Source organism: Castanea sativa, chromosome 12 (assembly GCF_040712315.1).
Source record: "Castanea sativa cultivar Marrone di Chiusa Pesio chromosome 12, ASM4071231v1".
Lineage (NCBI taxonomy): Eukaryota > Viridiplantae > Streptophyta > Magnoliopsida > Fagales > Fagaceae > Castanea > Castanea sativa.
The window spans coordinates 44,228,639-44,300,727 of NC_134024.1; the positions used below are offsets into that span (position 1 = coordinate 44,228,639).

The 72,089-nt window shown below is 34.5% G+C and overlaps 1 protein-coding gene and 2 pseudogenes across 2 annotated transcripts; all 3 read left to right on the top strand.

Annotated features, from left to right (window-relative positions):
• Positions 1 to 521: 521 nt before the first annotated feature.
• LOC142619349 (G-type lectin S-receptor-like serine/threonine-protein kinase RKS1) lies at positions 522 to 6,652 on the top strand (annotated as a pseudogene).
• A 2,407-nt stretch (positions 6,653 to 9,059) lies between these two features.
• On the top strand, positions 9,060 to 19,729 carry LOC142620746 (vacuolar protein sorting-associated protein 45 homolog; annotated as a pseudogene).
• A 2,434-nt stretch (positions 19,730 to 22,163) lies between these two features.
• On the top strand, positions 22,164 to 27,999 carry LOC142619350 (G-type lectin S-receptor-like serine/threonine-protein kinase RKS1). 2 transcript variants are annotated; one of them, XM_075792425.1, is made up of 7 exons: positions 22,164 to 23,476; positions 24,698 to 24,826; positions 26,030 to 26,229; positions 26,433 to 26,643; positions 26,790 to 27,027; positions 27,267 to 27,417; positions 27,495 to 27,999. In XM_075792425.1, the coding sequence occupies exons 1-7, from the start codon at positions 22,210 to 22,212 to the stop codon at positions 27,795 to 27,797; spliced, it is 2,499 nt and encodes an 832-aa protein (XP_075648540.1). In that variant the 5' UTR covers positions 22,164 to 22,209; the 3' UTR covers positions 27,798 to 27,999. The 2 variants fall into 2 exon arrangements, with proteins under 2 accessions (XP_075648540.1, XP_075648541.1); XM_075792426.1 differs by lacking the exon at positions 24,698 to 24,826.
• Positions 28,000 to 72,089: the final 44,090 nt, after the last annotated feature.

Here is a 72,089-nt window from a genome sequence, read left to right on the forward strand (position 1 = left end):
CGGGTGAAAATATAAGAACGAAAATATGATTTTCGCCATAAATAAATAAACCCAATAATTTTTCTTCATTAGTCAATGTACATCTGAGTTCTTGGGCCAAAAATTGTTTACCTATCCTTAAATTTAAGTTGCCAAAGAAGACCAAAGATTTTTGTCAAGTAGACTTAAATTTAAGTTGCCAAAGAAGACCAAAGATTTTGTCAAGTAGACTTAAATTTAAGTTGCCAAAGAAGACCAAAAATTTTGTCAAGCATCTTTCGCTGAGTAATACTATTAACACATAAAAATGCATAATAATTATGGGTCATGTGAGGATACACTTCCGTTGCTCACAACTCGCCACGTAGCGAGTTATAATACAAAATTGTGCATTTTTTTATATCACCATAGCATTACTCATCTTTCACTAATGTGAATGGGTTTGAAGGTAAACGTTATTTGAGTGTGTGGGTCCTTGACAAGTGGACGTCAGCTTGCATACATTGAATAAATCATTTAACTTCATTTACAAAAGAAGAAGAACTGATTTTTTTTATATGGCTCTCAAGCTCTCTATAGTCTATACTAGCCAATCAGCCACAAGTCTTATTACTGTACTCTTCATTAGAAAAAATGATGAATCCTGCTAAAGGGAATACATCATTGCTTCTTCTCTCCCTTCTTCTTCTTTGCCCAATTTCCACTTCCCTTGACACCATAACACCAAACCAACCCCTTAAGGATGGTCAACTTTTACTCTCAAACCAGAAAACCTTTGCACTTGGGTTTTTCAGACCCGGCAATTCTAGTCACCGCTACGTTGGAATTTGGTATAACCAAATCACTGAACAAACCGTTGTGTGGGTTGCAAATAGAGACGCTCCTCTCAATGATACCTCCGGAGTCCTCTCCATCAACGGTAAGGGAAACCTTGTACTCCACACCCAAAACCAAACTACTCCTATTTGGTCCGCCAATGTTTCTTTTTCTGTCTCATCCACAAATAATTCTATGGCTAAGCTCTCGGATATGGGAAATCTTGTTTTGGCTCAACAAGACAACCAACGTGTTACATGGCAAAGTTTTGATTATCCCACCAATACTATGCTTCCGTTTATGAAACTTGGGCTGGACCGACGGACTGGGTTGAACCGGTTCCTAACATCTTGGAAGTCCAAAGATGACCCGGGAATTGGCAACTACTCATATAAAATAGTTACAACTGGGTACCCTCAAGCATACTTATACATGGGTCAGACTATATTATATCGTGTTGGATCTTGGATTGGCCCAAGATCGATCGGTGTACCTGAAGTGACATCAGAATTATTCAATGTTAGCTTTGTGAATAATCAAGATGAAACGACCATTATGTACAGTATATTTTCAAATTCAGCTGACCCCAAAGTTTTTCCTAAAACGATTGTCGATGAATCAGGAGTTGTGCAACGGTCCTTATGGCAGGATACTAGATGGATCGAATATTGGTCCGCCCCACAAGCGGTATGCGATAAGTATTTGACTTGTGGTCCAAATAGTTATTGTGACCCACACAATGAGGTCATTTCTGAGTGCAAGTGCTTTCCTGGATTTGAACCCAACTCATCTCGTGATTGCATAAGGGAAAAGCAAGGAGTGTCCATGTGCAACAACGGAGAAGGGTTCGTGAAGTTGGCACACATGAAGGTACCGGATACTTCAATAGCACATGCGGACATGAGTTTGAGTATGAAAGAGTGTGAGCAAAAGTGTTTGAGGAATTGTTCTTGTATGGCTTACGCAAGTGCAAATGAGAGTGAGGGAGGGATTGGTTGCTTGACATGGCAAGGGGACTTGGTGGACGCAAGAACATATCCTGATCTAGGACAAGATTTATATATACGTGTGGATGCAGTTGTATTAGGTACTCTTCATCTTTTACTTTTAAAATTTTGGAAAAACATTTTATGAAAATACATAGTGATTTCTCTCATCCCATTTGGTAGCTAGGTCACCAATCCGGTGAGCTAGGCAAACGATGTTGGTACTTCGGTGGTTGGAGCCACCACTCCGACAACCGGTGCCAACATTTTGGTGGCCGAAGCCATCACTCCGGCAGCAAATGCTAGCAGTTTGGTCACTGAAGCAGCATGTCAGAGGTTCGATAACTAAAGCCACCATTCCAGTGACCAAAGACATTGCTCTAGTGGTAGTTGCCTAATCTTGGTTGTTTGCTTGAAAAAAAATTATTTGCCATACTAAACACCTAAAAATCATATTTGTTTTACTTCAAAACAAATAGAGCATTAGTGAAGATTCATGTTTATTGTATTATTTTAGTCAGAGGTTTATACAGAATACTAATCCAACATATAATTTTCCCTATGGTATTTACTTTAAAGTTGGTTTAGGTCAAAATATTGAAAAATGGTTTTCTCCATTTAAAATAGATCCATTTCAAATTATATAGTACAAATCTAAACGAGTATTACGTTCCATATGGGAAAGAATTTATATATGGTTTTGTTAAATTATCTAAAAATATCAAATTTTCACAATGTATACCTTATCTATTTCATAATAGTTCAAAACTCATACAATGTGTGGAGAAGTAAAAATTATTTAAGAGTTGTGTGCACCTAATAACACAAGATTTCTACAATTATATTCATCACTCGTAGTTGGTCCTTCTACTATGTAATACTTGTTTTATTTGACTTTTTTTTTTTATTGTTACAATAATGGGGGAGGGAAGATTTGAATTATGATTCTACTTATATTAAAAGAAAACACTCTTGTTGTTTGACATTGTTGTTAGGTTTTCAATTTTTGTTTTTTGTTTTATGTTTCTTCTTTTAACATATTTTCAGCCACAAAAAAAGAGAATTACATATGGCACTTGACATTGTTGTGAGAACATGTTTGCTTTTTTTTTTTTTTTTTTTTTTTTTTTGATACGTTGGACCTCAAAAAGAGAATCACATTTTCTCCTTTTAAAAAAAATAAAATAAAATCACATGTCCTCCTTAAGCCCATTGTTTCATCCCTACTCTCATTTTCTTGAAAAATTGCATCAATAATAACTATTTATGTTCAATCAACTTCTCAAATTTATGATATCATTTGAATAATTTTTTTTTTTTTTTTTTTTTAACCTCAGCTCAATATGCTAAGAAAAATGGTCTTACTCAGAAAAAGAGGATGCTGGCAATTCTGGGAGTTTCTATTGCTGTAATGTTTCTTCTTGTAGTCCCAGTTGTGTATTGTTTTGTAATGAAGAAGAAGAAAGGTAAGGAAGTTTAGAGCAATTTTTTTAAAAATCTATTTCTAATTTTCTATATTTCTAAGGCCAGTGAAAAAAATGCTCCCAAGATTACTCTTACACTATGTTTCAGGATTTATAAAAGAACAGGTAGAATTCATAGATCAAGAAAAAATTGAATAAAATGGGATGGAACTTGATTTATTTTTCAAGCGTAGAATTTGATAAAAGAAAAATGAAAAAGAACTTGATATATTTTGTTATTATACTCATAATCATTTCTTTGGATTCAAAGATGGTATATTGAAGCAACCAAGGAAAATTTTCAAATGCTTCTTACACAAATGTCAAATTCATAAGAAAGAACACTCGAAAACAACATGATCACAAATTCCATTTGACTTCTACAAAAAACATACATGAGCACCATTGTACCCCATTTTACAAGCCTTTGTTGGGAAGGCAACCTGTCCTTCACTACCAGCTAAAATATGAAGGACTTGTTGGGAAAAGCTGTTTTAGACTATACCAGTTTCTACCATTCATTGAGACATACATGTTTCTTATTTCATAATACTCTGAATTGCAATTTGTCCTCTACTGCCTATTAAAGACAGAGAATTAAGGAATGCTTAGAAGCAACTGCTTTAGACCATACCACTTTCCACTGTTCAGCTGTATCCATCTTGTTTCTTCTTTCACTTCAGGTTGAAATCCATGTGACTTTTCCATATTTAGATGAAATCCAATACATTGAGTCGTCTTAAAGTCTGTTTGGGATCTGTTTATTTTACTGAAATTGAAAACTTTTTGCTGAAAGTATTGTAGATAAAGGTAAAAATTAGCTGGAATAATACAGTGAGACTCATAAATAGTATCAAAAAGTACAGTGAGACCCATGAATAATAGCAAAAATAACCTGAATAGTAAAATAAGTTGGCAAAAATAATCTTTGCCAAATGGACACTTAGCTAACTTTAATTAATAAAAAAAAGCTTGTAGGGTAGTATCTTTTGATCTAATAGGTTTCCAAGGCTACTGCGTTTCTTTCAAAAAACTGGATACTTATGCAAACTCAGAAATTGCAGTATCATACACCACCTTGTGGACAAAGTGGGGGGAAAAAAACACCTTCAGGGTGTCAATTATCATGCCACATGGATAATTTTTTCACCCTTTCAACTAAAAGCTTGATGAATAGCCCAACCAATTCCCTGACATTTTAAGATTTTCTCCAGCCCCATCAGCAGGCGTAAGGAACTTTCATTTCCCATAAGTACTTACCTCTAAGAAAAGTGCATTTTCCAAAGGAATTTCTTGTCAATGATAAATAGAAAATGTAAACTTCAATTTTTCCTCTTATTTTCCACTATTTCATTCTTTTATTTTAGTGTGTTTCTCAGTTTTATTAAACTAGGCTTTTGTGTGAGAATTCCTAATTGGACAAATATGGTTACTAGCATTATTAATTACTTTTTTATGACAGAGAATAGGCATAACACATATTCATATAGTGCTGACTCTACTTTACCATACTTCGAAGACTCTCCAAGTAGAAGGGACCTCGACGGAACTAGAAGAAATTTAAATTTGCCATTGTTTGATCTAAGAACCATTATTGCCGCTACAGATAACTTCTCTATTGCTAACAAGCTTGGCCAAGGTGGTTTTGGCCCAGTTTATAAGGTAGTCTCATTGAACAAGTCCCATAATTTGCATAATCTCATTTCAAATGTGTTTATGCATCAGAAATTCCATCATGAATGTTTACGAGTACTCGTTGAGTATGAATTTGTGGTGTGCAATTGGGCTTCCCCAAATAATTCACCTAGTTGAGTTTCTTTTAATAATTGTGCACTATGACAAAATGATATTTGGACTTTAATTGCAGGGTTTGCTACAAAATGGAATGGAAATAGCAGTAAAAAGACTATCAAAATGTTCTGGACAAGGAATAGAACAATTCAAAACAGAAGTTGCACTAATTGCTAAACTCCAACATAGAAATCTTGTGAGAATTTTAGGTTGTTGCATTTACAAAGAAGAGAAGATGTTGATTTATGAGTACTTGCCAAATAAAAGCTTGGACACTTTCATTTTTGGTATGTCTTCTTTTTCACATTAACCTCACTCATTATCACTAGAAAATGATCTTACCATTACAAACATATTAGTTACAAGTAGCAAGATTTTATACCTAAGTAAAAAAGCAAGAATGCAATGCAATCTAATCTAAGTTCTCATTTCTTCATTTAGATGAAATAAAAAGATCATGTTTAGATTGGGGAATGCGATTTGAGATTATTTGCGGAATTGCTCGAGGGATCTTATATCTTCATCAAGATTCAAGGTTAAGAATTATTCATAGAGATTTAAAGGCCAGCAATGTTCTACTTGACAATGCATTGAATCCAAAAATTGCGGATTTTGGTATGGCTAGAATTGTTGGAGGGGACCAAATTGAAGCTAATACAAATTGCGTTGTTGGAACATAGTAAGTATGGTAGAAAACAAGGATATACTTTTTTAACTGATTACTTGACTATCTTTTTTACATCTAAGGAGAGTACAAACTACATGCCTTTGTAAGAAAAAAAATATTAAGGATATCTTTGCAATTTGTTTTCATATTGTGTTACTTCAAATTTTACATGTATGTTAGTGCCCAAATGCCTATTTTTTTTTATCATTTTATGTTGGGGCTCAATATCTTCATTTTCATTATGTTATGACAGTGGTTATATGTCACCTGAGTATGCAATGCAAGGACTATTTTCCATAAAGTCTGATATATATAGCTTTGGGGTATTACTACTAGAGATTGTTACCGGTAAAAAGAACAGTACTTACCATCATGATGGCCCTTCTTCAAATTTGATTGGACATGTGAGTACATGTGCAAACAGTGACTACAAAATTAAGCCTATATTGTTGAGCCTAATATGATTAATATCTTGTCTCAGGTTTGGGACCTATGGAGAGAAGACAATTCCCTGAAAATGGTTGACCCATTACTAGATGAGGCATATCCTGCTAATGAAGTTTCAAGATGTATTCAAATTGGGCTTTTGTGTGTGCAAGAACATGCAATAGACCGGCCAACCATGTCAACTGTTGTTTTCATGTTGGGTAATGACACACATATTCCTTCTCCAAAACAACCTGCATTTATTTTGAAGGGTACTTACACTATTACAAATAGATCAACTAGTTCAGCATCTAATTCAGTAAATGAAATAACACTTTCTACAATTGACGGTCGTTAAAACCCCAAACTATTTGTAGCAAGTGTACTAATATTCCATTACAAGATATGATTGAGTTAGTCTAAGTCTACTCTACGTTACAATTTTTATTGTATGAATAATTGAACATAATGTATGCACTGTAAAATTATTACAAAAAAGAAGATAATATGTAATATTACACTAACTGTTATTGTCCAGAACTTGTGATGTAAGCACTACCATCTCCTTTAGCTTTTTCTTTCAAGTGGTTTCTGAAATCAATATACAAAAAGTTAACTGCGTATATATGTTCTGTGGAGATAACTTCATTGGTTTTCAGAACAAGATGTCCAAATTTGCAAAGATCTTTTCTTTTGATGTGAAATTTACTAAGTTTAACCATGAAGATTTAATAGAGGAACGCTAAATGCATAATACTGGAATTTGATTTGGATTTCAGGGTGTTTTACTCAAAACGGAACCATTGTATTTATGAATTGTGCAAAGCCTAATGAGATGCTTGGGTATGACTATTATTTTTAACTTAAAAGAACACTTCAACCAAGACAATATGACAAAATAAGTTAGAACAACAGTTTATGACTTTGATGGCAGATCCTCTTGTATAGCAAGGAGAAGGGAAAAATTTTGTAAACAGTACAATTTCTGGAAAATTTTGGGTGACTGGAGTTGGACTGATTTTGGAACTCGAGTTTGCTAAACTCGGGTTCCACGTCATTTTTAAAAAAAAAATTTAATTCCACATCAGATTGCTATTGGTTAGACCTCGAGTATAGCAAAATTGATTTTGAGGTGGAACTCGAGTTTAGCAAACTCGAGTTCCAAAATCAGTCCTACTAACTAATTACTTTGAGACGCATGCCAGTCATCAAAAATTTTTCGGAATTTGTACTATTTACCAAATTTTGCCCAAGGAGAAGTGTGAAAAAATGGGTGACAAAAAGTTGTAATCATTTCCTCATTTTTGCTTAAATTTGGCCCAATTCTACTTTTGTGGTCACTTATATTTGTGAAGGTGCCTTATTGTGAGTGTGTGATTCTCTCCTTGGAGTTCACTTGAAAAAAAAAAAAGGCTCAAACTAGTTTTCACAACATCAGCATTATATGGAACAAATTAATGTTATATTGCAGGACACAAGTGATGAATATAATTTCAGAAAATCTTATTATGTTAGACATCTACAAATTTTAAACAATTTTAATTTGTCAACCTGCTGCTCATAGGTTTGCAATTTTATTTTATTTTATTTTGGTGAAATGGGGGTAGGTTTATAAAAATGTTAAGAAAAGAGAAGGTATCCATTGAGAGAATTTTAATATTTTTTGGGATGGTTTAACAAAACTATATATAATTTCTTTGCAACATGCATAAAATCTGGATGTTCTAGATGTGCTAAACATCCTATTCAAACCTTCATTTAGTTAAAAGGTAGAACTAAATGTTATATAATGTTTTGTTTAAGACATTGTTTTAAATGATATTATTTTTAACATCTCGATGAAAATACAGGTGCATTCACAACCTTTCTTAAGACCTTGCTATGATGATTTTTTTGTCTTCAAAGTTCAAACAAAAAGTGATTCAGTGATGCCAATTTATTTATCAATGTGAATTACACTATGTCAGGTAATAAAAAAGAATGCAAGTAACCCCAATACCTTTTTTTTTTTTGTGTGAAGAACCCAAATACAAATGTAGCCTGCTTTCCAAGCCCATCACAGAGAATGGGCTTAGATACTAAAAATGGGCTTCTAAAATGTGCTACTGTACTATACACGTAATCATGTAGGATTTTACATTTTAAAGTGCAAAATATATTTTTAGGGATGTTTGGATTTTATACTTTGAGGATTAAGAATTTGGATTTTACCCCTAACATTATATGCCATTTTGATTAGCAACCCTTATATAAAGTTTATACTGATGTGTTCGTTAAGTGACACATAAGATCATGATGTGTATCTATTGATTCAATCAAATCATGACACATGGATTTCACTATTTTATTTCATATGAATAGCCAAAATAAAAATAAACTTTAATTATTAAAATAAATTCTTTAAAATTCAAAATTGCAAAAACTAAATAAAATAAATAAAAAACTAAAATAATACAATTTTTTTTCCTTAGATATGTTCCTAAAATAAAGGAAAGAAACTAATTATTGTTTCTCAGATCAATCCTTAACCTGGACCTTAAAAATACAATCCTTCATTTATGAGTCACCTTTAGCCAACTTATTAAAAAAAAAAAAAAAAAAAAAAAAAAAAAAAAAAAAAAAAAAAAAAAACCGTTAACATCAAACATATTTGTTTGATCTGGACCTCAAGTTTCACAACCCGTGTTCCTAAGTTTGTAGATTTTGAGTTGTACTAGGTACCCCTGCTTGTCATTGCTCTTCACTAACGTGTACATATTAGTTTTTTTTTTTAATTTTTTTAATTTAAAGAAAATAATTTTTTTTTAATTTTATTAATTAAAGTTTTGTTTTGCTATTTATATGACGTGGAATAGTGAATATCATGTGTAACTATATGATTGGGTCTAGTGGGTTAAGAAAGGAAAAGAGAGATGCTCATCAATTTGGTTAATGAATTTGCAAGTTAGTATAGTTAGCGTCGGGTATTCACAGTCGGAACTTCTTCAGAAAGAAGTATTCTTGGTAGAATTGGTCAATTCCATTTACAAATCAAAAGAACCAATGTCACATCTTAAAGCAGTTTACTTCCTTCGGCCCACGTCAGAGAATATCCAGCATTTGCGGCTAACAGCGAGCTCTGAAAAATCATATTCAACCCAACTTAGGGAATCTATCATAATTGAAAACAGGAAGAAAAATTGGGAAAAAAGGGTAAGGTTATAGTATCTTTAGCATGTCATTGTCACAGGCTTGCATTTATGGGGTTGCTTAAACATGGTCCGAAACTTTGAATTCTTGTTCTGATGCAGGAGTAGATGTTATCTTATTAGACCTTGTTGTTATGTCACCTCATATTAACTGTAACGTTAGATATAATTATTATCTATATCTTGTAGGAATTTTATGCGGACTTTGTAGCAATTGATCCTTACCATTTCACTTTGAATATGCCGTCAAATCACATTTATATGCTCCCAGCAGTTGTAGATCCTTCAAATTCGCAGCGCTTCTGTGACCGAGTTGTTGATGGTATTGCATCCATTTTTTTGGCCTTAAAAAGGAGACCTATTATTAGATATCAAAGGAAACAGCTGTAAGTGATGATGCACTGGAAGCTATAGTGTAAATATTACTTGTTCATGATATATGTATTATTGAGAGTCATATGAATTTTTTGCATTCTATTCTCAGAATTTAATACACACATGTAGATGTTACTTGTTCATGATATATGTATCACTGAGTTTCATATTAAATTTAAGCATGCTGTTTTCAGAATTTTTTTAATGTGTAATTTATTTATTTATTTTTATAATTTGATAGTTACAAGAGGGGAGGGGGGATTTGAATCCTGGATGTTATAGACACATGAGGAGATCTGTTTTCAGAATTTCATACACACACATGTATATTTTTTCCCCTAGAAACTGATTGATGATATGTGTATTCATGATATTTCATATCATTGTTAATTTTACTGGATGCAGTTTCTCCTTCGAATTTTACTACTTTAGGTTCATAGAAATCTGACTTTTATACTTTTTTGGGATGTATCAGAAGCTGATGTACCGGCAGGAAAGTGGGCTTTTTGATTTCAGACGAATGGAAGTTTCCCCATTGTTGCTGGTAATTGATTGGAGGGATGATCCTGTGACCCCTTTGCTAAACCAGTGGACCTATCAGGTATTGGGAGTTGTCAGTACAAATTTTACCATTTATATGAGAAATGCCTCTTTGTTTTGACGTAACATAGATGGTTTTATTATTTATTGAACTCATTTATCCCATCATGTTCCATAGGCAATGGTTCATGAATTGATAGGTATTCAAGACAACCAGGTGGATTTGAGAAACATTGGCAAACTTCCAAAGGATCAACAGGTTGCATTGCATTTCCTGTTATAGTGCGCATATTTATTTTTATGTTTTGCGTTGCTAAGAAAATGATCTTTGTTCAATTCACACTCACAGGAGGTTGTGTTGTCATCAGAACAAGATGCCTTTTTCAAAGCTAACATGTATGAGAATTTTGGAGATATTGGGATGAATATCAAGTGATTGGTAGATGAATTTCAGCAGATTTCAAAGAGTAACCAGAGCATCCAGACAATAGGTTTGTATGAGGCTTGATAAATTCAGACTTACGAGATATTATGTTACTAAATTAGCATGGTGGGTTGAGGTATAACATTCCATCATTTTGAATTTCTGCAGAAGACATGGCCAAATTTGTTGACAAGTACCCTGAGTACAGAAAAATGCATGGAAATGTTTCAAAGCATGTGACATTGGTCACAGAAATGAGCAAGATAGTTGAAGAGAGAAAACTCATGTTAGTTTCAGAAACAGAGCAGGAGTTGGCTTGTAATGGTGGTCAAGTGGCAACATTTGAGGTAGTGTAATCAATTGTATGGTGTCTTGTTTTTCTCTAAATATTGTTAATGTTACTTCATATATATCCATGAGCCTACTTAGTTATATGTTTTTCTAGATACTTAATAAGAGAAATTATTATAAGATACATAAGTATGGATTTTGATATAATTTTTAGACAGCTATATGATCATGAATCAAGCACAAGGAGTAGATTATCCTAGTACAGGAGGCTGAAGAAAAGGATGTTGTCTTGGATGATTTTGTTGTATGCACACATGCATGTTGATACACTCATCAGTATGAGACAGATTAAGATGGATTATGTTATTTACCCAATGCTCAAATATGGTGGGGAAATGAATTTACAAATTGTAATTTGTTAAAATATATATAAAAAAAATGATACCAGTAAAAAAAAAATTGTGAAAATATATATAAAAAAATGATGGCCTGGTGAAAGAAGTCTTACACATTGGAACTAATAATAAACTTGAGTGGCTCCACTGACAGCAACTGCATTACTAGCTCCGTTTCTTACTATGTAAAGCATTTTCCTGTCGAAAATGTTTTTTACACAATATTTTCAAGGAAAATAAATTGTTTTATTTTTTTTTTCTTTTTATTATTATTATTATCATCATCATTATTTTTTGAGATCCTAAATTTTTTTTCTACGATTTGGTTGCACAAAATCTAAGGTTGCACAAAATCTCTATGTTAAAACCAACAAATAGTTAGTAGGCGGTGGTGGGAGGAGCTTCTGTATATATAGATATATATATATTTTGGGGGGGGGGGGGGGGGGGTGTGTTGGGAGGGGGTGGCAGTGGTGCAGTGAGGAGAAGTGGGACAGGGAAGGTAGGAAGGTGGTGTGGTATTTTTTTTTTTTTTTTTTCTAGCGTTAAGGGTATTTTTCTGATTATGTAAAAAAAAAAAAAAAATTAACTACGTAATTGTTAGTTGTCAGTCAGAGTTGTTGGCCTTGAGTTTTAATTTATTTATAGGTAAGTCTTACTTAGTTTATGGACTTTTATGTGTGGACTTTGGTCCAATTCATTCAGGAGTTTGTTTGTTAGTCAAGGTAGGAGTTCTAGTTCTATTGGGCAAAGCTAAGGTATAGAGTCTATATAACTATCATTGCACTTAAAGAAAGATGGAGTTGCTTAATAGAAAAATCAAGTGTTTTGAGTATTGAGGGCACTTTGGCCTTAATGTTCTATTCTCACCTTCAATTCCCTCTTTCTTTTCTCTTTAATTTTTTTTTTTTTTTTTGATAAGTACCAAGTTTATTGAAAATGAGAAATACCTTTTGTTCACTTTCAATTTCCTCTTTCTTCTCACAAAAAGATTGACATCCTTGTAGGAACTCTGACACTCCAAATACTCTTCGAAGGAAAGGAATGAGCAGTAATGCCACAAATAACCTGGTAGTGGGACCGCACATCAAAAGTACCACTCCCATTCAAGCTCCTGCTGACATTTATAGGAAAGGAATGAGCAGTAATGCCACAGATAACCAGGTAGTAGGACTGCTCATCAAAAGTACCACTCCCATTCAAGTGCCATCAAAAGTACCGCGCATCTGTTACCATCTGCATTACTGTCCACGTTACTATTCAGGTGCACTGTTCACAACTGTTGGTAGATTTGATCTTAGTATCTTCTCATCTCTTTTGCAAACCTAAATCAAATCTTTTCTCATCCTTTCCCTAGTTATTAATTGACCCTAAATCCAAAATCCTCCTAACCCTAATCCTACCACAAGCGCATGTAGACAAATTCCCCAATATGTCCTACGTCATAGTGGTGTTGGCATGAATGAGGGAGAGAGAGATTCTGAGGGTCATGCCTTGTTTGGAGAGAAGGGAAAGGTGGAGGGTATGTGGGTAGATGGCATAAATTATTTCCCACCTTTTTGCTGCAATTTCCACTCATCCATTGACTAGCAATTTTCAGTTGCACTAAACATATTATACACTAAAACAAATGGAGCCTAAACTTTTGGGGAGTTGAATGGATGATTGATCAATCAAATAATTATTATATGCAAGAATATAAATTGACAAGCTGTTAGGAAGTCAAACAATTGAGGTCATAACATGATTTGAGAACTAATTTTAAAGAGATAGTTCATGGGATATGCTCTTTGCATTATGTTAGTGCCAGCTGATAAAGACTGTTAATGTAAATGCTTGAATTATGCAATGAATGATCAAATGTTATCTAAGCTTTTCAAACAGGTTTCATTTGATATATCACAGCATGCAATTGAAAACCCCTTATTTATGGTGGTGATGAACATTGAGTGCTGGACTTATTATTAACATAAAGCACAGTCATGATATTAGTGAACTGAGCTTCAACCTTTTCAAGTGTTGGTTTAGCTTAATGAGTATGAGACGAAATGAATTGGGCTGTCCAGTTGGTGTTTAGCTTTATATTATGTGAGTTGGAAGATATATCTTCATGAATGATTCTTCAATTGAGGTTCGGTCTTTTTATTGTGAGTTGAGGGAATCGTCCTTTGTTATCTTTCCTTGGAAAGCAATTTGGGGGGTTAAGGCTCCCTTAAGAGTTTCCTTTTTTGCTTGGACAGTGGCATGGGGAAAGATTATCACAGCTGATGATTTGAGGAGAGGCTTTGATTTAGTGGATTGGTGTTACATGTGCAGATGTGATGGTGAATAAGTGGACCATCTTTTGCTTCATTGTGGGGAGGCTCACAAGTTATGGAATATTGTTTTTAAATATTTTGGGGTTGCATGGGTGATTCCTAAGAGAGTGAAGGATCTTTTGCTCGGGTGGAGGAATAGGTGCACCTTTGAGGATATGGAATGCTTGAGGGAGTAACTTCTTTAGTCTTTTATGGGACTTTGTTTGATTGGTCACGGGTTTGGGGACTCACATGTAGTGAGTCCCTCCCAATGTTTTTAGATTCCCTTTCTTCTTGTACTTAGCTTTATGCCTCTTTTTTATTTATTTTTTGATCAGTAATAAGAGTTTTATTGATACAAAAGAACAATGTGTTTACGATTGTAAACTCACTGCCCTTGAAACAATTACAATCAAATCATAAGGAAAGTCTAATAGAGATAAGGAAATTAGACAAGGAACTACAATGCCTAAGACCCCAAATATGAGACCACTCAAACAAAGTCCTAGCAAGCAGGTTCTTCAATAGATCTATAAATCTCTTTTTTTTTTTCTTTTTTTTTTTTGTGTGGCTACTTCATGTTTTCTTCCATGTCGTAGTTTATTTTATTTTATTTTATTTTTATCAATATCTTATCTTACCTATCAAAAAAAAAAAAAAATTAGGAGGAGAAGACAATTGGCTTGTGACCACGCTTCATGAAGCAGAGGTCACTAGTTCAAATCTCCTCTTGGCTGACAGTATTGCCAAGTGCTTAACTTTGCAGGGGTTCAGAAGCACTATTGACACAATAGGACAAAAAACAGTTAGGGTGTCACATATGTGGGGTTGAAAGTCCAATTGGCAGGATTTGGGTATGCGGAGAAGTATGACTGGCAATTTCTCCTCACTAGATAGGGCAGGGTAATTGTTGTGATTGTTTTTTTTTTTTTTGGGATAGTGTAGTGAACCATTCTAAGGAAGATCTCTTTGGACTCTCCTCTAGCCATTAAAACCTACAAGCAACTTCTCCCGCTTGTCAAAACCAGTTGCCAGGTAATCTAGGGGCTTTCACCCCTAATGGGCTATTATAGAGTTTGTCCCCCCTATCCTCTTATTTGTTTATTTTTATTTTAGGCTTGGTAATATTTGGAATTGTGACCTACCTATCAAAAAATATATATTTGGAACTGTGATCAACCCTAACCCAATCTAAAGGCTTATCACTTGACCAAAGCTGAAGTAGATACATTAGTGACAGGTGCAATATTGAGGTTTCTGATACCAATCAAAGCATTGGCATTAATTTTCACTTTACTAGTAATATATGACATTAAGTGTGGTTAGGCTGCAAAGAAGATTTTTGTGTAATGGATTTTAGTAAATTTTAGCTGGATCAGACCCATACATTATTTATTAGTAATTTACGCATTTATAGGAAGGTTCAATTGGATTGGAGTTTGGACTTGTTAAGTGGGGCAGGATTGGGCAAAATTTTTAAGTAATCCTGAACACGTTGGGGCAAAGGTATCCTTATATATCCAAATGGGTGTTCTTGGGCCAAATGGATAACAAGCAAAAAGGTTTTATCCTGTATGTGTTTGCAAAGTTTTTAATTAGGATGGTCAAGATTGTTGTCAAAAGAAGATGAGAATTGATTATTTGTGGTGCATGAAGTTGGGGTGAGCAATGCATTTTTTGTTCTAATCATTAAAACAATTTGATTGTTAGGATTAACATCCTAAATTTACAAATCACATGCAAGAATGTGATACATCCCTTGCTTTGGCATTTCTTTATCCTCTCAATGGACTCTCATAAAAGAATCTTTGCACACACATTAAAAGAAATTTCCTTTAGTTTCCCTTTGAGTTTAGACCAATGGATAATCCAAGGAACTAAGGTTTGGTAAGCTGCACCTCTGGTTCATTTTGCAAAAATTAAGCGGAAGATTTTAAATAGCAAGTGCTGGGCATTCTGTGTTTTCAAAAATTACAAATAACATTACCAAACAGGCTCTCAATTTTAAGTGTTTTTGGGTGTTATTGTGTCTGTGTTTCCATGTCATTTGGGAGAAAAGTCACATCCTAGTTATAAGCTCTCCACAAGTTTTTGATCTGCCCAATGTTTGAATTTAGGGTTTAAACTTCTTTCCTTGATAAAACCAACAAAGCCTAGGTTTAGTCTCATTATTATAAATAATAAAGCCTTAGTCCTTTGGGGTTGGCTATGGATCTGTTTTTTATTTTGGGGAGGGGCTAGGGGGCTAAATAGGTTCTCTAGAGGTGTCATGTAAGTTATTTGAAGTTTCATAGGTGATTAGCAATTAATGACATCATCCAATAGGATTAGCTCAAAATTTATGCCTTCTCATAAATATGAAAGGCCTATGCAATAAATATTGCTTATGTTTATAATGCTATTTGGTCTCTTGAATTATTGTTTTATTCACACATCATGTTCATTCCCTGCAAGTTATTGTCTGAAACAAAGTGTTCATCTGCTGGTATTGAGTGGTGCTACGTAACACCGTTTAGAGACTTTTTCAACACCCCCCCCCCCCCCCCGGGGCGGCCTGGCATGGCATGGCATGTACACTTACATGGTCACACCACTAAACACTGGGGAGGGAGAGATGTGATAGTTGGTGCTTTTTTGGTGTCAATAGACTTCCCTACTGATATATGATTTGAGATTCCTGAATTTGACAGCTTGAAATTAGAGCAGGAAATATTTAGTATACTGTTCAAATGTTGAGCAATGACATTCTTCCCTTTTCAAACTTCAATGCAGGCAGTGACAAATCTTTTAAACAATGAAAGTGTATCTGATATTGACCGCTTACGCTTAGTGATGCTTTATGCTTTGCGCTACAAGAAGGAAAGCCCTGTTCAATTGATGCAACTTTTCAACAAACTGGCTTCTCGGTCTGCCAAGTACAAACCAGGGGTAAAATAAGCAAACCAGCATTTCTGTTATGTATGATTTGATGCTTTAGTAGAGCAGCAAATATGTTGACATTGTTGTGTTCCTTGCTAGTTGCTAGATGATTCACTGGTTTTGAAAAATTGGCCATCATGGTATGACAGCTTGTCCAGTTCGTCTTGAAGCAAGCAGGGGTTGATAAGCGAACTGGGGATCTTTTTGGAAATCGAGATCTTTTGAATATTGCTCGTAACATGGCTCGTGGAGTGAAGGTTAGTTAGAAACACTTCACTTTCTGCTTGCGATTGTGGTTAGATGCTTATACATCATTTTCCCACATGCTGTAGGGGGTTGAGAATGTTTACACCCAGCACCAGCCCCTTTTGTTCCAAACCATGGAAAGCATTTCCAAGGGACAGTTGAGAGATGTGGAAAGCATTTCCATTATTGTGTGCATATTATCAGGAAGTAGTGCCAAGATAATTCTAGTTATGTTTCTAATTTTACTCTTTAATAATGAGAAGAGTTTATGAGGAAAAACCCACTTCATACAAATTTCTCAGTCTAAATAACATATTATCTCTCATCAGATATATGATGCTAATGTCTAACTTTCAGCACTTGTTAAAGAACGTATGCTGGTCTGTAAATTCCCCTCCCCCCCTCTCCTCGAAAAAAAAAAAAAAACAAAGAAATCAAGTTATGCCGGTCCTCTTATGGCTCATTTGAAGCAAACCACATTATATCAACATAGTTTATGGCAGGTCACACGCCAAAGGTATCAATTAGGAGTTTCTTATCTTTGGGAGTTTGGCCCTGTGCATATTTTGGGCATTGATGCTTCACTGTGACACCATGCTATATATAGTCATAGGGATTGATATGTGTTAACTGAGGTGGCTGTGTCCCCTCAATTTGTTGAAGACAGTTTTTAAGCCATCTAGCCTACCCCCAGAACTTAGATTATTGTTCATTTAATGGAAACTATTACTGTTTCTGCGTAGCTTCTTGATTACCATGCATCCAAATTAGATATATAATCTTGATAAGTAATAAATTGTATTAAGAGGAAAAAAAAAGAAAAAAAAAAAAAGAGAAATCCTAGTGCATGGGAGATATCCAAGGAAAACACTTTAAAAAAAAAAATTATATAGTAGTAGTTTTTTTTCATTAAGAAAGTGCAAAAAGGGGCACAATCCTAGTACATGGGATGACAAAAAGAAGACCCAAAAGAAATAAAATTAACACGTACTAAAGAAAAACTAAAACCAATGAGGTCTAGCTTAAAGGGAATCTCCTCCCCTTGTAAGAAAATACTAAAAAGAGGGGGGAAAAGGACTAAGATATGAAATTAAAAATGTCTATAAATTCCAGAAACAAAAGTAAAGGTAAGCTAGAAGTAGATGTTAACGTCAAAATCAGATATATATGCCCCTGATCACCTATCCTCTCAAGTTTTTCTACCATTTTACTCGTCTCCTATCTTTCCCCTTCATTTTGCTGTTACATCCTATAGTAAAGGCTTTTCAAGCATGGACAGACTGTTGTAGGATTGAACGTTAATTTATATTTGAGATAGCCATAGCCTTTGAAGTGAAAGTTATAGCCTTTAAATAAAGATTTTTAAAAGGCTTTGGATAATATAGCTTGAATGACAAACACTTCATCTTTGAGCAGGCCACAGGAAGTAGTCATATTCATTGTGGGAGGGACAACATATGAAGAGTCACGTTCTGTTGCATTACAAAATGCCAGCAATTCTGGAATTCGTTTTATTCTTGGTGGTTCTGTGGTTCTGAATTCTAAGAGGTATGTAAGCTTTTGAATCATTATTGTGATTTTAGAAGCACGGTATTGCTGTGCTAGCTGTGGTTCATGCTTGGCACACACTAGCTTTAAATGCTAACTTCTATGGCCTTCATCTTTCTTGCATCAGCCACAAATTTGAGAATGTAGTTGTGGGTTGGATTGCATCATGTTAATTTGACACTTGGTGAAACTATGTTGGGCTTGTGGATTTTGGTTTGGCATTATTCATCCCATGTAGGTTGCAAGCATGCAATGATTTGTGGCTACTTAAAATCTACAAATCAAAATTCTTTTGAAGTTCCATTTTTGACCCAATCTCGACCCAGACTTCTATAACTTCAGTCACACTTTACTGAACTTAAATCTCAACTAATACAAATATCCATAAATTGTATTTATTTTATACTTTTGTCATATTTATAGGATAAGTTTAGTTATATAGTGATAATTTGAGGCTAGTTTAGTTATTTGATGGAATGTAGTTAAAGTGGAAACTATCCTTGCTTTACACAATTTCCTCTGATCCAATGATCATTTTGGCCAAAAAAAAGCAGGTTTCTGAAAGACTTGGAAGAAGCTCAAATGATAGCTCGTTCTAGCACGGCAGTGATTTGAAGGCCCCATCATATGGGTCTTGAGAGCCAATAGATAATTTTTATGGCTTTATACAGAGCTTTTGACTTGGTGACTGGCAGTGGTAAGATTGTTAATGAATATTGGGAAGAGGAACTTGATGATCATCAGAATCAACCCACCTTTCTTGCATAAGATATCCAATATTCACCAATTTGCAAAGTAATAAATAGTAAATAGGTTTTTTGGAGACTAAACCCATTACACGTTGGAATATTAGCTATTACTTATTCGCGAGAAACAATTTGCAGATAGCCGTATTGCTTGTTTAACAACACTACCTTGCCTTGTGAACGAAAATGTAAAATCACACTCAATTTTTTTTCTTTATTTTTTGGATTGTATAGACTTGATTTATCCTAGGTAGTTTTGTACTTGGACCATATTGTGAAAAGTTCCAGCTGAGCATATGGTTGAGCCAGGGCCAGGGGTTTTGTTTATACTTCAGCAATCAATGTTCTGGTGACATGGGAAGTTTATGAATATTTGTGCGTGCATATATTTTGATCATGTTTTATGGTGAATTATATTATCAGGGAGAATCTTTTGCTTTTATTAATTGGTGTTGTCCAATTATGCTCCTGTGGACCTTGGTCTTCTCGATTCAGTCGAGTCATCTTCCAAATTACACTATCGTTGCTTGCTTTGCCTGAACACAAACACAGACAATCTTTCATATAACCAAGCTGTTAGTAGATTGGCATCAAAATGTACTTGCTGATGCTTTATACTTGCTAATGAAGGATGGGTGTGATTAGTTTAAAATTTTAAATAGTGAGCTACAAGTTCTTAAACCCTTAAACTCTGTTGTGGGAATATCAAACTCTCAGCATGCTCTCTCTATCTCATATAAGCATACACACAAGGAAAGGAAAAAAAAAAAAAACCCTCAATCGGATCACTTCAATTTTTTTTTTTTAATGTATAAAAATCATATCATGTATGGATTTAAACCGCCCAAAAAATTATAAAATTTAAGAAAATTTTTAAATTTTTACTTAAATTAGAGAAGTAAAGTAATTTATATATTTTCTTTATCTGTTGGTAAAGAGTGTTACGTAATGACACACCTTAACAAATACTATCAATAGATTCAATACCATCAATAAAAGTAATGAAGTTGAAATATTTGCACATTAGTTGAAATATTTGTGAACAAGTATGGTACGAAAAATGTTTAATATACATTATATACGTTTAATTGTATTTTTGTCTAATATGATAAATTGGATATAGTTTTTTTAAAGGTACTTTAATAAAAAACCTACAAAGGATATATTATTATTTATTTATCTTTGTTGGGCTATCAATTGAACTTTAATTGTTGACTGTTCGGCTAAACAATCGCTTTTAGACAAGCCCAATAACAATTATTTTACCACCGCAACTTTTGCAATAACCAACGAAGTAGACCACAATTTTTGTAATATTATTATTGAGATGGATAGATGATGGGAGAGGAGGTGATATAAAAGACAAACGTTATATAATTATATATTGACAAAAATACAAAATTGATTTCTAACTTTTTAGTCTTTTTTATTTCAGTCCTTTAATTTTTAATTTAATTATTTTAGTCCTTTAACTTTTAATTATTGCCAATTTAATACTCCGTTAAACTTCAGTTATGTTATGTCGTTAATTGAGCAAAAACAAAGTTGTTTTGACTTTTTTTTTTTATAATAAATTTCAGAATTTAAAGAAAATTTAAAAAATAAAAACTAATATTAAAAAAAATTAAAAACATTTAGGAAACTAGCTAATCACTCACCGAAAAAGCTTGTTCCTACACACTTCTCAAACCAAATCCTCCGCATTGTAAAAATCCAAAACACAATAACAAGAACAAAACTCCCACTACCACTTTCAAGAAACTAGCTACTCATCAATCTCTCACAAAAAAAGTTTCAGCTTTCTTTCCACCATTTCATGCCAAGATTCAATCTTTCAACATCCCATCTCTTCCAATGTCCAAGAACACTCCTAACACTGAAGAAGACAATGGATCTGACCCTGACCCAACAAAAATCAAACCCTACAGGTAGCCGTCTTTAGCAAAACCCATGAAACTGCCACACCCACAAAAACGCTCCGTCCGCCCTCTATTCAGCATTCTCCTCCTCATAGTCTTCGCCGCCACCGTCAGCTTCCGCGCCGTGCTCCGCCGCGCCGACGTCAACCTCGGCCTCAGCGCGTGGTCCCCGCAGAAGAAAACCCATGTCCTCAACTTCAACTCCACGCTCCTCAAATACGCGTCCGTCGACATCTCCGAGCCAAGGCCGGTACCGAACCTTCGCCTCGTGGCCGAAGCTGAAGCTGATGCTGATGCTGATGCTGATGCACCCACCACAAAATTCGAACCGACCCACCACTGGTATTCAACCTGGCTACAGAGAACAACGATGAAGATGTTGAAGACGAGCCCGACGACGGCGTTTCGTCCCCCTCGGTGGTGTTCAGATCGATCAGACCCATGATTAGATAATTATTAAGTGTTTTGAAACAGTAAAGAAGAAGAAGAAAGAGTTTTGTTTGGTAATGTGAGAAATGAAAATTTTGAGTGCTGAGTGTAATCGTTTCCCCAAATTTTTTTTTTTAATTTTATTTTAATTCCAAAATTTATTAAAAAAAAAAAAAAAAAAGCCAAAACAACTGTGTTGTGGCTCAAGGACATAACTGGCTGGAGCTTAACAGAGTACTAAATTAATAACAATTCAAAGTTAAAGGATTGAAATGATAAAATTAAAAGTTAGAGGACTGAAAAAAAAAAATTAAAAATTAGATGGTCAATTTTGTATTTTTGCCATATTTATTTATTATCATTAGGTAATTACTTGAATTTCAAGTGGTTGACTGTTCGATAATCGCTATTAAAAGAACTGCCCAATAATTTTTCTTAACCAGTCACCCTGTCATTGTACATGAGTTTTAGGGTCAAAAGTTGTTCCCTAGGACTTAAAAGTTGCCTAAGAAGACCGGCGTTTTCGTTAAGTATCTCTCAAGGTACATGTGATTGTAGCCAAAAAAAGAAAGAAAAAAGAAGGTACACGTGATTGAGAAGGTCCTTCACAAGTGGATGACCCCTTGCATTGGTCAATCAATTCATTTAACTTTATTTATAAAAGAAGAACAACTGATTTTTTTTTTATATGGCTATCAAGCTCTCTATAGTATATACTAGCCAGTCCGCCACAAGTCTTATTACTGTACTCTTCATTAGAAAAAATGATGAATCCTACTAAAGGGAATGCATCATTGCTTCTTCTCTCCCTTCTTCTTGTTTGCCCAATCTGCACTTCCCTTGACACCATAACACCAGACCAACCCCTCAAGGATGGTCAACTTCTACTCTCAAACCAGAAAACCTTTGCACTTGGGTTTTTCAGCCCTGGCAGTACCAGTCACCGCTACGTTGGAATTTGGTATAACCAAATCTCCGAAAAAACCGTTGTGTGGGTTGCAAACAGAGACGCTCCTCTCAATTATACCTCCGGAGTCCTTTCCATCAGCAGTAAGGGAAACCTTGTACTTCACACCCAAAACCAAACCACTCCTATTTGGTCCACCAATGTTTCTTTTTCTATCTCATCCACAAATAATTCTATGGCTAAGCTTTTAGATATAGGAAATCTTGTTTTGGTTCAACAAGACAGCCAACTTACATGGCAAAGCTTTGATTATCCCACCAATACTATGCTTCCGTTTATGAAACTTGGGCTGGACCGGCGGACCGGGTTGAACCGGTTCCTTACATCTTGGAAGTCCAAGGATGACCCGGGAATTGGCAGCTACTCTTATCAAATGGTTACAACTGGGTACCCTCAAGCATACTTATATATGGGTCGGACTATAATATGGCGTGCTGGATCTTGGACTGGCCTAAGATGGAGCGGTATACCCAAAATGACAGCAAATTACTTCAATGTTAGCTTTGTGAATAATCAAGATGAAACCACCGTTATGTACGGTACATTTTCAAATTTATCTAACCCCAAAGTTTTTTCTAAAATGGTGGTGGATGAATCAGGAATTATGCAACGTTTCTTATGGCAAGAGACTAGATGGGTCGAATATTGGTCCGCCCCACAAGAGTTATGCGATAAGTATTTGAATTGTGGTCCAAATAGTTATTGTGACCCATACAATGTGGTCACTTTTGAGTGCAAGTGCTTTCCTGGATTTGAACCCAACTCATCTTATGATTGCATAAGGGAAAAGCAAGGAGTGTCCATGTGCAACAACGGAGAAGGTTTCGTGAAGTTGGAACAAATGAAGTTACCAGATACTTCAATAGCACATGCGGACATGAGTTTGAGTATGAACGAGTGTAAACAAAAGTGTTTAAGGAATTGTTCTTGTATGGCTTATGCAAGTGCAAATGAGAGTGAGGGAGGGATTGGTTGCTTGACATGGCAAGGGAACTTGGTGGACACAAGAACATATCCTAATCAAGGACAAGATTTATATATACGTGTGGATGCAGTTGTATTAGGTACTCTTTCATCTTTTCTCTTTAAAATTTTGGAAAAACATTTTATGAAAAATACACAGTGACTTCTCTCACCCCATTTGGTGGCTAGGTCACTGATCCGGTGAACTAGGCAAATGATGTCGGTACTTTGGTGGTTGGAGCCATTGCCCCGACAACCAATGCCAACATTTTGGCGGCCGAAGCCATCACTCTGGTAGCATATGCTATCAATCTAGTCACTAAAACAACGTGTCAAAGGTTCAATAACCAAAGCCACCATTCCAGTGACCAAAGACACTGCTCTAGCGGTAGTTGCCTAATCTTGGTTGTTTGCTTGAAAAATATTATTTGCCATACTAAACACATAATAATCATATTTGTTTTTACTTCAAAACAAATAAAGCGTTAGTGAAGATTCATGTCTATTGTATTATTTTAGTCTGAAGTTTATACAAAATACTAATCCAACATATAATTTTCCCTATGATATTTACTTTAAAGTTCAGTTAGGTCAAATTATTGAAAAATGGTTTTCTCCATTTAAAATGGATCCATTTCAAATTATATAGTACAAATCTAAACAAGTATTATGTTCCATATAGGAAAGAATTTATATATGGTTTTGTTAAATTATCTAAAAATATCAAAATTTTCACAATGTCTAACTTATCTATTTCATAATAATTCAAAACTCATACAATGTGTGGAAAAGTAAAAATTATTTAAGAGTTGTATACACCTAATAACACAAGATTTCTACAACTTTATTCATCACTCATAGTTGGTCCTCCTACTATGTAATACTTGTTTTATTTGACTTTTTTTTTTAATTTTTATTGTTACAATAATGGGGGAGTGAAGATTTGAATTATGATTCTACTTATATTACTAAGAAACACTCTTGTTGTTTGACATTGTTATTAGGTTTGCAATTTTTGTCTTTTGTTTCTTCTTTTAACACGTTTTCGGCCTCAGAAAAAGAGAATTGCATATGGCACTTGACATTTTTGTGAGAACATGTTTGCTTTTTTTGTTTTGTTCTTTTGATATGTTGGACCTCAAAAAGAGAATCACATTTTCTCCTTTTAAAAAATAAATAATAAATAAAATCACTTGTTCTCCTTAAACCCATTGTTTCATCCCTGCTCTCATTTTCTTGTAAAGCTGCATCAATAATAACTATTTATGTTCAATGAACATCTCAAATTTATGATGTCATTTGATTTTTTTTTTTTTACTCAGCTCAATATGCTAAGAAAAATGGTCTTACTCAAAAAAAGAGGATGCTGGCAATTCTGGGAGTTTTTGCTGCTGTAATGTTTCTTCTTGTAGTCTCAGTTGTGTTTTGTTTTGTAATGAAGAAGAAGAAAGGTAAGGAAGTTTAGAGAAATTTTTTTAAAAATCCTATTTCTATATTTCTAAGGCCAGTGGACAAATGCTCCCAAGATTACTCCAACACTATGTTTCAGGATTTATAAAAGAATAGGCAAAATTCATAGATCATGAAAAAATTAAATAAAATGCAATGGAACTTGATATATTTTTCAAGCATAGAAGTTGATAAAGAAAAAATGAAAAAGAACTAAATATATTTTGTTATTATACTCATAATCATTTCTTTGGATCCAAAGATGGTATAGTGAAGCAGCCAAGGAAAATTTTCAAATGCTTCTTACACAAATTCCATTTGACTTCTACGGAAAACATACATGAGCACCATTGTACCCCATTTTACAAGCCTTTCTTGGGGGGGCAACCTGTCCTTCACTGCTAGCCAAAATATGAAGGACTTGTTAGGAAAAGCTGCTTTGGACCATACCAGTTTCGACCATTCAATGAGACATACATGTTTCTTATTTAATTCTACTCTGAATTGCAGTCCGTCCTTCGCTGCCAGCCAAAGACAGTATTAAGGAATGCTTAGAAGCAGATGCTTTAGACCATACCACCTTCCACCATTTAGTTGTATCCATCTTGTTTCTTATTTCACTTCAGGTTGAAATCCATGTGACTTTTCCATATTTAGATGAAATCCAGTCCATTGAGTTGTCTTAGCTAATTTTAATTGATGAAAATAAGCTTGTAGGATAGTATCTTTTGATCTAATAGGTTTCCAAGGCTGTTGCATTTCTTTCAGAATACTGGATACTTTTGCAAACTCAGAAATTGCAATATCATACACCACCTTTTGGACAAAGTTGGGGATCAAAACACCTTCAGGGTGCCAATTATCATGCCATATGGATAATTTTTTCACCCTTTCAACTAAAAGCTTCATGAATGGCCAAACCAATTCCTTGACATTTTAAAATTTTCTCCAGCCCCGTCAGTAGGCTTGAGGAACTTTCATCACCCATAAGCACTTACCTCTTAGAAAAGTGCATTTTAACCAATTGGGATTTCCTGTCAATAATAAATAGAAAATTGTAAGCTTCAATTTTTCCTCTTATTTTCCTCTGTTTCATTCTTTTATTTTAGTGTGTTACTCAGTTTTATTAAATTAGGCTTTTGTGTGAGAATTCCTAATTGGACAAAAATGGTTACAAGCATTATTAATTACTTGTCTTATGACAGAGACGAGGCATAGCACATATTCAGATAGTGCTGACTCCACTTTACCATACTTCGAAGACTCTACAAGTAGAAGGGACCTCGATGGAACTAGAAGAAATTCAAATTTGCCATTATTTGATCTAAGAACCATTATTGCAGCTACAGATAACTTCTCTATTGCTAACAAGCTTGGCCAAGGTGGTTTTGGTCCAGTTTATAAGGTAGTCTCATTGAACGAGACCCAAAATTTGCATAATCTCATTTCAAGTGTGTTTATGCATCATAAATTCTATCATGAATGTTTATGGGTACTCATTAAGTATGACTTTGTTGTGTGCAATTGGGCTTCCCTAAACAATTTACCAAGTTGAGTTTCTTTCAACAATTGTGCAAAATGACAATGATATTTGGACTTTAATTGCAGGGTTTGCTACGAAATGGAATGGTAATAGCAGTAAAAAGACTATCAAAATGCTCTGGACAAGGAATAGAACAATTCAAAACAGAAGTTGCACTAATTGCTAAACTCCAACATAGAAATCTTGTGAGAATTTTAGGTTATTGCATTCACAAAAAAGAGAAGATGTTGATCTATGAGTACTTGTCAAATAAAAGCTTGGACTCATTCATTTTTGGTATGTCTTCTTTTTCACATTAACCTCACTCATCATCACTAGAAAACAATCTTCCCATTACAAACATATCAGTTCCAAGTAGCAAGATTTTATACCTAAGTACAAATGCAATGCAATCTAATCCAAGTTCTCATTTCTTCATTTAGATGAAACAAAAAGGACATGTTTAGATTGGGGAAAGCGATTTGAGATTATTTGTGGGATTGCTCGAGGGATCTTATATCTTCATCAAGACTCAAGATTAAGAATTATCCATAGAGATTTAAAGGCTAGCAATGTTCTACTTGACAATGCATTGAATCCAAAAATTTCAGATTTTGGTATGGCTAGAATTGTTGGAGGGGACCAAATTGAGGCTAATACAAATCGCGTTGTTGGAACATAGTAAGTATGGTAGAAAATAAAGATATACTTTTTTAACCGATTACTGGACTACCATTTTTACATCTAAGCAGAGTCCAAACTACAGGCCTTTATAAGGAAAAAAAATATTAAGGTTATCTCTATAATTCGTTTTCATATTGTGTTACTTCAAATTTTACATGTATGTTAGTGCCCAAAGGGCTATTTTTGATCATTTTACGTTGAGGTTCAATATCTTCCTTTTCATTGTGCTATGACAGTGGTTATATGTCACCTGAGTATGCAATGCAAGGACTATTTTCAATAAAGTCTGACGTATATAGCTTTGGGGTATTGCTGCTAGAGATCATTACTGGCAAAAAGAACAGTACTTATCATCATGATGGTCCTTCCTCAAATTTGATTGGACATGTAAGTACATGTGCAAACAATGACTACAAAATTAAGCCTATATTGTTGAGCCTAATATGATTAATATCTTGTCTCAGGTTTGGGACCTATGGAGAGAAGACAATTCCATGAAAATGGTTGACCCATTACTAGATGAGGCATATCCTGCTGATGAAGTTTCAAGATGCATTCAGATTGGGCTTTTGTGTGTGCAAGAACATGCAATAGACCGGCCAACCATGTCAACTGTTGTTTTCATGTTGGGTAATGACACACATCTTCCTTCTCCAAAACAACCTGCATTTATTTTGAAGGGTACTTACACTATTTCAAATAGATCAGCTAGTTCAGCATCTAATTCAGTAAATGAAATAACACTTTCTACAATTGACGGTCGTTAAAACCCCAAACTATTTGTAGCAAGTGTACTAATATTCCATTACAACATAGGATTGAGTTACTCTAAGTCTATTCAACAATACAAATTTTTTTTTTTTGTATGAACAATTCAACATAATGTATGCATTGTAAAATTATTGCAAAAAAGAAGATAATATGTAATATTACACAAACTGTTATTGTCCAGAACTTGTGATGAAATCACTACCATCTCCTTTAGCTTTTTCTTTCAAGTGGTTTCTAAAATTAATATATAAAAAGTTAACTGCGTATATATGTTCTGTGGAGATAACTTCATGGGTTTTCAGAACAAGATGTCGAAAGTTACAAAGATCTTTTCTTTTGGTGTGAAATTTACTAAGCTTAACCATGAAGATTTAAAAGAGGAACGCTAAATGCATAATACTGGAATTTAATTTGGATTTCAGGGTGTTTTACTCATAACAGAACCATTGTATTTATGAATTGTGCAAAGCCTATTGATATGATTGGGTATGGCTAATATTTTTAACTTAAAAGAACACTTCAACCAAGACAATATTACCAAATAAGTTAGAACAACAACATTTTATAACTTTGATGGTCGATCTTCTATGTATGGCAAGGACAAGTGTAAAGAAATGGGTGACAAAAAGTTGTAATCATTTTCTCATTTTCGCTTAAATTTGGCCCAATTCTACTTTTGTGGTCATTTATATTTGTGAAGGTGCCTTATTGAGAGTGTGTGATTCTCTCCTTGAAGTTCACTTGAAAAGAAAAAAGAAGAAGCTCAAACTAGTTTTCACAACATCAGCATCATATGGAACAAATTAATGTTATATAGCCGGACATAAGTGATGAATATAATTTTAGAAAATATTATTATGTTAGACATCAACAAATTTTTAAACAATTTCAATTTGTCAACCTGCTGCTTATGGGTTTGCAATTATATTTTATTTTTTTGGTGAAATGGGGATAGGTTTGTAAAAATTTTAAGAAAAAGAGAAGATATCCATTGAGAGAATTTTAATATATTTTTTTGGATGGTTTAACGAAACTATATATAATTTCTTTGCAATATGCATAAAATCTGGATGTTCTAGATGTGCTAAACATCCTATTCAAACCTTCATTTAGTTAAAAGGTAGAACTAAATTTTATATGGTGTTTTGTTTAAGACTTTGTTTTAAATGATATTATTTTTAACATCTAGATGAAAATGCAGGTGTATTGAAAACCTTTCTTAAGACCTTGCTTATGATGATTTTACTATCTCCAAACAAGAAGTGATTCATTGATGCCAATTTATTTATTTTTTTATCAATGTGAATTACACTTTGTCGGGTAATCAAAAAGAATGCAAGTAACCCAAATACTTTTTTTTTGTTAAGAACCCAACTACAAATGTAGCCTGCTGTCCAAGACCTTCACCGAGAATGGGCTTAGATACCAAAAATGGGCTTTTAAGAGTTGCTACCATGCCATACACGTAATCATGTACATCACTATTTCACAGTACGCAGCTAGATGTTTGGATTTTACATTTTAAAGTGCAAAATATATCTTTAGGGATGTTTGGATTTTATACCTTGAAATTTAAGAATTCAGATTTTTCCCCTAATGTTATATGCCGTTTTGATTAGCAACCCCTCTGTTAAGTTTATACTGATGTGTTCAATAAGTGACACGTAAGGTCATGATGTGTATCTATTGATTCAATCAAATCATGACACATGGATTTCACTATTCCATGTCATATGAATAGCCAAAATAAAAATAAACTTTAATTATTAAAATAAATCCTTTAAAATTCAAAATTGCAAAAATAAAATAAAATAAATAAATAAATAACTAAAATAATACAATTTTTTTATTAGATTTGTACCTAAAATAAAGGAAAGAAACCAATTCTTGTTTCTCAGATCAAGGATTGATCTGGACCTTAAAAATACAATCCTTCATTTATGAGTCACCTTTAGCCAACTTAAAAATAAAGAACCTTTAACATCAAACATATTTGTTGGATCTGGACCTTAGATTTCACAACCTGTGTTCCTGAGTTTGAAGATTTTGAGTTGTGCTCGGTAACCCTGCTTGTCACCACTCTTCACCACCATGTACATATTAGTTTTTTTTTTAATTTTTAATTTAATGAAAATAAATATTTTTTATTTTAATAATTAAAGCTTTGTTTTGCTATTTATATGATGTGAAATAGTGAATAGCATGTGTTGCGATCTGATTTGATCAAGCAATAAACACCATAAGTTTACATGTCACTTAACAAACACATCAACAAAAAATTAACTGAAGGGTTGTGTTAAGGACATATTTTATGTAATTGGCTAATCTTTTGAAAAAATACACTTTATTTGTAATTGGGTAGATCTAGGATGTGTTTAATACTTCAAGAAACATGTTGTTCAAGTCAAGTATTAAAGCCATGAAGATTGGATCAAGAAACAAGTAAAGAAGGGTTGTTCATCAAAGCTAGACAGATTCTCGACAGCTTTCAACATATAATATCTATCGAGATTTAATGAGTCTCGACAGCTCTTGATAGATTCTATCTATCGAGGTCTTGACAGCTGTATCTATCAAGAATTATGAAATTCAAATTTTCAGATCTGATTTTTAGCCCATGCTTATGTATTTGTGTAGGGTTTTTTTTCTCACAACCCTAGACATATATAAAGCTTATTTTAAAGGCCGTCACATAAGAAAATACAAGGTGAACACATGCAAAAAGTAACCGAATGTCTTATTCTCTCTGAAAGAAGCTACTGCATCTTTGCACCTTAGGGTTTTGTAAACAAGTTCTTCTTGATCTTCATTATTGATGAAGTGAAAAACTTTGCAATCAACATCTTCTTCAAGTTGGTGAGTTAATCACGTATTGGGAGCCATGCATCATTGGTTAGTCACGTATTGAGATCCGTGCAAAAAGGGTGGCGTTCATATATTAAAGAGTTCAGAGGTTCTAAAGCGGTAGAAGGTTTCTATTGTAAGTTCATCTACATGAATTGTAGAGTCTAGGGACAATTTTTTTACCTAGATCTGAAATTTCTCTTTTATTATAGTGAATTGCTTTTTGGGAAGGTTTCCCCCCAAGTTTTTTACTGTGAAACTAGTTTATTTTATTGGTTTTCTTGGATCATCATATCTTGTCTTATTTACTATTCTGCTGTGCATGATATTGACATGATATTGATGTCAGTTTGTTTTAACATGGTTTATTCATAATAAATCTAATTAACAACTTGGGTTAAAAATTTATTAATTCTATCAACTGGGGTATAAATTTCCCAACAAGTAGTATCAGAACGGGTACAATCTAATTGGATTAATTTCCTGAGTATGATCCTTGACCCCCATTGTCATGGATCATGGACATTCTCTTTTGATTCCTCATTTACTAGAAAGTTTATATGAAAGTTTTTTTGCAAGCTCTAGGTGAAAATGTCTGGCAAGCTGTTGAAGTTGGCTGAATTAAGCCAAAGGAAGCGCTAGTGGATTGGGATGAAGCAACAATCAAAGTGGCAAGTTTCAACAGTAGGACCTTGAATGCTTTGTTTTATGGGGTGACCAATAAGAAATTTAAGAAAATATCATCCATGAAAGTTGCCAAGGAAACATGGACCATTCTTGAGACCACCTATGAAGATACCAGGGCAGTAAAGACTGTAAAGCTTCAAAGACTCCCTAGTAGCTTTGTAGAAATAAGGATAGAAGAGGATGATACCTTTGATGAATTCTATGCTAAACTTAAGGATATTGTGAATTCTGCCTTCAACCTTGGAGCATTCATAACAGAATCTAAAATTGTTAGGAAAATCTTTAGGTCCTTACCTGAAAGATTCCATGCCAAGATCATTGCCATTGAAGAAGTGAAGGACATTGATAAAATTCCTTTGACTGAGCTTGTAGGGAACCTTCAAACTTATGAGATGAGATTAGGCGTAATGAAAAAAGGTGAAAAAAGTAGAAACTTGGCTCTTAAGGGTATAAAGGAAGAGATTGATAACTCTGAAGATGAAGATGATGATGAGGATGAGAATAAGGATCTAACCTTCATAGCTAATGTGATTATCAAGCTTCTTCAATTTTGAAAAAATGATAAGGACAAACCTCCTAGGAAATTAAAATCCTCCAGAAAGGGCAAGAATGAGAAACCCCTTATCGAATGCCATGAGTGCAAAGGTTTTGGTCATATGAGGATAAAGTGCCTAAACTACCTTATGAAGAAAAAGATCAAGAATTCAAAAGATAAAGGGTTGGTTGCTACCTGGAGTGATACTTAGGATGACTCTTCTAATGAGTATGTGGATGAATGTGGTCACTTTATGACTTTTGCTGCTACAAGCAATAAGGTAATTATGGAGAGTGCTAGTAATAGTGAGGATTCTTCTAATGATGAAGTACCCAAGAAGTTGACCTTTCAGGAAGCCTATAATAAGCTATGCATTAAATTTATAAAATCTAAAAATACTTATTATCTTAGTAGAAAATATCTTAATGAGGTAAAAACTGAAAAAGTTGAAGTGTTAGTCAAACTAGATGAGACTACGATATTAGTTGAGACTCTTGTTGTGGAGAACGCCTCATTAGAAGAGAAGGTCAAGAATCTTGAGGAAGAGCTTAGTCAAGCTAGAACTCAAATAGAGAGGATGTCTAGTGCAAAGCTTGATGAGGTATTGAGTGCTCAAAAGCCTAGTTCTGATAAGGCTGGCTTAAGATATGTTGACTCCTCCGACCCCTTCTCTTCCACGGCTTCTGGATCAAGGACTGTTTTTGTGCCCCAATCTGAGAAAGACGATAAAGGTATGAAATCCATAACTAATTTGTCTAATTCTAAATCATTTGTTAGATCTCATGTTTGTCATCATTGTTGTGTTTCTAGACACATTTTTCCTAATTCCTTTAAGTTGTATCCTCAAAAGCAAGTGTCCAAACAGTCACAGATTTTCTCTCAAGGATCTACACCTTTGTTTGGAGAGTTATTAAAAGCTTAGAGCTTTTTAACTCAATTTTAGGAGAATTCTAATTCTTCTATATCCTTTAGTAGACATACTAGGACACGTACCCTTTCATCTTCACGGCCAAAGACTCTTGCTGTGTGGGTGAGAAAGGAGCCTAAGACTTATTTGTCTTTTTTGTTTGTTCTCTACTTTAATTCTTTCTATCTAAAGTAGGACTCTCTTTGCTTGATTTCTTATCTGCTTTTAGAATCATGCTTTTATGCATCCGCACCTCTCTTTTATGCTTAACATATTGTTTGTCTATTTTTGTTTGGTTGTTTAGTATTTATTTTATTTGTTTTTCAAAATAAAAAGAGAAAAAAATATAGTGTGTGTTTTGTGTACATTGGTACTTGTTTACCTTGGATGGCCATTGAAACAAAGTTTTCTAAACTTTGTATTTTTTTTTGACTTAGATGAGCATCTTTATGCATAACTAAGCAAGTGAGCTTCGTGGCTCATGTTTGTGATGAATAAGATTAAGTAATCTCTTATACTTAACACTCGTATCACTCTTTTTGACGGGAAGGACTAGAAAATCCTAAAAGAAAGGCATAAATAACCATCTCACCACTGTTACCTGCCAATCATGAAATGACATTTGTATGCTTCAGCATAGTAAAAGTGCAATGTCAAAAACTTAACATCATTGGGTATTTCTTTACTCTCTCTTATATGCCCATGCATAGTTTGCTTAAAAGAAAATATGCAAAGAAAAATAAAAGCAAAAGAATCAAAATGCTTTATATATGATTGCAAGCGTGTTTTCTAGGAGATGTGGGAGTTATAGGATGTACGTCGAAGGTGATAGTCCCCATCAAGCAGTTATGATTATGTGTGAGTTAAAGTGATTTTCTCATATCTCAAATCGTTATAACATGTAGACACTTATGCAATCTTGCAATGTTTTTCACACACAACACGCAATATTCTTTGCTTTTATTGATACATGTGCAGGTACAATGTGATTTGGTCATCACAAGGAATACATGTGTTAATGTATACTCACTAAACTGTCTTGACTTGTTTTTGAAATAAAAAATTGGTTAGACTTGTTTAGTGTGTGTGTGTGTGTTTTGGATCTAAATGCTTGACTTTTTTTTGTTGAGAGATGTTCTAGAGAGCTTTTACTGTTGTTTGGATCTTTGGTTGAGTAGCATGTTTGATTGCATTTATATCTGTGATTTTCTCTTCTTTGAAAAACTGTTTTTAAGTAATCTCGATAGCTTCTCGATACCTCTCAACAACTAGACTATCTATCGAGCTCTTCAACTTATTTTCACAACAGTTGCTATCGCATTTTCGATCCATCAAGCTTTTTGGATTTCGTCACGATAGCTTCTCGACAGATTCTTCATCCATTGAGAAACTTTCTGTCTGCTCGATAGATCCTTGACAGATTCTCGATCCATCGAGGTTGGCCTCTGCTCGACAGCTTCTCGATCTATCGAGATCCTCTTGCATGCATTATTTTTCACATGTTTTGCATCTTTATTTTATCTTGTCATCCATAGCATCTTTGTTCATTACATTCATGCATTTATATGGATTCCTTGTGCCCCATTGATCATCTTTATGTTTCTCGGGTGAAACTTTCTAGCTTCTTGTACCCTTTGTCAATCATGACAAAAAAGGGAAGAAATTATGAAGAAAATTTGGTTTCTTTTTAAGATTCTACATGTTAGGAGGAGAAATACATGCCTTTGTGAGGAGGAGTTGTGTTTCATCTTGTTAGGGGGAGCTTCTTTTAGCTTCTTCTTCATGTACACCAGTCTTGTGTGACCATTTTTACATACATTGTGCTTATCTTAGATATATATATATATATATATATATATATATATATGATGTATGTCTTCTTCACCTATCTTTACATGTGTTGTTTCTTTTTTCTCTTTATGTACATGCTTCTTATTTATAGTATGCAATCTTTTATTTCTGTTTCACACTGAGATGCTGTGATGATTTTGTTTAAAGTGTTTCAGATATATAAGATGTCAAAGTCTTCTTGCCATAAACTCTCTTCTTGAAAAGTTTTTCAAGAGTTTGTGTTAGGATAGATTTTATTATATTCAACATTTGATTATGAGTTGAGTGATTTATGACTTCTCTCATATGTTCATTTGTTTGTTGTAGTTTTGTCACGGATTGCCAAAAGGGGAGATTTTTAAGGACATATTCTATGTTATTGGCTAATCCTTTGACAAAATACACTTTACTTGTAATTGGGTAGATCTAGGATGTGTTTAATACTTCAAGAAACATGTTGTTCAAGACAAGTATTAAAACCATGAAGATTGGACCAAGAAACAAGTGAAAAAGGGTTGTTCATTAAAGCTACACAGATTCCCGACAACTTTCGACAGATAATATCTATCGAGATTTAATGAGTCTCGACAACTCTCAATAGATTCTATCTATTGAGGTCTCGATAACTGCTTAACAAATGTATCTATCAAGAATTACGAAATTCAAATTTTCAGATATGATTTTTAGTCCATGTTTATATATTTATGTAGGGTTTCTTTTCTCACAACTCTAGACATATATATGACTTATTTTAAAGGCCGTCACATAAGAGAATACAAGGAAAACACATGCAAAAAGTGACCAAGTGTCTTATTCTCTTTAAAAGAAGCTACTGCGTCTTTGCGCCTTAGGGTTTTGTAATCAAATGCTTCTTGATCTTCATTGTTGATGAAGTGAAGAACTTTGCAGACAACATCTTCTTTAGGTTGGTGAGCAAGTCATGTACTGGGAGTCGTGCATCATTGGTTAGTAACGTACTGGGATCCATGCAAAAAGGGTGGTGTTCATATATTGAAGAGTTCAGAGGTTCTGAAACGGTATAAGGTTTCCGTTGTAAGTTCATCTACGGGGATTGTAGAGTCTAATAGTGATATTATCATAAAATGATTCCATTCCATTTCCTCCATGTTACTCCCAAACAAGATCACTTACATTCCATCCATTTTCATTTCTTTCCATTCCTTTATTTTAAAACATCCGATCAAGGTTACTTAATTCCATTCCATTCCATTCTTTTCCATTCCTTTCCCTTACTTAAATACATTCCATTCCATTCCATTCCATTCCTTTTCATTCCCTTATAATCATTCAATTCAATTCCATTCCCTTCCCTTATGAATTCTCAAGCAGAGCCTTAGGGTGTTGGTTAATAATCCATTTTAGGAAAGTTTTGACATCACTTTTATGGGAAATGAAAAAAGTTGTCAAAAAATTAATTGTATTTTTTTTCTTTTCCCATAAATAGTTGCTTTAAATGGGTTGTTAACTAATACCCTAAGGGAATTTGTTAGCATTTTTCTTTAATTATTTATTTTATTTTTGCTATTATTTATGGGTCCCACTGCACTTTTTAGTACTATTCATGGGTTCCATTGTACTATTTCAACTAATTTTTACCTTTATTTATAGTACTTTTAGCAAAAAAAATTTAATTTCAACAAAATAAGCAGATCCCAAACAAACCCTAAATGTTTTTTTTTTTTAATCTCAAAAGTGGATATCATTTTTGCCAATATTGGCTTATTTTCTATTGACCATGAAAAACACACACACACACACACACACACACACACACACACACATATATATATATATAAGTAAAACTTTTGGGCATAGTACAATTTATTTCCTATAAGTTTGGTAAATTGTTATGCTTTAGTCCACTAAGTTTAAAATTTATCTCATCCCCCTTCCCCTATATATGTGTGTGTGTGTGTGTGTGTGTGTGTGTTTCTCAACAAAAAAAAAAAAGTTTAAAATTTATCATTTTAGTTTGTTAACTTTGACATCACTATTTCTTCCCTTTCATCTATTATTGTTTGAAAAATATCGTTATCCTCTTAAAATGATGTTGTTTCATATTATAAAATAAGAGATTTAAAAATATTTTTCAAACATAAATAGACAAAATGACAATATTGTCACGGTAAATAAAACACCATTTTTCGAGTAGTAACTTTTAGAATTTTGAATGAAAATTGAGAGCGAACAAAATATGGCATCAATATCCGTAACTTCATTGTTCCATAGGGGCATGTGTGCTTGAACTTTAAACATGCATTTATTTTTCTTTTTCTTTTTTATATACACAACAAGACATTGGATTTAACTTTTCTTTATGAAGTGTGAACAACAATAAAGGAAACTTTGAATGGTTTTTAAATCATATTTGGTAATTAGAACATTACAAGCCTTTTGTTACGAAAGAAAAGTTGAACCCTTGTTCAATAAAGTTTGTGCAAAAAGTTGAACCCTTTGCAATCTTTATACTATTCTTTCATGTCAACCTTCTTAAACAAATATATAAACCTGGTAAAAAAATATTTGGTTAATTATAAACTATAAAGTACCCTCCATTTTAAATCATCATTTCTGAAACTGTGATGCTTATTATCCCAATATTGAATAATAAATCTAAGTAATTAATAATATGGATATATGCTTCTCACGTTCTTGTTGTCGACGGTCGGTGACGGTCAATAGACCAATACTATCAATTGTTTTGCTTGTAAATCTAACGGACTTAGGCATTATTTCAACCAAATAGCTCATTTTGTGTACCAAATCCCTCCCTTAAATGTCACCTTAGGTTTTGAGTAGAGTTTGGGGTGTATGTTTTTGTTAGAATCTCATCGATTTTTCCTTATTCGTGCGTGTTGGTGCGTGTTTCTCAGCACATAAGGAAAAAAAAAAATGTCAATATAATTTCTTAGGAAATATTATGGCTCATAAGGCGCGAACATGTAGAAGTGTAGTGAGTCATAAAGCCCAAAAATATTGTGCGTCCTAAAGTCCAAAAGATTGTTGGAAATGAAGCTTGAAAAAGATTTTGAGTTATAAAACCCAAGAAAATTTAATGGGTTTTAAAGCCTAAAAATAGTGGTGGGTCATAAAGCTATAAAAATAATGTAGGTTGTAAAGCCCTAGAAGAATTACAGATCATAAAGCCTGAAATATTGTGGGTTCGTAAAGCCTTTAAGTCATAAGTCCGATAGAATGTGGGTCTTAAGCTCAAATCCTGTAGGAGAAATCGTGGGTGTGAAAAGACTACGCCATATAATGAAGAATAAAATCTAACCATCCTCTACAGGAAAACGACATGAGAGTAAAGTTTTTCAGTACTTCTTGGAGAATTCTAGTCTTTTACCCCTATTTTTTAAAATATTTGACAATATGCCCCTGTTTTCAAACTATTCAAGTTTATGCCCCTATTTCGAAACTTAATTTTATTAAAATCAAGTTTCAATCAAAAAACTCGATTGGTAGAAAATCGAGTATGTGACAATAAAACTTAAAAAAAAAAAATTGCATGGAACTCAAGTTCATGGAGCTCAAGTTCCATACCTATAGCGGCGTTTTCAATGGAACTCGAGTTCCATGCAATTTATTTTTTAAAGTTTGATCAGCCCAAAACCTATAGCAGCGTTCAGTAACACCTATAGTGGCGTTTTCAATGGAACTCGAGTTTCACGAACTCAAGTTCCATATAATTTTTTTTTAAGTTTGATCAGCCCAAAACCTATAGCGGCGTACGATAACACCTATAGTGGCGTTTTCAATGGAACTCAAGTTCCATAAACTCGAGTTCCTTGCAATTTTTTTTTTTAAGTTTAATTGAGCATAACTCGATTTTAAACCAATCGAGTTCTTCATTAAAACTCGATTTTAAAAAAATCGAGTTTCAAAACAGGAGCATGGACCTAAATAGTTTGAAAACAGGGGCATATTGCCAAATATTTTAAAAAATAGGGGTAAAAAGCTAAAATCCCCGTACTTCTTGTAGATAAAATATTAATGCTATGTTTAGATGTTTGGGGAAGGGGGGAGAGTAGAGTATAGGGAGGGAAAGTAATTTAATTACCTTATTTAGATGTTTTTTAAGAAAGGAGGGGGAGGAATTTGAAAGAGTTTAAACTACTTATAACCCCTCATTTTTAATTCCTCCAAATGGGAGAAATTTGAAGGGAGAATGGAGTATAACAATACTTGACCAAATGAATTATTAAAATTACCCTTACCATATTAACTAAATTACAAATGAAAAGACTAATTATTCTTCTCCCTTAATTTTAAAAATATTCAAACAAGGTAGAAAATAATCATTCCCTCTACTCTCCTCTCTACTACACTCCTTCTCTCTACTCCCCTCTACTCTCTTCTCTCTCAAAACTTCCAAACATAGCATTAAGTTTATAGCATGAGGCTTGCAATTTTTTGTATTAGGCATTTGACGACAAATCACAAGCTATCACCAATCTTTTGGATCTTTTCCCCTCTCTTCTTGTCACCAATCTTAGTATTCCAAAAAACAAAAAAGAGCTGCCACCAAATCGTAGAGAAGAATAAATAGGTCCTTATAATAATAATTATTATTATTATTATTTTTTCATAGGTCCTTAGAGCATCCACAGCAGTGGAGCTAAATAGCTATATTGCTATTTTAGCTCCACTCAAACCCCAAAAACCCACCTGCAGCAGTGGAGGCAAAGCTAAAAAATTTTACCTTTGCGCTACAGTGCTCATGTATCAATACATGAGCACTGTAGCTGAGAGTTATAAAAAAAAAAAAAAGAATTTTATTCGGGCATGGATTAAAAAATAATAGATCAGGTCTTTTCCAATTTCACGCTCCCCTCTCTTTTCTCTTCAGTCACTCCGGAACTCAAGTCTTACTCTCTCCTCTCTCTTTCTCTTCACAGTCACTCTTTGAAGCTCACCGCCGCCGACGCCGTCTTCAACGTCAGCTGAGACCCACGCCGATCAACCCTCTCAAAGCTCTCAACTCTCAACTCTCTCAAGCTCACCGCCAATCAACCCTCAGCCCGCGCCGATCAACCCTCTCAACTCTCAACTCTCTCAAGCTCACCGCTGATCAGATCCACGCTGATGTCCAGTCCACCATCTCAATGCTCACCCAACGCCGATTCACTGCCGATCAGCCTTCGCTTTAAACTTACTTCTCTTCCGCCGATCAAACCCACACCGATGTCCAGTCCACCATCTCAATGGTCACCTAACGCAGATCCGCCGATCAGCCTCCGCCTCAGACCCACTTCTCTTCCGCCGATCAGACCCACGCCGACACTGTCCTCCTCACCGAAGCCCAGCTCTATGATTGGTGATTTTTTATTTTGTTTATAATTGGTGATTTTGTTTGGTCTGGGTTGAGGAAAAAGATTGGAGATTTCGGTTGGTTTTTTTTTTTGCTGCTGTGGACTGGTGGTGGTGGTGGTGGCGGTTGTGACGGTGACTGATGGTAAAAGTGGTTGTGGTTGGTGCTGTGAATGTTTTTTGAGTTGTGAGATATATTATTTTATTGTTGAAGTTATATTATTTTATTGTGTTTAAAGTTAATATAGATCCACTGCTGCATGTGTGTAGATATATATAGGTAAAATAGATAAAGTAACTTTTGGTGAAGCTAAAAAGTTAATTTTTTAGCTCCACTGCTGTGGATGCTCTTAGAAATTAGAACCCGTTAAACGTGGCGAAGGTTGTATCCAGTAAATCTTCTAATTTCTGACAACTGAACTTTAATAATTCACATGCATGTAGAATAAATTATGGGTTTAAAAGTGTATGCCATATAATGAAGAAGTTTAGGCTAGACATGATAAAACAGGCTGTAATTTGTTGATTCCATATGAACCCAAATTTTTTGACTACCAGATTTTGAATTTTTTTACCTGAATAAAAAAGGGCTAACCCATGACCGTCCAATTTTTCGAACTAACCCAACCCAACTAACCTGTGACTTAGCCCTTTTTTCTTAAACATTTTGTTTTTCAAAAAAAATATATAGACTACATGCTAACATGATAAATACATAAATACAAAGACACAAATCATTGCACTAGCACTGCCTAGACATTTAGTAGCCACCAGTAGTAGTGGCTATGCTCCCCATTTATTTAAAAAATAAAAAAGAGTTAATTAAAAGGGGAAAAAAAATACCAAAGGCATAACTACACATCTAACTACTAACTGTCTAACACTGAGTTAAATACTAAGACCATGTTACTAACAATAAGGGCACGTTTGATACATTGAATGTGGATTACGACAAGAATGACAATCTTTATTACTAGGAATAAAATATGTCGTAATGGAATAACTAAATATATTCATAAGTTTGGTTGTGAGTTGTAACATTAGAATCAAACTTAAGATATATTTTAGGAAATATCTTACTCACACAATTATATTTCCTAAAAAATAATATTTGTTAAATTTGAGAGAGATATTAGTTATTTTTTAGAATTTTTTTTCATAATTATTATGCATATATGGAAAATTTGTTTATTTGAAAATATGTTAATTTCATAAATTATTACACCTACTGAGTGATAGTCATTACAACCTTTTAGAGAAGAATAATCATTCCTCATTTTAAAGAATAAATATTTATAAGGAATGAGTATTCTCTATAATAAAAACATAATTAAACTATCGAATAATTAAACCATTGAAATAACTATTACATTATAGTGTCTGTTATAGTCTACAAAATGCACCCGAAGTCTAACTAGCACAAAACAAAACTAAAGTAACAAAAAAATATATACTTTTTTGTGCTGCTAAGAATCTCTCTCTCTCTCTCTCTCTCTCTCCTAAGATGTAAATGTGTAATTATAAGTATTCTAGCTATGAGTTATTAACATGGAAGATTTTGTTATTATAACTGTATATAATTTTAGTCATGCACAAAACTATCAAAATTGGAAAAATATGGAAAGTACACATGGCAAAATGAGCTAGAATTCACTGACCCAACTTGAACACGAATAAAAAACGAGTGAACCCATGATAACCCAACCTAGTTGACTTATGACCTGAATGTTTTTCAAAACTTTTTTTACGGTAAAGAATAATTAAAAATTACGACATAGTTGGTTTACCTATTTGTTATAATCTTTACACTACACAACCCCATTAACAAATATAATGCACATGATTTTTTTTCCCTAAAAAACATCAATTTTTTAAAACATTTTTTGGATGACACCATTAAAAAAAATGTATTTATATTTAATTTCATTCAAATACAATAGCCTCAAGAAAATAATTGAGGCTTTTACCTAGTTGCATGCAAACAAATTGATGATTGCATGCAATTAGTAAAAATTGAGGTATTCTTCTTTCTTGAATAACGCAATAAATAAAGATTTTTTAGCAATCAAATGACAAAGTTCATACCCAAATAATCTAGTTGCAATAGACTTTAAAACATATATTTGAAAATATAGACATGTATGAGAAGTGTTCATAAGTGTGAAAAGAGTGAAGCCGAAGTATATCAATGAAATTGGCATAAATTATGCATGCTTAGGCCTACTTTTTAATAATCCATAGCCAAAATAAAATGATTTTAAAAATAAAATATGTATTTTTTGGAGTGTATATTACTTAATAATAACATGATATTTATAAAAGAGACCATATATAAATAAGTAAATAATCAAATTTTGATGTATATTCCTAAATTGAAAATTAGTGCCAACCACAATTCATCTAAAATGAAACATAATTATTAAATTATTTTTCAAGATGTTAGACTATGAAATTAGTTTTCAAGATTTAAAATTTTTTTTATATGATGATATGTGGTAGAATTTGTTTAAGTCTATTAGCCAACACTTTTGAAAACTATTTGTACAAGACATTGCAAAGGCTAATGGGTCGACATTTTGAAACAAGTTTGGGATTTTTTACCTTTGAAATGAGTGTGAAAAATGTGTAATTTAGATGAGGGGGAAGGGAAGCCAATTAAATAGGTAAGAACAAATTGTGTACATCGTGACCGACAATTTGCCAATAATTCTGGTAAAAGAAAGGGGCATACTATCAAGATGAGTTGCTTTCGGAGGGGCCATTTGTTTAAAAGCAACTTGAACTTCCCGTTCCATAAATTCAGCAAAGAAATTTATGTTCATATCCTTGGTGATCACACTATGAATTAAAATAGAAGTATCATCTTGTTGACTTGGATTTGATAAAGTGAATAAATCTTGTTAAAAATTTATTGGAGAATCGACTACATCTTTAGGATGGGAACAACATTATCTTTCTATACTATGAATACGTTTGGATCCAGCGTTTTAGCTGCGTCCACGTTTTTTTTTTTTCAACGCGTGTTTGTTACTGTTCATTGGCCATGAACAGTGATTTTAGGCCAATGAACAATAACTTTTGGAATGAACAGTGTTTTTTACCCCTTTAAAAATTATTTTGCTACAGTGTTTTCAGTTTTCAGCAATAAGTTCTATCCAAACGGACCCTATATATCTTAGTTACGTGATGAATGTTGCACAAATGTGAAAATATTTGGAATTTTTGCCACCATGAGTCACCTATAAATTATTAGATCTCTAAAACTACATATGAGTTTCCTTATCTAGGAGCTCATTGAATTCCAACCTAAGCTTTCTAACCTGATATAAATTGATTCTCTCTCTGCTTGAACTAACTATTTACATTTATCTTCCAATTTTTGATGAACATTTCCAAAACATTTGTGACTCCATCTTCTCAAAGCTTTTACCACACTTGGAAACTTTGCAAATAGTTCAAACCTTAAGGTCTACCCCTTTAAGGGAATTCCACATAGGTTTAACCATTTCATTATACCCTTATTTCAAAGCCACATTTCTTCAAAATAGAAGGGTTTTGAAAACTTAACAAGTTCAAATCCAGCAGAAACAATCCATAAAGGAGAGTGATCTGAGGAACTACAGTTTAAGTGATGAACCCATGTCCTTGCAAACTTGAGAAACCATTCATACGTAGCTAGACCTCTATCTAATTTTTCCCATACCGAGTGACCATCTGCATAATGCTTTTGCCAAGTAAACTGGGAACCCATGTAACCAAGATCTTAAAAACCACATTCATCAATAGCGTCACGAAAAATTTGCATTTGGTTGTGACTATGATTGCTACCCACTTTCTTCTTAAAACTCTACATTAGCTCATTAAAATCTACATTAACTCAAACAATTATTGAGTTGACAAATTAATTCCCAAGAATCATGTCCCTTGTGTTGGGTTCCCCCATAAAAACAAGTAAACCTCCGTACGCCTTTTGAATTCTTATTAACGATAAAATTAATATAATTTTTGAAATAGGTTTTGATAGTGACATTAATTGGCCAAAATGACCAGAAAATACCATTTCAGTATGAAAACTGGAACAAGAAACCCACTTGTTCCACCTTGAATTAAATTTTGGGTCATTCCAGTCAATTTCGACCTATTTCGGTAAATTATAGCCGAAATTATAGTTTCAACTGGTATGAATTTTGCCTCTCTCTTAGCATTTTCTTTTTTGGGGTCAAAATTCACATCAACTTCGCAAGCAAATGAAAAGAAGATGAAAAAGAAAATGACAAAAATTTATAGGCACAACAAAGGAAGCTTAAGTTCTAGCCATTGATGATGCCATCTGAAACTTTCTTCCCTGCTTCTGAAACTTTCCAAGAGAGAAAGTGATGACCACTAAGAGCATCCACATCAATCCTTTCATTTTACACATCCACTTTTACACTAAAAACACACTTTTTCTATTTTACACATCCAATTTTACAAAACACCCACATCAGTTCATCTATCCTACCACATTTTTTAATTAAATAATCAATTTTCTTCAATTTTTTATTATTTTCCCAACTACCCGTTATAATTACTGCGCTCTCTCTCTCCCTACTCATTTCTGATTTTTGCTCTCACTCTCTCTCTCTCTCTCTCTCTCTCTCTCTCTCTCTCTCTCTCTATACCCATCTCTCCAACTCTCCCTCTCCCTCTCCCTCTCGATCAACTCCTTCTCCGATCACGAGCTCAGATCACGATCCGCGAGTCCGATCACGATCTACGAGCTCCGATCCGTGATCCGCGAGTCCGATCGCAATCCGCGAGCTCTGATCGTGATCCGCGAGCTCTGATCGTGATCCGCGAGCTTCGATCGCGATCTGCGAGCTCCGATCTGCATCCGCGAGCTCCGATCCTCGATCCGCGAGCTCCAATCCACGGCAAGACCCATGAGCTCCGACTAGTCAAGCACCGATCTATGTTTGTTTGTGTATGTCTGTGTTTTTTTTTTTTAAGCAAAGTATATCTCTGTGTATATTCTGTGTTGAGAAAAAAAATGAGAGAATAGAGTCTGTTGGGCACGGATCAGAGAGAGAAAAAAAAGGAGTGAAGGAGAAAATGATAAAATATTGTATAAACGAGCTACAGTAGCTGTGTATATTTATACGGTTACTGTAGCTCGTGGATGGTTTTGCATGATTTTACCCAATTTTAGCACCATTGATGTAGGAGATTTTTTGCTCACAATGTGTAAAATTGAGAAATTTTTGCATTATACATGACTATCCACCAACTGATGTGGATGCTCTAAGACTTGAACTTATTTTAACCAAAACAAATAGAAAGCCTTTTGACTTTGAAGGATTTTTTGTGGATGTTGTGCTACCAATGCATTCTTGAAACTTGAACACTTTCAGTGTAAGTTAATATTTGTAACCTTTACTTATTAGCCTTCTTGGTTAAGGAAAAAAAATCATGGGAATATGATATAATAATAGGTTAAAAACTTCTAATTTAAAATTATCACACCTTTTTTTAAGGAAAAAACCATATTAGACTATATGAAAATATATGCCCTAAAAAAAGAGTAAATATAAATATAAATAGATTTTTGACAGGACTTTAATTAACTTTACAAAAAAACTCAAATTCAATATGTGAATTCTTGTATGGGTAAACTATATATTTGATCTCTATCATTTACACCATATTTCAATTTTGTCCATAACCTTTCAATTGTGTCAATTTAGACCCTAACATTTCAGTGTCGTATCAATTTAATCCCTACCGTTATATCTTGAATAAAAATTATTGACATGACAAACAGCCAAAATAAAATTTTAGTTTATCCTTACATCAACATAAGCTAATTTTTTATTTTAGTCATTAGACATGTCATCAATTTTCATCCAAAAGATAACTGCAAAAACTAAATTGACACAATAGTAAAAGTTTAGGGACCAAATTAATACAATTGAAAGGTTATGGATCAAATTGAAATATGGTGTATATGATAGAGACCAAAAATGTAGTTTACCCATTTTTGTATTAAATATTATAGCAAATCCGAAATAATACACCGGTATTGACCAGAACTAAAATATTTTATTCTAATAACAAATCTGGAATGGTCTCTGAAACAGTATTCAAAACATTGATAAGGAGCACGAAGCTAAGCTCCATATTCCAATGTTTCCACCTTTAGAGTACCTTTGCTTGCTATCCAAAGATCACAATCTTTATCATTGTGATAAACCATACCACACCAATAACAAAAATTTGAGAGTTTCTTGTATTGAAAAGATACTCACACTTCTAAATATTGATCTAGTAGCACCTTACGACCTCTATATAGGGATTTAGAAACATAAATTACTACTCTCACTCTCATGAAACCCTCACCAACTAGGTCTAGGTTATGTTGAATATGGAGTACCATCCCCATTGGTCTAGTTCTTCAGCTGTCTCAATATTCAACCTATTCATAGGTTAGTCATTGATTTGCATCCAAAGAACTATTTTGTTTAAATTGAGACTTTGAACCTGACTTACATCATCATAACACTAAAGTAGAATTAAATGCTTGTCGAAACTCTAGGGTTCATTCATTAAAACATGCTCTACATCAGTTTCCAACTCGAACACAAAGAGAATAACATGATTACCTACCTCATGAATCTAAAATCCCTCCTTAATCTCCATAATGGTTTGAAAGTTCTCCTAATAGCTTCAATATTAATGTAGACACCTCATTTGGTACATTAGGTTTGACTGATTAGAAAGCTTACTTGGCGATGTTTGACTGATTAGAAAGCATACTAAGTTATTTAGATAAGATTTTGATTGGTGTTTTCTTGATGTGTTTTTGGTAAAGGTTGGCTTTTGCATGCGTACACAGGCTCAAACCCAGAAATCCAGATTTATGTTCCTCACATTTTATTCTTTTTAAATTTATGATTAGCTTTTGTTTAGATTTATCTCTCACATGCTTTAGGTTTTAGGTCAGTGGTATAACATGTTTCAATCTATTTTGCTTAGATTATATGATTAGGGTTTTATGCTTGATGAACAAAATGAACATGCATTATTGCATAAGTGCTATGGCAGTGAGATAAGTGAGGTAAGTCATGCATAATCACATGTACATGCATTTGATTTGGTTGTTTAAAGTGAGTTAATGGATGAATGTGATAAACATGCTTGTTTAGTGCTATGATTCCATGCTTCAAATCACTTGATGCTATGTAAGGATGTTCCTACCTTGATATACGTGCTTTGGGATGTATGATGTTTGATAACATGTTTAGATGAATGCTAGGTTTAGGAATGATGTGCCAAGTTGTTTGCTTAAATGCATGTTTGTGTGTGTGTGTGTTTTGTGTGTGTGTGTGTGTGTGTGTGTGTGAGAGAGAGAGAGAGAGAGAGAGAGAGAGAGAGTTTAGAATAGCCTATTAGAAAATCCTTTGATGGGACTAGGATTTTGAACATAATGAGTGGAGGCCGACTTTCAATTGAGTGGGGTTGGGTGCCTAACACCTTCCCATCACCATACCTAAACTTCGAATGCGTGCTCTGGTAAGATCAGTCCTTCACAAATAAGTGCTATATACATAGCTCTTAGATCTAATCTAGGTGACGATTCCATTTACACCCTCCAATTGGTCCACCTAGGCCGAGGCGTACTTTACACAAGGAAACCACTCATCGTAAGCGCTTGCGCCCACAATTGAGGGAACATTTTTGTTAAAAATTTTACTGCTAAGAAAATCTCTAATCAAAGTTTATTCTTATGAGTTTGATATTGACTCCTTCTCACTTTGTGAGGGAGAATCTATTTTAGTCATTCAATACCGAATCCATAATCTAATAGATAAGAAAAGAGAGAGAAAACAAGCTATTGAACCTTGAAAAATAAAACCACAATGCCCTACCAATAACTACAAGAGCAGCTCTACATTGATGCTAGGGTGGTCACAAGATCACCTTGACCTGAAAAAAATAATTAATTGAAAAATATATATTATATAAAATTTATGATTTTTTTATCTTTAAAAAAAATTGGTGACCATCCTAAATTTTTCTAGACCCAGTGGTAGAACTAAAGCCAAGGGTGGGGGGCTCGAGCCCCCAAAATTTTTTTAAAAAGATGTTTTATGTTACTTATAATTATTAAACATTTTTTAAGATATGGCCTATAAAAAATAAGAATTGGCCCTCCAAACAAAAATTTCTAGTTCCACCCCTTTCTAGACCCAACATAAATAAATTTTGGACAGATTGGCAACAAACTTTGGTAAATTAGAGCTACAACTCTACTTAGGGCCTGTTTGGAATTCACTTTTTTTTATTGAAATTTTTTTCCTGAAAGTACTGTAGATAAAGATAAAAGTTAGTTGAAATAATACAGTGAGAATCATGAATAGTACCAAAAAGTACAGTAAAACCCATAAATAGTAGTAAAAATAAGCTAAATAGTAAAACAAGTTGGCTTTTTAATTTTTGCCAAACACACACCAATATGTGAAATATATAATAAAGAAAAAAGTGCTTACCTTTTCTTTTCTTTTCTTTTTTCCTGTTTATTCTTATGATAAGAACTAACTAGAGTTTCAAAAGTTTGTAATTTTTTTTGTTTTGGTTTTTTTTTTTTTGAGAAAGCAAAAGTTTGTAAAGTGCTTACCCTTTTTTCCCTTGATTAATATATGTTCTTATGCTTTTCACGATCCAAATATGGAATAGAGAATTATCTTGAAATAGTTTGTAATGTGCTTACCTCTTTTTTTTCTTTTTCTTTTTTCTTTATCTTTATTATATTCTTATGCTTTTCACGAGCCAAATTTCGAATAGAGAATTATCTTGAAAATTTAAGTTCAAAACTGGAACTCTTGAGAATTATCTTGTAAACTATTACATTTTTATTAACTGTCAAAAAAACACATGGCTATTCCTATATGAGGTATCATGATGGACAAATGACATTTTTAATCCATCCGAACTGTTAGCATGTGATTTATAAATCAAATGGTAATGGATATACACCACTGTTAGTTTATTTAAAACCTTCTCCCATCTCCCATTGTGTATGTATTAAAATACTTAATATTCTCAAAAGAAAAAGTAGTGGGTTAATCCCACATTGAAAAATAGTTTAAAGCCTGTATTGTGTATCCAAGAGTTAGGCTATTTTGGATATATACCACTGTTAATTTCTTTAAAACCTTCCCCCTCTCCTCTTGTGTGTGTGTTAAAATATTTAGTATTCTCAATATATATATATATATAATTCTAGAATTTTTTGTTTGGTAGGGGTAAATTTTGGTTCTAATATAGTAGTCATGAGTCAAGATAAATCATCATACACTTGCATAAATGCATATACATGTATATAAACAATAATATTTTGATACTAAAATATGTCATAATTTATAAATATATTGTGTATAAAAATAGCAATTTTCACATATGTATATTTGCAAGAAAATTTTTTAGGGGAACATATCATTTTTTAAACTCCAATTAAGATATAAAAGTTGTCTAGTTTGATATTAAATATGTACAAAAAAAAACGAATTTGAGAAAACAAGAATTATTTTATCTCTATAACTAATAGACCAATTAATAAATTCTAGTAATATTTAAGAGCATCATTAGACTAACTCAAACATTTGGGAGGCCAACTTTTATTTTTGTAGCAAAATATTTAAAGCCTTGATATAGCTCAGCCCTGCTGCTCTCTTTTTTCTTTTCTTTTTTCATTATTTTTGATGAACTCTTTGCTGATTCATCAAAGTTACTGATGCATTGACTGTAAAACTTTTACATATTAACTAATACTCCGTATGTAATACATTTTTATTTTATGAATGTTAATAGTTTTTTTTTAAGAATCATGAATTTTTTTTTTTGTAGAAGAAAGAATCATGAATATTAGATAGGTAATACTTAGGGTTCGTTTGGTGGGAAGATAGAAAAGTGAGAGGATAGAAAAGATTTACTTTTTCCTCATTTTTGTTTAGTTGGAAGGGAGTGGAAAAGTGGAGGGATGAAAAAAAAAAATTTATTTGGTTGAGATAAAAAATGAGAGGATGAAAAATAAAGTTGATATAAATTTACCATTATGTCCTTACTAAATATATAAACAAAAAGTAACACATTTATTATTAAAAAAAAATTTGTCTGGACACTTTAATTTTATTTATTTATTTATAAAATAAGCAAATGCTAAAAGGATATTAAAAAAAACAGATAAAAACAAACAAAATTAACCAACGGTGCAAAATTTTATCCCAAAAAAAAAAGGGGAAAGACAAAAAGTTGGCTATTGGATGGAGAAGGGCAATTTTGTCCAACACACTTTTTTTTCTCTCTCCAATTTCTCTCCATTTTGGAGAGATTGAATTTTGATAGGCCCAAAGAGAAAACAGCTGGGTCTCACTACTTTTCTCTCCCTCTCAAACAAACGTCACTCCCACTCATTTTTTCTGCTATTTTACACTCTTTTTTTCATCCTCCTTAAAATCCACCTAACCAAACATATCCTTAGGTCTATTTAAGATCTACTTATTTTGCTGAAACTGAAAACATTTTGTTGAAAATATTATAGATAAAGGTAAAAGTTAGCCGAAATAATACAATAGGACATATAAATAATACCAAAAAATGAAGTAGAGCTCATAAATAATAACAAAAATAAACTAAATAATAAAATAAGCTAACATTTTAATTTGCAGCCAAACAGACACTTATATTAACTTAATAGAATAGTGCCAAGGTGTACCATATTAACTCTGTCTAGGAGTTGGATAAAAGCCCGACGCAGTTTTTTTTTTTTTTTTTTTAAAGGAAATTTGATCAACATTTTGAAATTTTCGATGTTTTAAAAAAGAAATATATTTTTTGTTAGCCTTTTCCCAATTGGGCATGCGTTCCTATGCCCGGAAACAACAGCAACCATGCCCGTTGAAGCGCGTGCACAGACGCCCTATCAGGAGAAAATATAATGAGTAATGCAAGACTCAATAAATAAATTAACCATCCACTAAGATAAATAAAAGGAAATAAAATAAGGATTTTGCAAGGGCATTCATTAATGAAATATTTTTTAAAAAAATTTAAGCAAAAATATTTTTTTTACTTTAAAATAGTTTTTCTAATGTATTCCCTTAGAGTATATATTTGTAAACTATTTAAAGAATTTCTTTTATGGGAATGCAAAAAAGTGATTCACTTTTTTGATAGTTTTTTCAATTTTTCATATAATGTTTCTTAAAATGGATGATTAATATGTGTCCTAACTCCTAAGAGCATGCATTAACCGGACTCAATCAACAAATATTTCAAGGACACATGTTAACTGAATCCATTAAATAAAAAGAAAAATATACACATTTTCATCTTAAATTATCACCTTATGTGCAATGTCCTTTGGACAATAATCATATTAATGTCCTAATTTGAGATTATTATGCTCATGTTAATGTACCCTTTAAAGCTTCACATTCACTTTTGCTTGACTGTTCTACTATGTATTTGGATATTATTTTCTAGCCATTTATAATGTTTATATTACCCTATTCAAGCTAATAAATGACAATGAATTTCAAGCCATCACCTGCCAAAAACCAAACTGCGTTTACAAGTCCCCCATATGTAACACATATGTTAGACGGTATGAAAATGCACACTTGCTTCCCTAATTTATTACCTTTAAGATGAGGTGCAAAATGTTACATGGATAATAATTTAAGAGTAAGTGTGCATTTTAAGAGTTTATAGGACAAGTATTATGCAAGTAATAATTTAGGGAATAAATGTGCATTCTTATGATTTATGGGGTAAAATGTAATTTCTCCCAATTAAAATCTAACTCACACCCACCTCAGCAAAACTAGTGGAACTACCTTCTCTTTTCGTTAACTCCGAAACTATTTCATTTTTCTCCTCACTGTCCCTCACAACTTTGATTGCCACATGTTCTACCACCACTGAAAAATCCTCACCATCAAACAATAATAATTGATCACATATACATTTTTATCTTTCTAATTTAGAAATAGTATAGATTCAAGGCATCCACGCATCATGTCAAAAGCTTAAGGGCATCTAAAAATAGAAAGTGAACTTAATGACATTTAGATTCAAGTGCATTGTATTAGGAGAAGGAGGTGATGGATGATGGTGAGAAGGATGGCAACAACTGCGAGACTTTGGTCTGCCAAGACACTGATTAGTTGCGTTCATTGGGGGCTGCTAGACGCCACAATTCAACAACAAAGTAGTACAATGAGAAAAAATATGAAGGGAATGAGAGCGAAGAGAGATGACTTGGCGAGCCAAGACACTAATTAGCGAGAGACTGGCGTAAAATTTCATATCACCACATCAAACCATCAAAACCATCACCTTAATACCCAATGGCCAAATCTTATCTCCTTAATCACTAACCCACTCATGCAACTTTCTGCCATATATCACCATCTCAAACCTCGACCCACAACCATGAATCCACCACCATGAAAGGTTGTGATTGAGAGAGAGAGAGAGAGAGAGAGAGAGGAGGGGTTGGTCAAATGACAGAGAGAGTGGGAGTGACTAAGAGTTGATAATATGGTATTTTTAATTTTGTTAAGGTGGGTGTTAGTTGGATTTTTAATTGAGGTGGCTAATATTGATTGGGCCAAGTATGTTATATTGAAGGGATTGTATTAGCAAATTGCAAATGATATGCTCCTTCTAATATATTCAAACTCTCCGTGACTAAGGATGGCAATTTTGCCCTGCCCAGCTTAACCTGCCCCTCCTTGCTTCGTCCCGTACGGGTTTTTCCTACCCCATAAAGGTGTTGGGGCAAAGATGGGGCAAGACAAAACCATGCAAAGCAGGGACGAAGACCCCATCCTTCAATGCTTGGATTTATTATTCAATTTTTTTAAAAAAATTGATTTGATTTGATGAGATAAATTTAGTTGTAATTTCAAGTATATTTTTATTAATGAAATAGGTTTCATTAAAAAAATTGTACTAATTGTAGGAAAAATTAACAAAAAGTAGAGTTTTACGGGGTGGGATGAGGCTTCACGGGGCTCCAAGAGGCGGGGATTGGGTGAGAAAGTTTTCCCCGTCATGCGGGGATGAGGCAAGACAAAACCATACAGGACAAGGACAAAGACCCCATCCTTCGGCTCCGTCCCGCCCCATTGCCATCCCTATCCATGAGGTACACTTGTGATAAAAGCTCTATATTTTAATTGAGTTTGAAGTATATTTTATATTCAACCCTCCATTTTATAATCTTGCTATAATTAAAATAAAAAATGATTAATTACCATAATTACCTTTTTCTTAAATCATAATTACCTATTAATGACTATTATAATTACTAAATTTCATGTTTAGGAAAAAAATAAAAGACCAATAATAAAAACTATAATTATCAAATTTTATATTTAGACAAAAATAAAATAAATCATTTTTTTTAGAATCATATTTTATTAAAACTATCTTATACACCGATTATAGACTAGTTTATTCATTAAGGACAAGGTTCTTCTCCAAATCAGATTGAAGGGACCTCCTACAACCTACTATGTGAAAATTTATAAGACTATTTATATGTATCACTTAAAACAAATCACACGACTTATTAAAACAGTTGTTGATGCCTATTTTTGCGAAAATCCTACCGTCCAATTAAAAGCAAAGCTTGACTCTCTTTGGGCTAACTATACATATTTTATAACATCTTTATTCTTTTATGCATGGTCCACTCCCATGCAATCTTAATGGGTATTTAATATTGTCTGGTTTGGAGGGTATGATTGGTCCTATTTAGACCTTTTCATTGGAAAATAAGAAAAAAAAAAGATTTTTTTTTAGTAAACAATAATACTTATTAGAACACACTTGAAAATAGTAATATTAGTGTTTTAAACTGAGTTTATAATACATTTCATAACCAGAATATAATTACAAAAAAGCCTAATCTTTGTAGTTGTAGACTGAGTGTGCTAAACTTGCGACTAAACTCTTTTTAGCCCACAACAGTAGGTTGTTTCATTGGTTGAATTCTTACAAGATTTGTCACATTAAACGTCTTCTTTACTATCTGATTTAGCTCTAAAAGTGTAGCCATCAAGTTTAGTCAACAAATTTCCTTAACCATAACTAAAATAGCTCCTTTATTTACCTCAGCAAAAGACAATATGAAGTTTACACTTATTTAACAAATAGGGGTCAATAGCTTCACTCTTTAGTCTTATTCAAAAACTAGACCCAAGGGACGTCCAAGCTTGCTATAAAACCTTTTAAGGTAAATTTCACTAACTATCCCTGAGGTTTGGAAAAATGCCAAGCAGGTCCACAACTTCTCAAAACTAATCAATTTGGTCCAAAGTACAACTTAATCCATAAACAAACTTAACAGACGTTATTTTTAACTCTCCCTTCTCTCTCTTCTCATTTCTGACCCAAACTTCTCTTCTCTCTTCTCACTCTATCTCAAACCACCACTCGTTGAGGCCAAAACCACCGCCTCACCACCATCGTCACAAAGCCCACCACCACAAACCAAAACCATAAATAGGAGCCCAACCACCACAGATTTACAGTCACAGCCACCCAAATCAAACCAATTCAAAAACCAAAACCCAGATACAAAAAACAACTGAAAACCAAAAATTGAAACAAGAAAGTGAATGCAAATAGAGGGAGGAAAGAGACTAACGGTGCGGCCATTGATGGTGTGCCTATCCTGGAGGACACGCTCAAGAACAGAAGGGTCAGAGAAGACAACAAAGCCAAAACCACGAGGGCCACCAATGGGTTTCTCGCGCATGATAATGGCTTGGATGACTTGACCGTACCGGGTGAAGTACTCAGTCAAGATTTCTTCGCTGGTGTCTCATGCTATGCCTCCAATGAATAGCTTTCCTTCGTCTGAATCCATATCTTTTTTTTCCCTCTCTTTTCTGTGTGTTCTCTCTTAGAGAGGCTCAAAATGGAGAAACCTTCTACTTTTGGTTTTCTGTGTGTTTTTGTTAATATGAGAGAGAGAGAGAGAGAGAGAGTGGACTCGAGGAGAGAAGAGAAGTTTTGGTCAGAGAGAAGGGAGAGTTAAAAAATAACCTCCGTTAAATCTGTTCAGAGATTAAGTTGTACTTTGGACCAAATTGGTTAGTTTTGAGAAGTTGTGGACCTATTTGTCATTACCCCAAACCTCAGGGGTAGTTAGTGAAATTTACCCAACCTTTTATTAGATCTTGCATTAAAAACTCATCAAAAAATCTCACAAATCCTCACTCCTCCAATCACCATACTAACTAAACTCAAACCTTCTCAGCAACTTAAGAGTAGCAACATATTGAGGGTTTGATGCGAATGTGGCAATGATATAGAGTGCTTTCTTAAAATTATTATCATGTTGTATGTACAAAACAGTAGATTTAAGCAAGTGTTATCCATCTTTATGTTGTCAAGCACCTTTGGCGTCCATTTAGCTAAAGGCAAAAAGGTTTTTTTTTTTTTTTTTTGGCTTTTTGTGTCAGCTTCTTTTTATTTTTATTTTTTTATATACATATAATCTAACTCTTTATCCTTCATTTTTTAGTTTTTAAAAAGTAACTACTTTTAACTTTTTGTCACACATTTAACATAAAAAATTATATTATTTTGATAAATACTCTGCAAATAAGTTATTAGAACCTACAAGATACACAAACGAATACTAAAACTTGTTTTTGTGACTCATCTACTTATTGAATATTTGAATTTTGGGTTTAACTTTTTTTTTTTTTTAAATTTATGACATTTTATGATTGGTAACAGTTTTTGTTTCTATTTTCAAAAACTTGTTTCTGTGAGTATTAAGAAAAAACAATTTTCTTGTAATTTTGAAATCGAAAATATGTTTGGTTAGTTGAAATTTAAAAAAAAAATATAGTTTTTTGAAAAAAAAAATACTAAGATATGTTGTTACTAGGATTTGAACTCTAGTGCTAACTCATTAAATGAGACAATTTCATTAAATTAGTCGCATGCTTTCATTTACTTTTGAAAATTAGAAATTGAAAACAACTTTTTATTACATGTTTTCAATTTCCTTCGTAGATTGAGTTTTGAGAACAATTTTTGTTTTCAATCCATTTTAGGTTGTTGTGTGGGCCTTTTTTGCAAATGTTGGGCTGGGTCGCCTCTTGCTGCACTAGGCCCAAAGTTTTCTGGATTAGGGAGTTGGGATCGATCCAATAGCAACCCTCCTGGGTCTAGCTTGTGCGCAAATGATGAGTCCAAGTCCCAGGGAAGACGCTGCAAAGTGGGCATATCCTCTGTTTCATCCGCAGAAAGAACCTTTCTCCAGTTTCTGCCGCAGGTCTTACTTTTCTGCTATGCAGTGAAATTTTCTGCCGTGCAGTAAAACTGTTTGCTGTAAAGCCTTCTGCTATGCAATAAAGCTGTCTACTATAAAATTGTCTGCTATAAAATTAAGCTTTCTGTTGTGCTAATAAAGTTGTCTGCCGTGCAGTTAAGCTTTCTGCTATGCTAATAAAGCTGTCTACTGTGCAGTTAAGCTTCCTGCTGTGTTAATAAAGTTTTTTGTAGTGCAGTTAAGCTTTTTGCTGTGTTAATAAAGATGTCTACTGTGAATGACTACTCTTTATTTTCTACAGAAATTCTTTTCTAATTCCTACACATAAACAAATCTAAAACCAAAGAAAATACCAATCAAGCAAGTGTTAGCTTTCATGGGTTAGCATATTCTCAAATATATACATACATATATTCATAAATATACTTATACGTATACACATATACATCTATAAAATGCATTTGGTAGATCATGAGAAACAAGTTATATGTATTAATATACTTATGGCAGGATGATGAGTCAAAAGTAAAACACGTAACAACAAATGTAGAAGAAAGTTTCGGCAGAAAAGGTTTAGTTAGTATAATAACTAACATAGTAAATATAATAAAAATGTGCTACAACAAAGTAACTAGTACAGCAAGTAAAAATACTACAGTAGGACAACTGATGCAGCAGACATGATAAAAAACATGCTACAGCAAGATAACTAAATACAGCAGATATAAGTTTCAATGAGTGAAATCAAATATACTTGCAATAGAAATCAATCATTGAATCTTCCCATAGAATAAGTAAACCAAGAAGGAACCCAAACCCCAAATTGAACAACCTTATCATAGACTCCTGCCATAAGCTTTTGTCATCAAAGTTGTGCATTTTGGAGAATAGGCCTAAATGGCTACTAGCTATTACTTTTTGGAGACTTCAAAGAGTGGGTTTGCTAAGAGGGAGGGAAAAGATGGTCTATTGATGCATGCCAAAGATGGTCTATTGATGCATGCCCCTATTCCTGCCGCATTTTCTCTCTTCCTTTTACCACTTTCTTTCTTTCTCTCCGTTCTTTTTTTTTTTTTTACTCTTAGTTTCCTTACTACTCTCTTGCCGTAAGTTGTTTTTCTCACGTGGGTCTTTTCCTTTAGGTGCTTCCTCTCTTAGGTCCCCTTCCCATTAGGTCTCCCGTGCTTACTGCCTCCTCTTCATGGGTTCCCCCCTTCTCTTTTTATAGTAAGCTAATTCAATGGGATTTTTTCCTTTTACCCCTAGGGCTTCACCAATTGTTTTTGGTTCGTTGTGGGCATCCATTCAAGATAACGCATTGACCCATTGGTTGGCCCGACCACAGCCATTGCTCAATTTGTTTGCTGCACCATTACTCATTTCTCGACAAAATTCATTTTTGTTTGTTCTTGCTGTATACCTCTATCTCTAGGTTCAAATGGGTAAGGATTGGGCTACCTCACTACCTAGCTCTATGGCTACCTCACAACCAGCTTTATGGTAGGAAACCAAATATAAACCCCATTTTCCCCCCACCACCAAACCACACCTTCTGAGTCTCCTTGACCGTGGGCCCACCTCCCTTGTATTGGCTGGGTACAAGTTGGTGATGCCCTGGCCTTTCTATACTTGCTCTGTCGTCTTCTGTTTTTGTTTCCCACGCCGTTTCTGTTGTAGCAAATTAGTTCTGTTTCGTTCTGCTGCGTGTTTTTTGTCTTATTTCTTCACCCATTTCTAGCAGCGTTTGTCATTTCCTTATGTTTGACTTTTCTTTCCTTCACGTGATTCCTGCTACTGACACTTCCTGTTGTTCCTTGTTTCTTTTCATTGTGCTTCTTCATGTTAGCTTTCACGCCTATCTCTTTTATACAAAAGGATTTGGGCCTTTGTGGGCCAAATAATGATGAATGGATCAAAAAGGTCTTGGGCCCAATTTATCTTCATCTGCCGAAGCCATTTTGCTGAAGAACTATATTCTACGGCAAATATGTATTCTATGGCAGATTTGTATTTTGTGGTAGATTTGTATTACTGCAGATCACTTTCCCTTACATTTCTTCCTTTCGACCTCTCTTGCTCTTTGGTCTTCTTGGTGGGCCTTGCTTTTCATCTTGCAACTTATTGGGCTTTCTTCCTTATAGGCTTTTGGGTATAGATTTGCAAAAATGGGCATCAACATTCAGCCCCCTAACCATATGGATTACTCCTGAAATTCGTATGCGAAAACTCATGCAGTTTTGTTTCGCGGGTTGTCTCACAACTCACATGTGAATGCTTCTCTTCTTTTCTTTGCGTGCATGTTGTTTCAATCTTTACTCTCCTTAGGCAAGTCATTCTCTTTCTTTCTACAAATTTATGACCCTCCAAGGGTAGCCAAAAAAAAGTTGTTGCTCATGAGGGTGGTGGTTTTGTTGTTGTCACCTGAAGCAAATTTGCTGAAGACTTTGCCTCTTTTTAGCTCAATTGTTTCTACTGATTGCCTGCATGTTATTATTTGACTTGTGCATGTTGGGCCTTTTTTGGGCCTACTGCATGCTTTCCTTCTGCTACACGCTCGTAGCCCAGTATTATCATTGGGCTTGTACTTATGCTGTTTTGGGCTTCCTAACCCATTTCACCACTTTCAGGCTCCTTTGGCCCATTTTATTCTTTTAGGCATCCTTGGCCCGTTTCATCGCTTTTGGGCTCCTTTGTCCCATTCGAGCTCCTTTGTCCCTTTTTATTCTTTTGGGCATCCTCGGCCCGTTTCATTGCTTTTGGGCTCCTTCGTCCCATTCGGGCTCCTTTGTCCCATTTACTTTCTTGGGGCTTCTTTGGCCCTTTCTAATTTTGTACTTCCCATAGGCTTTTACTAACTCCTTAGACTTCCCTGGCCCAATTACTTTATACTTCATTCTTGGGGCTTATGGACTTTCCATTGCCCCTTATTTTCTTTACTTATATTACTTCGAGCCTGCTGTGACAGCTGTGGCCCATTCTCACTTTTCTACATCCATATTACCTATAGGTTTGCTAATTCTCTCTTTCCGGGCCTTTTTAAGCTCATTTGCTTCCTCAAGGTCCATTTGTTTGCTTTATGGACCTATGATCCATTATTTTTGCCGCTTGGGCTTAATGGCTTTTCTATCTAATTCTCTTTTGCCCACGTTGTTGGGCTTCTTCTTCCTGCTATTGGGCCTCCTTGCCAAAATGGGCATCAACACTACCCTTATTTTAAGGAATTGTCGATGATGATGATGTGTGCACCCTTCCCTTCTTCATCATTCTTTTGCTTGTTTCTTGGTCTACTTCTTGGAAATTCCTTGTGATCTTGAACTTCTACAATAGTACTCATTTCTTTGCTTCTGTAGGGATAAATACTCATTTCTTTGCTTCTGTAGAATATGTAATACATGCACTTATTTCTTCTACGTTAATGCACCCCTTACTCTGCTTTTGCTAGAGTAGCACCTATATTCTAGGAAGTGAAGGTTGTAGTCGATTCTGCGGCAGAAGAATAGGCTTGACTGCTTCAGCTAACTTACTTTCCCCATGTATTCCTTAGTATCATCTCTTCATTCTTCCATAAGTGTAGTTGCTCTCTAAGAATGGTCAGAAGACAGATGTCGTGGAATGCTCAAAATTGGCTCTTTGGACTCTTTGACTCTTCTTTTTTGTCAACTTCTCGAACATCACTTTTGCAAAGCAAGGATCCTCCTTACGGTCTTCATTTTTCATTTCTTTTAGCCACCAAAGGTTGCTTCACTTCGAGCTTAATTCATTCTCTAAAGAAAGAGAAAGTGTTGTCTTCTACTACCTTCGCATATAAGCGAACAACTGAAAAGAGTTTCATCAAAACAGCTCTACCACATCACTTTCTTCAAGTAGAGTTCTTTCACAAGAGAAAAGCTTCCTCTAAGTGTGTAGATCAAAGGGTGGCTTCACTCCCTTTTCTTGTGCCTTCTTCTTCTCTTTGCATTCATGTATTTTCATTTCTTTTGCTCAAAACAAAGCGTAAAGCTAACATTGCCAGCCCTCATCATAGTAAAGTACTCTTTCATTTACTGATAATACTTTCTGTTGTGTTGAAGAACACATGTATTCTTTGCCAGGATGGAGTTTCTGCGGAGAAGGATGTTGGGCCTTGTAGAAAGGCAAGTTTCTTTCAGTGATGCTGTATTTATGGAGGGCCTCCTTATTCGGAGCTACTACTAACATGGGCAAATGCATTGTTGCAATAATAGGGACCTTTTAGCCCCCAAGATCATCAATACTCTTGTACCTTTGCTATTTGCATTGCGGGCTGTTTTTGATTCTGCCATAAATTCTGATTCTATTGCAAAATTGATCTTTCTATAGACGTGACTGAGTCTGCCACTCATTTTAAGGGGCCTACAAGTGGTGCCACTACAGATATTTTTCCAAGGGAAACGAGGATGCTTTCATGAGAAATCTTCACCTTCTAAACATTTTCTTTGTCATTCTGCCATAGCAACTATTGATTCCTCCATGTTTGCCTTTTTTTTCTTTTTTTCTTTTTTTCTCTTTAACATATTCTTCTTGTCATTCTGCCACAGCCGCTGTTGGTGAGGATATCATTGCCTTTTTTGTGAAAAGGCATAGATGTTGTTGTGAACTAAATCTCTTAACTTTGTTGTAGTTTTCCGCTTATTTCTTCCAATTCTTCTTTCTCATGTTACTAAGCTTGGCAGTGTCTTAAGTGGTCTGCCGCTAAATGCGTTGCTAGAGAGATGCTTGGACTTCATCATTGATTTCCACCTTTTGTTCCTGCTGTGAATTCCCTTGTCACTCAGCTTTTCTGCAAAGCACTCTTGAAGCCTTAAAGTCTCACGAAAAGCATTTATTTTCTATTGTAGTGCTTGTTGGTTCACCTTTACATATAATTCTACCGTGTTGTTTAAATAAGAGAATTCTAATGAAAGCACCACGACCTTGTTTTCTTCATGATACAAAACTACTCTCACTCCTCATGACTGGGTGGTAGAAGACCCATCAAAATTCATCACCCATTGCTTTCTGGCTTCTTCTGTCATAGCTACTTCTCATGGGACCTCATCATCCAATGGGAATTCTTCTTCTCCCGAGAATTGCACTAGCAAGTTTGCTATAGCTTGGCTCTTTACCGCCTTGGGCGTTCCCACTTTCAAGTCGTATTGTGACAATTGCAACAACTACTGGGATATTTTGCCAAAAAGAATTGGCTGCCGCAACAAAGCTTTGATTGCATGAGACCCAGTCATCAGCCACACTTTGTAAGCCAAGAAATAATGGCGTAGTCTTTGCGAGGCATATACTATGGCCAGGAATGCCTTTTCTACCTTTGGGTAACGAGTTTCTGTATCCTTTAAGGCACGACTGATGTAGTAAACCGGCTACTCTATGCCACTTTCATCTTCTTGGGCAATCAATGCACCTATGGCATACGAGTTAGTGGCTAGGTAGAGTAATAATGGCTTTTTGCGGATTGGAGCTTGTACAGTAGTAAGGTTCATCGTGATTTGCCGCAGCCTTTTGAAGGCTGCCTGCTGTATTTCTTTCCACTCAAAGCTTTACCCCTTCTATCTCAATGTAGAATACCCTAGCAAGCTAGGCCACTAGCTTGGCCTTGAGGTCCACATTCAATGTATGCACTACTAGCCCAGGATCCAATCCTGGCATTTCACTGTAATCCCATGCGAAGACATCTTTGAATTCTTTCAGCAACAGTATCAATTCTGATTTCTCCTTTTCTAATAGTCTTGAGTTAATTGAGATAGGTCTTCGTTCCCATGGGTCCGACCCCAGGTTAATTTCCTCCAATTTTTTCTTTTGCCGTAACCTGTACATCATTTTCTGCCATAACTTCTTTGTTTCTTTCACTTCATTACTCTCCTCCTCCGAGCTTTTTTGAACCACACAACACACCAAGCTTTTGTAAAAGATAAATGATGTTACTGCTTCATCGCAAACTAGAATGTTTCTTGACCATGGTAGGTTGCAACAAATTGCATGAGTGTTGCACTATGTCACATCATGAAGTTTGAAGTTGCTGCAGATCAAGTGGCAGATGAATGTATATTTGTTGAAATGCCACCATTAATGATTATTTCATAATGGGTAATGTTGCTGCTACATATTGATACTCTAAGCACTTTGTAGAAGCCTTTCCGAATTTGCTGCAAAATGGGCCTTAGCCCCCAACATGTGAGACAACTGGATGAGTCCTTAGCTTTCTGTAGAAGGCTTCCCAAATTTTGTTGCAAAATGAGACAGCTCCCAGCATATAAGAATAACCCCTTAGCTTTCAGCAAAAGGCTTCTCATATTTGCTGCAGGATGAGCTTTAACCCCCAGTATGTGAGACAACTGGATGAGCTTGATATCACCCTCTCTTGGTGTTGATGCTCCATCATGTGGTTCATGCATTCTTCGGTAAAAAAAGTTAGATGCCATAGACCTATAAGTTGCCATATTGTAGAAATTCTTCGTTGCTAAAGAATTTGGGCATATTTAGATGGAGCTTGCTATGTCTCTTGCCCCATGGTTGGCTAGTAATAGCCAAGAGCAGAGGCTTCTAATGTAGAATTTTCCCATGACGTGCCAACATCTTCTTGGGGCAGCATACTTCTTTATTCTTGTGGCAGAATGCCCTTGTGGTAGAATGCCTTCAATAAAAACCACGTAATAATTTTTTGCAGTAATAAGATAAGCAACTTTATTCACAGCAAAATGTGTGTGAGCAATTGTTTATGCTATTTTCCTCTTGTACACAAGCTGAAGGAATGAGCTTTGAGTTTGTCACTGTTGTAGAGTTCTTCTAGGATGAGACGTAGGCATCCATGAGCTTCATGACTTGAAAAGTTATGGTGGAGTTGTTTAGTTTGTAGTACAAGTGATCTGATACATTCTTTCTTAGAAATATCATAAAGATCATGATCATTAATGCCACTCTAGACATAAATTCTCTGAGGTGCTTCAAAGAAAAACTTTTCAACTCTTCAAGGTTGTTGAATCAGTTTGCTAGACCCGATAATGGACAAAGAGCAGTTTCCAAGCAGCTTGTAGATTTGGGCTTCTTTATGGAGAGTACGCAATAACTGAGTGGTTGGCTTCATTCCAAGGTCTAGGTTTAATTTGGACACTTCAGCACCCTGTCACATGCCTTCAATGTATTCTTTGGTTGAAAGCGGATGTTTCGATATCGCCGAATTGATTACTTCTCCCTCCTCCCTTCATTGATACTGATATATTTGTTGATGTAGTAGCAAAAGATTGATTTAGCAAAAGTGAACATGAAAGGCTTTGTATGCACCTCTCTTACTTTAAGAACAAGTCTCAAATTTGTTGAGTAAGATCTAGACTTGAATTTCTTGCTGTAGCGGAATCGTCCATTACCCTTTTACTCGTCTTCACACTATCGGTGTTCCCATGAATTCTTTATGGGGAATGGTTACTTTTGTTGTAGAAGAAAAATCACGTTGGATTTGTGATTGCACTTAGAAAGTTCAAGAATTCGATGCTGAATTTTGTGGTAGGATATTCTGCGAAAAGACTTGCTAGACTTCAATAAAAAAATTCTGCTACAAAACATTCTATTGAGATATCTGCACTTTGGCTTCTAAAACTTCTTGCCATAAAATATTCTACAGATGGGCATTTTGCATTTTTGAAATTCAGCAGATTCTGCTATAAACAGTCTGTCGAAGGATCTGCACTTTGTCTTCTGAAACTTTCCACTACGAAATATTTTTCCAATGAACATTCTGGCTTTTGAAATTTTCTACTACAAAATATTCTGCGGATGAACATTCTACACTTCTGAAATTCAACAGATTCTGCTGTGAACAGTCTGCCGAAGGATCTGTACTTTCTGCTACGAAATTTCTGCGGAGGGACATTTTGCACTTCTGAAAAAATTCTACTGGAGGAAACATTCTACACTTCTGAAATTCAGCAAATTCTGCTATAAATAGTCTGCCGAAGGATCCGTACTTTCTGCTACGAAATTTCTGCGGCAGGACATTTTGCACTTATGGAAAAGTCTACTGAAGGACACTTCACAAGGGAAAAAATGTATTCACCACAGTGTAGCAATGATGAAGGTTTTCCTTTGGCTTCTATAGCTTCATTTTTTTTGTTTTTAGCTTTTGGTTCTTGAGGGGAAATAGAGCTAGAATAACTAGCATAAAAAAAATGATTAAAACCTTGTGAGGGAATGAAGAGATTTTTCTCTTCTAAATGCGGGACTCGAAGGTGGAGATGGAGGGAGTTTAGAAAGCTTCTAGTGTTTCCTTAAAAGAAATGAGAGCAAAAAGTGATAAGTGGCCTTTTAGGAGAGTTGCATGTTTGAATAAGTGGCTTGTCACATGTCTTACATGCATGACAAGGAGAACAAATGGCATTTAAAGGATAGGACCAAATATTATGAAGGCCTTCTATTATATCCTGCCGTAACGTTGCTGCAATATTCTGCCATAGAATTATGCTACAGTGCTATCTTGTCATAGCATTGCTGCAATATTTTGCCATAGAATTCTGCTACAATACTATCCTGTTGTAGTGTTGCTGCAATATTCTGTCATAGAATTCTGCTACAGTACTATCTTGCAGTAGCGTTGCTGCAATATTCTGCCATAGAATTCTGCTACAGTACTATCATGCCGTAACGTTGCTGCAATATTCTGCCATAGAATTCCACAACACCGTTTTGTTGTAATGTTGTCGTGATACTCCACCATAGAATTCCACTATGGTATTGCTGTGATGTTTTGGAAACTTTCCTGAGGGCCTCGCTTGGACGGTTTAAGAACATCCACATCTTGCTTTGGTATGGACTTGGAAACATTTTTGCGGAAGATAAATATCTCATTCTCCCCATCTTGATCCCAACTTCCCAATGGAGTCGCCAATTTAAATGTGTGGGCCTTTTTTTCAAATGTTGGACTGGGTCGCCTCCTGCTACACTAGGCCCAAAGTTTTCTGGATCAAGAAGTTGGGACCGGTCCAATAGCAACCATCCTTGGTTCGGCTTGTGCGCAAACGATGAGTCCAAGTCCCAGGGAAGACACTGCAAAGTGGGCATATCCTCTGTTTCATCCGCAGAAAGAACCTTTCTCCAGTTTCTGCCGCAGGTCTTACTTTTTTGCTATGCAGTGAAATTTTCTGCCGTGCAGTAAAACTATTTGCTATAAAGCCTTCTGCTATGTAACAAAGCTGTCTGCTGTGCATTAAAGCCGTTTGCTGTAAAGCCTTCTGTTGTGCGACAAAGCTGTCTGCTATAAATTTAAGCTTTTTGTTGTGCTAATAAAGCTGTCTGCTATGTAGTTAAGCTTCCTGCTGTGTTAATAAAGCTGTTTGTCGTGCAGTTAAGTTTTCTGCTGTGTTAATAAAGCTGTCTATTGTGAATGACTACTCTTTATTTTCTGCAGAAATGCTTTTTTACTCCCTGCACATAAATAAATCTAAAACCCAAAGAAATTACCAATCAAGCAAGTGTTAACTTACATGGGTTAGCATATTCTCAAATATATACATACATATATTCATAAATATACTTATACGTATACACATATACATCTATAAAATGCATTCTGCAGACCATGAGAAACAAGTCATATGTATAAATATACTTATGGCAGGATGATGAGTCAAAAGCAAAACATGTAACAACAAATGTAGAAGAAAGCTTCGGTAGAAAAGGTTTAGTTAGTATAATAGCTAACACAGTAAATATAATAAAAAGGTGCTACAACAGAATAACTAGTACAATAACTAAAAATACCGCAGCAGGACAACTGATGCGACAGACATGATAAAAAACATGCTACAACAGGATAAGTAAATACAGCAGATATAAGTTTTAATGAGTGAAATCAAATATGTTTGCAATAGAAATCAATCATTGAATCTTTCCATAGAATAAGTAATTCAAAAAGGAACCCAAACTCCAAATTGAATAACCTTGTCATAGACTCCTGCCATAAGCTTTTGCCATCAAAGTTATTCATTTTGGAGAATAGGCCTAAATGGCTACTAGCTATTACTTTTTTGAGACTTCAAAGAGTGGGTTTGCTAAGAGCAAGGGAAAGGATGGTCTATTGATGTATGCCCCTATTCCTGCTGCGTTTTCTCTCTTCTCTTTACCAATTTCTTTCTTTCTCTCCGTTCTTTTTTTTTTACTCTTAGTTTCCTCACTACTCTCTTGCTGTAAGTTGTTTTTCTCACTTGGGTCTTTTTCTTTAGGTGCTTCCTCTCTTGGGCCCCCTTCCCATTGGGTCTCCCGTGCTTACTGCCTCCTTTTCATGGGTTCCCCCCTTCTCATTTTATAGTGAGCTAATTCAATGGGATTTCTCCCCTTTACCCCTAGGGCTTCACCAATTGTTTTTTGTTCATTGTGGGCATCCATTCAAGACTACCCACTGACCCATTGGTTGTCCCAACCACTGCCATTGCTCAGTTTGTTTGATGCACCATTACTCATTTCTCGACAAAATTCATTTTTGTTTGTTCTTGCTGTATACCTCTATCTCTAGGTTCAAATGGGCAAGGATTGGGCTACCTCACTACCTAACTCTATGGCATGCATCAAATGGTCTCAACCATCTACTAATTCTTTTGAATAAGATACCATCCCAGCAAGGTATACTCCCAAAAGAACTTATGGCAAAAAACCAAATATAGACCCCCTTTTCCCCTCACCACCAAACCACACCCTCTAAGTCTCCTTGACCATGGGCCCACCTCCCCTGTATTGGATGGGTACAGGTTGGTGGTGCCTTGGCCCTTCTATACTTGCTCTATCGTCTTCTGTTTTTGTCTCCCACATCATTTCTGTCGTAGCAATTTAGTTCTGTTTCATCCTGCTGCGTGTTTTTTGTCTTATTTCTTCACGAGTTTCCTGCTGCGTTTGTCATTTCCTTAGATTTGACTTTTTTTTCCTTCACGTGATTCCTGCTGCTAACACTTCCTGTCGTTCCTTATTTCTTTTCATCGTGCTTCTTCATGTTAGTTTTTACGCCTATCTCTTTTATACAAAAGGATTTAGGCCTTTGTGGGCCAAATAATGATGAATGGATCAAAAAGGTTTTGAGCCCAATTTATCTTCTTCTGCTGAAGTCATTCTACAGCAGATTTGTATTCTGCGGCAAATTTGTATTTTGCAGCAAATTTGTATTGCTGCAGACCACTTTCCCTTGCGTTTCTTCCTTTCGACCTCTCTTGCTCTTTGGTCTTCTTGGTGGGCCTTTGGGCCTTACTTTTCATCTTGCAACTTATTGAGCTTTCTTCCTCATAGGCTTTTGGGTATAGATTTCCAAAAATGGGCATCAACAGTTGTCAAACAATTTATTTGGTCTCAAAAATAAAAAATTATTTTCAGAAGCAAAAAATAAGGAGAAAAAATAGTTACCAAACATAACACACCAATTGACCACAATAATGACTAAAATAAATGTGAATATTTCTTTCTAACTATTTTCGGAACGGATTGGGAGTAAACTTTCTCCATTTACTAATAAATAGGGCCAAAATGGCCCAATACCACAATTTTCAGAAATTTTTAGCAAAAAAACACTGTTTCGGAACTAAATAGGGAAATACCACTTTTATGGTACTCGAGTTTGCCAAACTTGAGTACCATTTGGAACTCGAGCTTAAGACACTTGAGTTCCTAGAAGTTTTGCCACCGTGGCACTGCTGAGGTGGAAATTTGGCGAATAAAAAAAATAATGTGATACTCGAGCTTGGTATACTCGAGTACCATGCAACACAATACTCGAGTATAACATGCTTGAGTACCTTTTATAAATAAAATGTTGTTTATTTTATTTCTACAGTACTCGAGCTCACCAAGCTCGAGTACCTTGTAACTTTTTTTTTTTTTTTTTTTGGGATTATCGAAAAATAAACATAAACATAAAATGTTGTTTATTTTATTTCTACAGTACTCGAGCTCACCAAGCTCGAGTACCTTGTAACTTTTTTTTTTTTTTTTGGGATTATCGACAAATAAACATAAACATAAAATGTTGTTTATTTTATTTCTACAGTACTCGATCTCACCAAGCTCTTGTACCTTTTTTTTTTTTTTTTTTGGATTATCGACAAATAAACATAAACATAAAATCTTGTTTATTTTATTTCTACAGTACTCGAGCTCACCAAGCTCGAGTACCTTGTAACTTTATTTTATTTTGTTTTGGGATTATCGACAAATAAACATAAACATAAAATGCTGTTTATTTTATTTCTACAGTACTCCAGCTCACTAAGCTCGAGTACCTTGTAACTTTTCTTTTCTTTTCTTTTTTTTGGGATTATCGACAAATAAACATAAACATAAAAATAAGTAGTTTTTTTATGTATTTATTTATTTAAATAGAAGAATTGTAAAATACAGAGATTTTAATTTCAAAATATGAAATCTTAATAATCTAATAAGAGGGCCAAAATGGCCCAATACCACAATTTTCAGAAATTTTTAGCAAAAAAACACTGTTTCGGAACTAAATAGGGAAATACCACTTTTATGGTACTCGAGTTTGCCAAACTCGAGTACCATTTGGAACTCGAGCTTAAGACACTTGAGTTCCTAGAAGTTTTGCCACCGTGGCACTGCTGAGGTGGAAATTTGGCGAATAAAAAAAATAATGTGATACTCGAGCTTGGTATACTCGAGTACCATGCAACACAATACTTGAGTATAACATGCTCGAGTACCTTTTATAAACAAAATGTTGTTTATTTTATTTCTACAGTACTCGACTAATCACTATTCACCAGCACGCGTGAATAGCTTTTAGAGAAATCAAGACAGTCCAAACAGATACAGACAGATGTTCAAAAGTTACTACTATTTACTAGCATGGGTAAAAAGAGATTTGATAGATTCCCGAGATCTTGAAAGATTCCCGCAGACGCAAACGACTATTACTCATTAGTACTAATTTCCATACCACCGCAGGATTAACTTGAGTTAAATTTACCTACTCAGATTACTTTACCATGGTTCATTTCACCTATAAAAGAGACGCACTACGAAGACAGAAGACAAGTTTCTAAGTTTCTAAGATTCTAAGCTTTTAAGTTCCAAGTTTTAGAAAGCCTTTTGTAACAGCCTTCCCTCTCCCTCAGAAAGACTTTTGAACTCTCTCCCATCTTGTAATCTTGTAACCTTTCTCTTCGCATAGCTTTTATTTTCAAGCTTGTATCAAAGACATTAGTTTGTTTTCAAGTTTATCAAAGACTGAAGTTTTTATTCAAGTAAGATTTTACTAGTTTTTGTTTTCATATTCCATACTTCATTTTAACCTTATTTTGAATATATCTATTTTGCTATTTACTTGTTTATTATCTATTTTATCATTGTTTCTGCTTCCATATTACTGTTATGCTCTCTCCTGGGTAGTCATTGGTATTAGAGCATGTGGATCATAAAACACCTAATGAACAGTGAATAATTTATGCAGAAAACATGATGCAACACCAACTGTGGCATGAGTAGTTTTTTGAAAACACGTCACTAGCCTGCTGCTGTAGCACCAACTGTAGTCATACGAACCACATGTGCCAACAGACGCCACTGTTTCACACATGCTGCTCAACAGCTCGGCATGATTTCACACACTATTCAGCCATATCATCCACATTCATGAGAATACTTAAATATATGAATAATCGTACCCTGGTGCTAGGGACATAGCACTGTGTCAGTTAAATATGATTCTCTGTTCAAGAACACTGCAACTATTGCCCACATTTTCAAATCTCATTGTGACATTGGGAACATTTAAAATCCTGTTCATGTAGTGTTTTTTCAGCCTGTATTGACATGACAAGCCCTAATAACTGAAATTATAATGCTTGGAATATGAAATGAAGTTATAAATGCACCACAATAATGATCTTATTTCTACCCCCAATAATTTCATAGATTGACTAAGTTGTGAGTCGCAACACCTCAACATCAAATCGTACAATGCGAAACAAGTTTAGATCTACTTCAACAAATGGATTATCACAAGTTCTAGCAAATCAACAACTACAGACATACACAGACCACTATGGAGGGAAATGGGTTGGAAAGAAGAGAGATTTCCTTAATATGCCAATATACACGTACGAGAGTCTTGGAAGTGTCGGGCACATCATGGTCGGCAAACCTACAAAACTAAGTACGGATACCACCGCAATAGAGTTCACCGTAGCAGAACCACCATGGTCAATCCTATACGAGAAGAGGTGTGAGTTGGAGGTGTATTGTCGATGGCATGGGTTACGAGTTCCTAAGGCATGCTCAGCTGAGTTACCTAGAGATGAACCTGCCAACATACTTGCTTGTCTTGAACAAGAGAACAATCAAATGCAAAGGCGATTAGACCGTTTTCATGCAATCCAAAAAGCTAGGAAGCATCTAAAGGGGAAGGCGCAAGAGTGAGCCATCAAGTCTATTAATGAAGTTACTACATTAGATGATGAAAGAGATATTTCAGACTTCTCAGATTCAAGTAATGATGATTTCCAAAAATTTCTACCTACGAACATTAAACGTTGTTGTTAATGTCTACACGTTATGTGCAATACAAAATGTTGTTGTTAATGTCTGACAACTGATGATTATGAACATTCAACTTTTGCAAATCTAAAGATTAACTGTTCATTAGTTTTGCCTAAATTTATATGAAATCACTTGCTCATTTTTTCCCTGCTGTTCTTTGTTGCTACATATGATTCTTGTGCTTTGGTTGGACAATGTCTTCTGCTTTGTAATGTAGGAAACACCTTAGGAAGTGAAATGCCTCCAGTTAGATATGTTGATGTTTCCAATATTCTGTTTGTGTAATTTGAAATGTTACACACATAACACTTATCACCCAAATTAGATTTATTGTACATTACTTGTTGAGCCCTGACTAGAAATACCCATGTGCTATTACTTCTAACCGCAGTCACGCGATTATGGGAAGAGCGTTTCGAGTAGCATCCTTGAAAATGACCAAAGATAGTAAAAGTTCTACATGTGCCGTCTCAGCTTTCGGTACTATTGAGCCCTCGAGCAGAAGTACCCATCCATACTCACATGAATACACAAATATGCAACCCTTTGTAATGCACCGTTTTCAAGGATGCAGAGCATCCCTGGAAAGTTTTTGCATCAATTTTGGGGGTGAGCTGTCCACCATTGCTACACTGATGTTTGCAGTGCTACATGTGCTGCTCAATGATTTGGTACGTTCTTTGATTTTCCATTGAGTTTACACGATTTTGTTCATTCAACAATTTTGAAATTTTCATCAAATCAAGATGATCAATACATTAGTAAACAGTTTTAAATTGAATTTTCACAATTTTGTACATTTGACAACTTCAAATTTGGAAACAAATTTGGATGATCTATACATCTAATGTAATTAATTTTCCATTGAGTTTACTTAATTTGGTATGTTCTTCAATTTTCATTTGAATTTTCACGATTTTACACACTCAACGAATTCGAATTTTTCAACAAACTCGTATTATCTGTACATCTAATGTACACTATTTTTCCTTGAGCTTTCACGGTTTTGTACGTTCAACGAATTCAAATTTTTAAACAAATTCATACGATTTGTACATCTAACGTACATACTTTTCCATTGAATTTTCATTATTTTGTACTTTCAATGAAGTCAAATTTCTCAACAAGTCTAGACTATCTGTACATCTTATGTACACATTCACGATTTGGTACGTTCATTGATTTTCCATTGATTTTTCCTGAATTTCTACATTCAACTAATTCGAACTTTTTCACAAATTTGAATTTTTTGAGGCACTTACCATTAGGTGATTTATACGAATCAC

What these genes read in the sequence shown, in the direction of transcription:
- LOC142619350 (XM_075792425.1), top strand. Translation starts at nt 22,210, where the DNA reads ATGATGAATCCTACTAAAGGGAATGCATCATTGCTTCTTCTCTCCCTT. An exon ending in TGTGGATGCAGTTGTATTAG is followed by an intron (nt 23,477 to 24,697) that starts GTACTCTTTCAT and finishes TTTTTTACTCAG; the next exon opens with CTCAATATGCTAAGAAAAAT. An exon ending in GTTTTGGTCCAGTTTATAAG is followed by an intron (nt 26,230 to 26,432) that starts GTAGTCTCATTG and finishes CTTTAATTGCAG; the next exon opens with GGTTTGCTACGAAATGGAAT.